At 35.0% G+C, this 72,089-nt stretch overlaps 1 protein-coding gene across 1 annotated transcript; it reads right to left on the reverse strand.

Moving 5' to 3' along the window:
- Nucleotides 1–41,827: 41,827 nt before the first annotated feature.
- LOC141716895 (transcription factor bHLH18-like) lies at nt 41,828–51,157 on the reverse strand. Its single transcript, XM_074519057.1, has 4 exons — nt 51,063–51,157; nt 50,478–50,945; nt 48,039–48,413; nt 41,828–42,040 (listed from the first exon to the last, which is right to left on the reverse strand). Exons 1-4 carry the CDS (start codon nt 51,099–51,101, stop codon nt 41,951–41,953), a joined length of 972 nt encoding a protein of 323 aa, XP_074375158.1. The 5' UTR covers nt 51,102–51,157; the 3' UTR covers nt 41,828–41,950.
- Between the last annotated feature and the right edge of the window lie 20,932 nt (nt 51,158–72,089).

The raw sequence follows: 72,089 nt of genomic DNA on the forward strand, positions 1-72,089 counted from the left end.
GGTATATTGGTTTCTTTTATCCCAGGGTCATAATACCTATCAATGAATTATCGTTTTCTTTTAATTTAATCTTAAACCGGTTCAATAGTATAATCTTTTTCAAGTTTCGTTTTTAATATATGTTGGATATATTTGAGATGTCATGTCTAATATGTTTTATGTTTAGTTTTCAGATCTTAACTAACAGGAAATATCACTACTTATTGGAAGTCAGGACTTAAGGATATCAGAACTTAGATTATCAGAAGATAATATCAGAAGATGGATATCAGAACTTAAGTACTGGAGGACTAACAGTTAAGGAAGGAAGCTGATTTACAGGAAAGAAGATCGAGACTAATACAAGAAGAAGATATACTAGAAGAATTATATAAGATATCTGGTTGATATATTTTAGAAGACAAAATTATATTCCATATCAACAAGAAGTTATCTTGTAACTGTGTTTCTATATAAACACAAACATAGGTTTACTCTATAAGAGTTATGAAAGAGATGTGTCCTAAGTCCAATCATGTATGATGATTTAGGAATAACTTTTATGTAATCTGTTTTGATTTCATCGATATTAATAAAAGACTTGTTTTGGTTTAATTACGGGCTTTATCTATTTAAGTGTTTAAATAAGATATACCATAGTTTAGAGTAAAGTTTTTTATGGATTATGATGAGATCATAATAATGAGACCTAAAAAGATTATAACTCTGAACTTAAATATTTCTTGGTCGTAGGATTACAAACTGGTAATTAGTAATCCGCAAAGATCGGTACATACTATGCTTACTTCATTATGAAGGATATCTGTTCTTATAGATATTTGTGTGGTGACACTATAGCCAGTATGTAGGTGCTTATTATAGAATAAGTTCACTGAACATGACTCATACAGATGAACAACTGATGGAGTTCACTCACGTGTCAGCAAATGTTCACATAGTGATAGTTGTACAAGTATCCTTAGACTTGAGGTCATCATAGTCATCTTGTGTACACTGAACTATACTTTGGTTTAGTTCTTAGTCTCCAGGGACAATAATAAGGGCTCTACTGGGTGTAGGAATTTGTACACGAAGATAGTGTATGATCAATAAAGGATCTACCCCTTCCAGTGAAAGGAAGAGAATGTTCAATGATGATCCACTTATGCTAGTTCAGGAATCTCTGGCCAGAGTGAATGAAATTAGAAAGGAGTTTCTAATTCACATTAATTAGAACTAAGCATAGTGAATGGGAAAGCATATGATTAAATAAGATAGGCTTGAAACGAGTTTCATGCCTTGTATTTAATCATGACATTGCAGGGTAGAAGGAATTAATTGTACGGTAACTATTCACTGAATAGGTTCTTGGTATTCTAAGCAGTGAATTCGTATTATCCGGATAGTCGCGATATGCTGAGAAGTATCCCTCACGATGTAGAATAAATATGATTAATTTATTTATTAATCATATTTAATGAATTAGAGAATTTATGTAAATAATGATAAAATAGTTTTATTATTATTTATTTCTACTATCGGCTTAATATTGAACCTATAGGGTCACACCATAAAAGAGAATGATTTAATGGTGGAGGAATTAATTAATAATGGCTGGTAATTATTTATTTGTGAAATAAATAATTAATTAGCAGATTTAATAATTGATTAAATGAGATTTAATTAATTCTTAATATTATTAATTAAGAATTTAATTTTGGAAATTAAATCAAGTGAGAGAATTATTTTTCTAAAGTGTTTAGAAAAGGGGTTAATGATTAAAAGGTGTTTTAATTATTAGTTAATTGGTTAATAAGAATAATCAATTAAAGGGTTAATAATAATATTATTTTATGGAAAATTTTCAGCTGAAAAATTTGCCTATAAATATACTATTATAAATCCTATTTTCCTCAACCCAAATAAAAACCCTAATTCTAAAGTAGAAATAGAGGGAGGCAACTAATTCTCTCAACCTCTTCCTCCTCCATTACATTGATCTCTTGGTGGATACCGGTGGAGTGCTTCACACTTGAGGAGCAGCTGCTAGGGATCTCCGCTCATCATTCTTGGATCGCTATTAAAGACCTCCATCTTTCCATTAACATAAAGCTTCTTAAGGTTAACATACCGAACTACGAATTAAATATTATTTTTCGCATGGATCCTGCGGAGGGTTTCGTTTTTTTTTTAAGATTTAAATTTACGTTTTCGCTGCGTTTATGTGCTAAAAACCCTTCAATGGCATCAGAGCTACTTGTGAAAAGTTTTTAATTCATTTATGTGTTTAACTGTTTTCGATATATGAGCATGTACGTGATTCGCCATGATTTGATGTTGATATTATATGCTTATATATGTATGGTTTTGAATATATGATATTCATGTGAGTTGTATAATCATAAGATTATTATTTAATCTGTATATATACTGATATATACATGATTTATGTTTGTTCTAATTATGAGAATCATATTAGATATGGATTCTGAATTGGCTGCTGCAGATTTGCTGAAATCTGAGTCTGATGTCCGATTTATGCAAACGAATACCATATTCCATAGGTAAACGAGTGTCTAAACAAAACTGATAGCCAAAGCTATCAACAACTCGTCTGTAAGGCGTTTGACGTCGTTTACTTCCCGTAAACAGTGATTCTTGATTTTCTGATTTGATTCTGATTTTTCTGATTTTTGTCATATATTTTTTTATGATTAGATCATGGATAATATGATATGTTAAGATCAGATTATGTGTTTTAACGACCTTAGTGTAATGATTTTGGTTTTGGTTTTAAATACGACTTGCATGTCGTCAATCTTTGTAATCATAAATCTCGAATATAACTCGAGTTATTCTTGTAAGTTCATTAGATTAGTTTTACTTTCAATCATGTAATGTAATTGAAGACTCAAGAAGACTATCCAATGGAGATGATACAAAGAAGAAGACGAGGCATACAAGAAGTCTAAACAAAGAAGAAGACTTATGTAATAAGTAGTTGTATTTATTTCCATCACTATATTAGACTAACCTTGATCTTTATCATGAGCTTGATAAAGATCACATAGGATGGGGCCATAACCAAACACATTTACTTTATTGCACTTTGCATTTACTTGTTTATTTAATTTTATATATGAGATATATGCCTATGTTTACCATGCGATGATAGATTTAGGTGAACTTAAATCAATATAAGGCGTGCTCTAAAAAATCTAGAATAAGAATCGTTTCTTGCCTTAACAGTAATATTATGAATACAATCATGAGATTCTTGTATTTATGAAACACGTAATTAAATAGGAATTTTAATATTGAGAGAAAGGATGATTCTGTCAAAAGCAGATTTATATCTGTAAGAAAGGGGTATTAAGTGACGCCTCTTGACAATGCTCCCCCCGATCTGGTAATCATCTGATTATCGATTATTGATTTGAAATATTTAATTTAAAAGGAAGAAATATGATTATGATTGTAACATAATATAATCCCTCTAAAATTAAATAATATCAAGTAGTAATTGGCCAATGACAACGGGCTTGTGTCGGTCAAAGCCTTCCAACATGGTAGAAAGTAGTTCTTATTTTTAAATTATTGTCGTTTCGTGCTACAGCCGAGGGCTTTGATTTTGAAATAAGAAATACTTATCTATTACATAAAGATGTGTACATTGAATTAGAATCTAAAGGTCGTTACGTGCTATAGCCGTGGGGCATTGGAGACTGATTCAATTGTACGAAATGTTGGGTTAGACTTGACTTAGAATATTGAGTTTGTCGTACTACAGCCGTGACTCAATTATTCAAGAGGATAAAGTTTTATTAGGGAATAACATAAGATGTAATTGACAAGAGTTGTCTGCCTATTGAACGTCACATGACGTTTCGTGCTACAGCCGAGGTTGTGTGATGGAATGTAGGATCCCTATTCCCACTAGCATTATGAATGCTTAATTTTCACTTAGGGGTTGTATAAATTAGATAAACTAGTGGGAGCCACTTATGAATAAATACCCGATTCATATAGTATTTTGAAATGAAATTGAATATTTGCTAAGTGTTGTTATGTGTTCATCATTTACAGATTTACTATATACGTTATGTCTTATGTACTATCACTCCGGAGCATACTAGATGCTCACAAGTTGACTGGTCCTAATTTTGCTGACTGGCTTCGAAACTTGAGAATTGTTCTCAGGATTGAGAAGCTGGAATATGTGTTTGACTCACTTAAGCCTACTGAACCTACTAGCGATGCACATAATGATGAACATGTTGTGTATCGTAAGTGGATAGATGATGCAAATGTTGCTCAATACATCATGCTAGCTTCCATGAACATTGAGCTACAGAAGCAGCATGAGCATATGGATGCTCACACTATCCTTATGCATCTACAAGAGTTGTATGATGTGGTAGGGAGGACAGCTCGATATGAGATATCGAAGGAGCTGTTCGGTTGTAGGATGTCTGAGGGATCATCTGTGAATGACCATGTACTTAAGATTATCAATTTGATTGAACATCTTGGACAACTTGGTTTTGCCATGGATGGGGAGCTGAGCCAAGACTTGGTCTTGCAATCACTTCTGAGTTCATTCTCGCAGTTTGTTGTGAACTTTCACATGAATAAGCTGGATGTCAGCCTGCCTGAACTTTACAACATGTTGAAGACTGCGGAATCGAATTTTCCTCCTAAGAAGAGTTCTGTTCTTCTAATTTGTGAAGGTTCCAATCCTAAAAAAAGGAAGAAGAACCCTTCCAAAAAGAAGAAAGTAGGTGAGAAAAATCCGGTTCCACCAAAAGCTGAAGACCCCAAGAGCAAAGTTGTTTGCTTTCACTGTAACAAGGTGGGGGCATTGGAAGAGGAATTGCAAGGTTTACCTTGCAGAATTGAAGAAGAAGAAGGGTAGTGAGACTACCGCTTCTGATTCAGGTATGTTCATGATCGAAGTTAACATGTCACTAAGTCAAATTTCTACTTGGGTATTAGATACCGCTTGTGGTTCTCATATTTGTAATTCGTTGCAGGGACTAATGGAAAGTAGGACTCTTGAAGAAGATGAGGTGATTCTACGTATGGGCAATGGAGCAAGGGTTGCTGCCATATCTGTAGGATCATTTAGTTTACATATGCCTACGGGCAAGACTATTATTTTGAATAATTGTTATTACGTTCCCTCTATTATGAGGAATATTGTTTCTATTCCTATATTGGATTTGGATGGTTTTTCATTTATTATTAAGAATACTGAATGTTATATTCTTAGAGATAATGTTCTTTATGGACGTGGTACTTTAAATAATGGTCTGTATGTATGTGACGTAGAGCATAATTTACTTCAGATTGAACAAACTAATAAATGAAAAAGGGATGATGAAAATCTCACTTTCTTGTGGCACTGCAGACTTGGTCATATTAGTGAAAATAGACTGCGGACATTGCATAAGGAAGGGTTACTAGACCCCTTTGATTTTGAATCATATCCTACATGCGAGTCTTGTCTATTGGGTAAAATGACCAAATCTCCATTTAGTGGACATGGAGAGAGGGCTGCAGATTTGCTAGGATTAGTACACACAGATATATGTGGACCAATGTCTACGCAAGCCATGGGTGATTTTCATACTTCATTACTTTCATAGATGATCGATCTAAATAAGGATATGTGTATTTGATGAAACACAAGTCTGAAGCCTTTGAAAAGTTCAAAGAGTATAAGTATGAAGTGGAGAAACAAACCAAACATAGTATTATAACTCTTCGATCAGATCGAGGTGGTGAATACTTGAATGAAGAGTTTCTAGTGTATCTCAAAGAAAATGGTATAGTCTCCCATTGGACTCCTCCATATACTCCACAGTTGAATGGGGTATCTGAAAGGAGAAATCGAACTTTGTTAGACATGGTTCAGTCCATGATGAGCTATGCGAATCTTCCAGTATTCCTGTGGGGTTATGCATTGGAAACCTCAACATATTTACTGAATAAGGTGCCTTCCAAATCTATTCCTCAAACTCCATATGAGATATGGAAAGAAAGGAAACTGAGTTTTAAACACATTAAGATTTGGGGATGTCCAGCTTATGTCAAGAAAGTTGACCCAGATAAGCTGGAATCTCGATCCGTGAAATGTAATTTTGTGGGATATCCTAAAGAGACTTTAGGGTATTACCTTTACACTGATCATAAGGTGTTTGTCTCCAGACATGCTACCTTCTTGGAAAAATAGTTTATCCTTGAAGGAAACAGTGGGAGCAAGATTGAACTTGATGAAGTTCAAGAAGCACAAACTACTACGGATCAAGTGGAAACACCTGTTCAGACTGAACAACCTTCTGTGGAACAACCCATTCGTAGGTCAGGGAGAGTGTCTCGCCAACCTGAGAGGTATTATGGCCTTGTCATTGAGAATGACAATGAGTTGTCAATCATTGATGATAACGACCCTGTGACCTATAATGAGGCTATAAGTAGTGTTGACTCAGAGAAATGGCATAGTGCCATGAAATCCAAAATGGAATCTATGTATACCAACCAAGTATGGACTCTGGTTGAGGCGCCTGAAGGTGTTAAGCCTATTGGGTGCAAGTGGGTATACAAAAGAAAGATTGGAGCAGAGGGCCAGGTGGAGACCTATAAGGCCAGGCTCATGGCAAAAGGATTCAAACAAAGGCAAGGGATTGACTTTGATGAAACTTTTTTGCCTGTAGCCCTGTTAAAATCAATTCGGATTTTGCTTGCGATTGCTGCTTACTACAACTATGAGATCTGGCAAATGGACGTGAAAACGGCCTTCCTCAATGGGGAACTTGAAGAGGAAGTGTATATGACACAGCCAGATGGTTTTCTTTCCAAGGGAAATGAACACCTAGTGTGTAAGCTGCTGTGAACCATATATGGTTTAAGGCAAGCTTCTCGTAGATGGAACATCCGTTTTGATGAGACAATCAAAGAGTTTGGTTTTATCAAAAACATAGATGAACCATGTGTCTACAAGAAGGTTAGCGGGAGCGCGGTAACATTTCTTATATTGTATGTGGATGACATACTTCTTATAGGAAATGATATACCGATGATGCAATCAGTCAAAGTATGGCTATCAAAGAACTTCACCATGAAGGACTTGGGAGAAACATCCTACATTCTCGGTATGAAGATCTATAGAGATAGATCTAGAAGAATGATAGGTCTTACCCATGGTATATATATCCAGAAAGTGCTGAAAAGGTTTAGCATGGAAAACTCCAAAAGAGGTCTCATACCGATGAGCCATGGAGTGTCCCTTTCCGGAAAGATGTCTCCTAAGACACCTGAGGAAAGAGAGCGTATGAGTAAGATTCCTTATGCTTCAGCAATAAGATCTATCATGTACGCGATGTTGTGTACTAGGCCTGATGTTGCTTATTCAATTAGTGTGACGAGCATATATCAGTCCAATCCAGGTGAAGACCACTGGAAAGCAGTGAAGAACATCCTTAAGTACTTGCGAAGGACTAAGGACATTTTTCTTGTTTTTGGTGGTGAATCTGAGTTGAAAATAGAGGGTTATACTGACTCTAGTTTTCAATCAAAAAGTGATGATAGCAAATCCATGTCAGGGTACGTGTTTACTCTGAATGGTGGTGCGATTAGTTGGAAGAGTTCAAAACAGTCTACAACGGCTGACTCCACAGCTGAAGCAGAATATATAGCTGCAAGTGAGGCTGCAAAAGAAGCCGTTTGGATGAGGAAATTTGTTTCTGAGTTGGGAGTTGTTCCTAGGGTTGAAGAGCATATTGTGTTGTATTGTGATAACAACGCAACAATAGCACAAGCCAAGGAACCTAGGTCTCATAAAAATTCCAAACATGTCCTGCGGCGCTTTCATCTGATTAGGGAGATTGTTGAAAGAGGAGATGTCAACGTCGAGAGAGTTGACACACATAACAACATAGCAGGCCCTTTAATAAAGCCACTTTCTCAAAGTCACTTTGATCGTCATTAAGACAAGATGGGTATTAGATACCAGAGTGATTGGCTTTAGTACAAGTGGGAGATTGAAAGAGATATGTCCTAAGTCCAATCATGTATGATGATTTAGGAATAACTTTTATGTAATTTATTTTGATTTCATTGATATTAATAATAGAATTGTTTTGGTTTTATTGCGGGCTTTATCTATTTAAGTGTTTAAATAAGATATACCATAGTTTAGAGTAAAGATTTTTATGGATTATGATGAGATCATAATAATAAGACCTAAAAAGATGATAACTCTGAACTTAAATATGTCCTGGTCGTAGGATTACAAACTGGTAATTAGTAATCTGCAAAGATCGGTACATACTATGCTTGCTTCATTATGAAGGATGTCTGTTCTCATAGACATTTGTGTGGTGACACTATAGCTAGTATGTAGGTGCTTATTATAGAATAAGTTCACTGAACATGACTCACACAGATGAAAAACTGATAGAGTTCACTCACGTGTCAGCAGATGTTCACATAGTGATAGTTGTACAAGTATCCTTAGACTTGAGGTCATCATAGTCATCTTGTGTACACTGAACTATAATTTGGTTTCGTTCTTAGTCTCTAGGGACAATAATAAGGGCTCTACTGGGTGTAGGAATTTGTACACGAAGATATTGTATGATCAATAAAGGATCTACCCCTTCCAGTGAAAGGAAGAGAATGTTCAATAATGATCCACTTATGCTAGTTCAGGAATCTCTGGCCAGAGTGAATGAAATTAGAAAGGAGTTTCTAATTCACATTAATTAGAACTAAGCATAGTGAATGGGAAAGCATATGATTAATTGTACGGTAACTATTCACTGAATAGGTTCTTGGTATTCTAAGCAGTGAATTCGTATTATCTGGATAGTCGCGATATGCTGAGAAGTATCCCTCACGATGTAGAATAAATATGATTAATTTATTAATTAATCATATTTAATGAATTAGAGAATTTATATAAATAATGATAAAATAGTTTTATTATTATTTATTTCTACTACCGGCTTAATATTGAACCTACAGGGTCACACCATAAAAGAGAATGATTTAATGGTGGAGGAATTAATTAATAATGGCTGGTAATTATTTATTTGTGAAATAAATAATTAATTAGCAGATTTAATAACTGATTAAATGAGATTTAATTAATTCTTAATATTATTAATTAAGAATTTAATTTTGGAAATTAAATCAAGTGAGAGAATTATTTTTCTAAAGTGTTTCGAAAATGGATTAATGATTAAAAGGTGTTTTAATTATTAGTTAATTGGTTAATAAGAATAATCAATTAAAGGGTTAATAATAATAATATTTTATGGAAAATTTTCAGCTGAAAATTTTGCCTATAAATATACTATTATAAACCCTATTTGCTTCAACCCAAATAAAAACCCTAATTCTAAAGTAGAGATAGAGGGAGGCAACTAATTCTCTCAACCTCTTCCTCCTCCATTACATTGATCTCTTGGTGGATACCGGTGGAGTGCTTCACACTTGAGGAGCAGCTGCTAGGGATCTCCGCTCATCGTTCTTGGATCGCGATTAAAGACCTCCATCTTTCCATTAACGTAAAGCTTCTTAAGGTAAACATACTGAACTACGAATTACATATTATTTTTCGCATGGATCCTGCGGAGGGTTTCGGATTTTTTTTAAGATTTAAATTTACGTTTTCGCTGCGTTTCTGTGCTAAAAACCCTTCAAGTTACGATCATCAAGAAGATCATATATTGTAACCTAGCAGCTCTCGTGATATTTGTTCATCACTGAGAGAGAACAATTCTATTGTAACAGACTTTGTTATATCGAATACATCTGTTTTCTGTTACTTGTGCTTTAAATCGATTTGATTGTATTCTACATTGTATTCAACCCCCTTCTACAGTGTTTTGTGACCTAACAAGTGGTATCAGAGCACATCTGTTAACACACATACAGTAAAGATCCAAAACAATCATTTCTGAAGAAGCAGAAAATCCAACCAAGCCCGCTAAAACTGAAGAAACTCCAAAGACTCAAACCCATAGTCGATATGAGACTATCAAGGTTCCCATGCTGAGACCGTCTGAATATCCCATATGGAAAGTGAAGATGGCTATGTTTCTGGAAGCTACAGATCCAGAATACCTTGACAGAATTAATGAAGGACCGCATAAGCCAACCAAGCTCTCTGTTATAGTTGCAGATCAGCCAGCAAAGACCATACCAAAGGAGAAAAGTGAATACACATCTGAAGATATCTCATATATTGCCAAGGATGCAAAGGTAAGGCATTTGTTACATAGTGCCATTGATAATGTCATGTCAAATAGGGTAATTGACTGCAAGACTGCAAAGGAGATATAGGATGCTTTGGAGACAAGGTGTCAGGGAACTGATGCAATCAAGAAAAATAGGAGGACTATACTCACTCAAGAGTACGAACACTTTGACTCAAAAAATGATGAGTCATTAACTGACTTATATGACAGGTTTGTCAAACTCTTGAATGATCTGTCACTGGTGGACAAGGAATATGACATTGAAGATTCAAATCTAAAATTCCTTTTAGCTTGTTAGGTCACACTAACTGTAGAGGGGGTGAATACTGTGTAAAATACAATCAAATCGAACTTTTAATATTTCAAGTAACAGAAAACAAACTTTATTGAAACAATAAACTCTGTTACAGTATGGAACTATTACCTCTCAGTGATGAACAAATATCACGAGAGCTGCTAGGATTACAATGAATAATCTTCTCGAATATGATAACACTTCTAGTGTAAACCCTATGTCTGTGTTTATATACTACACAGTTACAAGATAATCGCTAATTGATATGGAATATAATTCTGCTTCCTAAAATATATCAATCAGATATCTTTTCTTCCAAGTATTCCATTATTCACGGAACTCCTTCTTCATGCATATCTCTTCTTATGTTTATCTCGATCTTCTTTCCTTTAATCAGCTACTGTCCTTATCTGAACGTCCTTCAGCACTTAAGTTCTGATATCCATCTTCTGATGATTATCTCCTGATAATATAAGTACTGATATCCTTAAGTCCTGACTTCCAGTAAGTACTGATTTATTCTGTTTAAGTAAGATCTGAAAACTAAACATAAATCATATTGGCCATGACAATATCAAATATATCTAACAATCTCCCCCAACTTGTAAATTAGCATAATATACAAGTTTAACAGATATTTGATGATGTCAAAAATATTAAGTACAAATGCATGAGAATTAGACTAGATAACTACAACTTAGAGTCCTTAAAACTTTACCAACATTTAACTTCAGATAACAGCTTAAGTCTGTACAAATATCAGAATTTAATCAGTTGTAGATCTTGACTTGGCTTCATCTTCTGATCTCTCTGATGTCAGGAGTTGTTCTGAGATAGTTCTTCAAAAAATATCTCTCAGCATATTTAAGTTCATCAATCATCCTCCTTTTAGCATCTTTAAGCTCTGCATTATCTTCACCAATTTGAAAGATTGCAGCCCTGAGATCATTAATCTTTGCTTTTCTTATATCCTGATCCAGCCTGATCAAATATGCTTTATCAGACTCAAGATTGAATTCCACATCCCTGTAACCTAGAAAGGTAGTTATAATTTTAGCAGTGTTGGTCTTCATTTCAACTATATCACCTTTGTGATCTCTGTACTTTGGAACATATGTGCTGTCAGACTTAACAGAATAAAGCCTTTTCTGTCTCTGAATCTGATCCTTCAAATAGTTTGCAGCACTTCCTGTCAATCTGTCATCCACTTGAAGTAAGAATAGTACATGCTCCAATTCTTCAAAATACTTCAATGGAATGGCATTTTGCCTTATATGATAAACCCTACCATCTGTCATGAAGTACAACAAGATGTGTTCTTTCAAGTAGGTATGGTAAACCATTTGTACAGATTCTAGTTGATTCAATCTCTCAGGAGTTGCTCAAATACCTGGTTCACTCAAGGAAGTTGGATCATTGGTAGTGTTCTGTATTCATCTTTCATCAGCACTTCCCAATTCAGTTTTATCTCTTGCTTCCTTTCCAGTAACTACTCTTGCTTCAAAACCACTTGCAGCAGTCTTCAGAGGTTGAGTTTGTTTTGCTTTAGTGAATCCTGGTAGGAATGTCTTTGGTCTATCTTCTGATATCAAGTTAACTTGAGCCGTGTCAGAGGTTACTTGCTTCTTCGGAATATCAGAACTTACAGTTTCTTGACTCTGAACAACTTGAGCCATGTCAGAGATTGTTTTAAGAACTTTTCTTGAAGTCAGAGCAAGATCATCCTTTTCATCAGTGATTTCTTCATTCTCAGGAGGCACATAAACCTTGATAGGTTCACCAACCTTTTCTTTACCCTTGGATCTTGGATCTATCTGCGGTTGTGATTTAGCCAATATTGCTTCAGTATATGTCCTTTCTTTTATCACAATGCCTTTGAGTTTTGGAAGTGTCTTTTTACCAGAAGCTTCAGAATTAGATGTGACTTTTTCTGATTTAAGTCTGGCTTCTTCTTCCATTAAACTCTCCAAGTCTATTCCTGGATTTTCCTGAAGAAATAACTGTCTTGACATTTCTTCATCAAGATCTAAAAGTGCATCAGAACTTATCCTTTTACCAGTAGCAGAACTAATTCTTTTCCCAGTATCAGAACTTGTCCTGTGACTTGTGATTTCAGCTTTCCTTGATGAGAAACCTCTACCTTGACTATGACCTCTACCCATTCCAGAGTTTCCTTGATCATCCTTTTCATCATCCTTTCCTTTCAGTGTCTTGTCAGTCTTGCATTTGGACTTAATTACTTTGGACTTAATTACTTTCTCCCCCTTTTTGGCATCAGCAGGTAGTAGAAGAGAGACAAGCAATTCCACTGAGGCTTGGATTTCAGTAAGTTGAGATTGCTGAGAAGCTTGATTTTTCATAATATCATCAATCTGAGCTTGTTGTGTGTCTTGAGTCTTCTCAATATAAGCAATCCTGTCAAAGGTAGGTTGGAAGAACTTTTTCTTATCAATCTTGTGAACTTGTTCTTGCTTTATTAGTTCTTCCCTTAAGAGATCTAACTCTGCATGAGTATGTGAATGAAGACCTTGTAAATGTTTAGTACTCAATGCAGTGACTCTAAGCTGTGTTTCGAAATCATCAGTATTTAACATCTCATCAGCTTTTGTCAATTGCTCAGCAAGATGCTTTGTAGTTGGAACACAGGTGACTGAGTTCCATTCCTTAGTCCACTCATGTCCTGCAGGAGTTTCACTCCAAGGCATTGGTGCCTCTCTGGTAACAAACTTCTGAACAAGTTCTGACTTAAGAATAGTTTGTTGAGGAGCATGTCCTGAAGGACCTGCTTCATCAGCATCTGTATTTGGAGCAGCATCAACAGTATCTCCAGCATTTGCAGCATCAGAACTTAAAGAATCAGTATCTTCTGATAAAATAATAGTGTGAGTAGCAATGGAGGCTTCAGCATCCTCTAATTGCTGATCTGGTTCTAATTTCTGATCAACAGCCATATCCTGATGCTCACCTATATTCTGATCATCAGCATCTAGATGCAGAGAAGGTGTAGTAGATAACTCTGGAGTTTGTACAGCATCAGTAACAGGTGTTGTTGATGGATTAGTTGTTGTTGGAGCTTCTAAGAGAATTACTTCAGGCACAACCAAGGTCTGAACATCAATATCAGCACTTGTGCCTGGATCAACAGGAGATACAGATTGTGTGTTGACCTTTTCAGAAACAGCTTCCTGAGAAGGAGTTGATGAAGAAGAAGTGACTTTAGCAAATTCCTTTTCTTGTGAGATTAGAGATTCCTGATCCCCTTCCTTAGCTGCTGCTTCTTCATCATCTGAAACTGGCCTTTTGCCCTCTATTTCTTGTATCTCTTTGTAGATATGGATTCCTTGAGAATTTCAGGAACAATCATTCTTTTAAGCCTCTTGAGAAGCCTAGATCCCCCAATTCCAGAATCCTTCTGAGAAGTCACTTTCTCAGCTTCTTTAACAACAGGTTCTGAAAAAGGAACCTGTTCCTCAGTATCAGATTCATCTCTCAAAGCAATCCTCCTTCTCTTTTAAGGTGTTTGAGGAACAGTCTTTTTCCTCTTAGGTTTGGAAGATGAAGGCTTCACAGTAGGTGCTGAGGATGAGGGTTGAACTGTCTGTGAAGTGGAGAGATAGGATTTGATATATTGCCTGAAGGTTGGTTGAGTAGAATGAGTGGTAGGTGTTGATGGTTGTTGTGGTGTTTGGGAGGTTGTTGTTGGTTGGACATCAGAATAAACAGATCTATAAGTATCAGGATCAGCATTTACTAAGATCTGTTTTACAGACTGAGGAATCTGTAAAGGTCTAACCACTGATTTCTTAGTGTCAGCATTTATCAGGTCATTAAAGTAGCGTTTTGCAACCTAAAAAGGTGAAGTTGAGAAACTGACTAATTGAGGTTCATCAGTACAAAAAGTATATATAAGTTGACAGAATCTAGCAAAGTAAACAACATTCCTATCCTCTGTCATCCTATCCCCAATAAAACCAATTATTGCAGTTGCAAAATCAAAATGAGTTTGGTTTATAATAGCATACCCGATGTGCTGACTCATTATAGGAATAGCATCAAAATTCGAACACTTGTTCCCAAAAGCTTTAGTGATGTAGTCGAAGAAGAAGCTCCATTCCCTCCTGATATGAGCCCATTTCAACTGCCCAAGCTTTGCCAAACTCTGTTCATATCCCAAACTGGCCATTAACTCCTAAAGAGCTGATTCCTCTGGAATTGAAAAAGTACATCCTTCTGGGAGATGTAGAGCCTTGCGTATTGTACCAGGACTGACTGCATATGAAGAATCACCCACTTTGAAAACAATACTGGGAGTTCCATGTGTACCACCATTATCAAAGTGCCCAGTCCGCCAAAATGTCAGAACTTGTTGGCTCGAAAAGACTGAAGGCTGGGTCAATGCATACCCAATCTCACTGTGTGCAAGAAGATCTTGCACAAAATGCAATTCAGATGGAGCTTCAGCATGATCAAGAATTGCAGCATAGTTGTTTGGAATAAATTTAGCTCCATCAATGATTAAATCCTTTGGTGCCATGAGAAAAATTGATATTTAAGAGTGCCTGTTAGGTGTTTGATAAAATGTCTGTATGAAAAACCAACGTGAGAAGAAGAAAGAGAGTAAAATCAAGTAGAGAGAAAAAGTATGAAAGGAAATAAAAGATTAAAAAATCCTCTCTCTGTCTTACTTATACTCTTAAAAAAAAGTTACCGTTGGACACCTGTCAGACATGCAGTAATAACGGATAGTTACTGGGCGCGAGAAAACAGTAATCATTACTTACCCACTTGTAGTATTTCAAGGAGAAACCGTTCCACTTACCCATTTATTCCATTAATCAAGGTGAAACAGTTTTAATTCAGAATTGAAACCGTTCCCACTTATTTAATTATTGTTCACTGCAACATCAATATTCTGAAAATAAATCGAGTGAAAATGACCAAGATAAATCAGATGAGTAAGTACTGATAAAGGAAAATCAGAACTTAAATTAAAACAGAATTTATCAGAATATGAATATGTATCATGATTTAACAATGCATTAAAATATCTCAGAGACAAGATCTTGAAACAAAAACAAATTTCATTAATATACCAAGAGAATACATTCATGAAATTTAAATTACATCAGAACTTGTACAAGATTTCCCTAAGCTGCTAAACCTAACGTCAATAGCCTTTGTCCTAGCTCAAGAAACAGGGCAAGGCTGATGATAAAAAAAATAGGAAGAAGAAAAATAAATCATTTCTTCTTCCTACTCTCGACAAACAGAATGGCGAGTCGAATGATTCGCTCTTGCTGGCGGAGAGCTTCCAGCCTTTCCTCCTCCAATCACTCCAGATGGCGATGGTAGTCCATGTAGAAGAACAGGAGGTGGGTGAGTACCTCCTGGGGAACAGAGTCCCATATCTTATCAGGAATGGCAGTGACGTGCCATTCCTGCTGCCAATCGGCACAGCTCAGCTCCATGTTGAAGGTTTCGTAGTTCAAAAACATATTGTATCTGACCATGGTGTTTTTGATAGAAAAAGTATGAAGATGAGTTTGTGAGAAAAGATTTGATGGGAAGGCTGAAGTGAAGTGGTTGCTTATATAGGTAGGAGAATGCTAGGAGACACAAAGAATTTTAATGCTGACAGGTAGAATTAATTTTACCTCGTCTTCCCAGACTTGGAAAAAGAAAAAATTCATTGGAAAAGGAAAACATGATTTAATGCGCCAAAAAGCAAGTAAAATTTGACTGTTCAAATACGAGTACCACTATCCCTAACCATAGTGACTATTAATCTTCCACTTCAACATATTCAGGTTTAAACTGAGACTGTTTCCAAATTTTATCCACAAATAAGTCAAGTAAAGAATCATACGTTAATATCAGAACTTAGACTTATATCAGAACTTAACAGTCATCAGAACATAATTTCTTAACTCGAAAAAGAAATGCCTATCTTGATAAGTCCTCTCACAAATTCTGATTTATATTCTTTAGAACTTAATCATCAGAATATGTAATCAGAACTTGTCCTCAGAATGTGTGCAATGTGACACAATGACTGTTCATCTAAAATAACATAGATCACCCCAGTGATTTTCATCATTCATATGGAGTTATTAGTGTGTGCATTAAGCTAAATATCAGACAAAGAGTAAAGTCTGATTCACTTCAGTACATCTTAGAAATAAGGCATAACTAAAACTTTGCTAAAGAGCTGTCATTATCCTGAAACCTACTGATGAATGAGTTCATGCTTGAGTCCACCTCAACTATTGTGTGCTAATTTTATGCATCTTTTTAAATTCCTTTTTAAAGTGGCTTCTCAGTGTAAGTGAGTCACAACTGCTTATCAGAATTTATGCTATTATCAGAGTATTTCTCCAGTAATCATAGAGTGTGAAAAGTCACCAAGAAAATATTTTATTTTCTTTTCTGATGCATATTACTTAATACCAGCAATGCACTTGGGTCTTCCCTTCCACATTTTTACTCTAGATCTCAAAGGAGTACCTGATTTTTAATCCTTGTTTCATTTTTTTTTCTTTTCTTTTAATAAGTGAGGTTTATCAGCACTTAGTACATTCAACAGATTTACTAGCATCAAAACTTAACAGATGAGTAGCATTATTCTAGTTTGTGACTTAGTAATAAGATAGACAAAGTAAACTCAACTAAGCTCAATTATCAGAATTTGCTTGTGTCAATAGATTTCCACAGAAATAATTACTTCTTACATGGGATCCCTTGTTTATTGAAGACTACTAGTTCAGCATCTAGCACAGTTATCCTCATAGGATTGAATAGTTACTTAAACAGACATATCACTTATCAGAGTTTAGAAATATATATCAGACAACAGTCAGTACTTAAACACATTTTTCAATTAAGCACAGAATACAAAAAGAGATTAAATTCTGTAAATACTGATCATAAAGTCTGATGCAACAGAACAAAACTAAGCAGATTTAGAAAAAGAACCTGAAACCATTCCAAGTTCATTTACCAATCTTGTAAAGGTAGCTTCACACAATGGTTTTGTGAAGATATCTGCTAGTTGTTGATCTGTTGGAACAAAGTGCAACTCCACTGTACCTTCATCTACATGTTCCCTGATGAAGTGGTACCTGATGCTGATGTGCTTTGTCATAGAGTGTTGAACTGGATTACCTGTCATAGCAATAGCACTTTGATTATCACAGTAAATAGGGATTTTGAAATATGTTAACCCATAATCCAGTAACTGATTCTTCATCCAAAGAATCTGTGTACAACAACTTCCTGCAGCAATATATTCTGCTTCTACAGTTGATGTGGAAATTGACTTTTGTTTCTTGCTAAACCAAGAAACCAATCTGCCTCCAAGAAATTGGCAGCTTCCACTTGTGCTTTTCCTGTCAATTTTGCAACCTGCAAACTCTGCATCTGAGTAACCTATTAGTTTAAAATCTGATTCTCTGGGATACCATAATCTCAGATCAGCTGTTCCCTTAAGATATTTAAAAATTCTTTTCACAGCTGTTAAGTGAGGTTCTCTTGAATATGCTTGAAATCTTGCACAGACAGGTAGCATACATGATATCAGGTCTACTAGCAGTTAGATAGAGTAGAGAGCCAATCATACCTCTGTAATCAGTAATATCTACTGATTTACCAGTATCCTTATTCAGTTTTGTTGCAGTGGCCATGGGAGTGGATGCACTTGAACAATCTTGCATTCCAAATTTCTTCAGCAAGTTTCTGGTGTACTTAGTTTGACAAATAAAAGTGCCTTCTTCATTTTGCTTGACTTGAAGGCCCAGAAAATAGCTAAGTTTCCCCATCATACTCATTTGATACCTTGACTGCATCAGTTTGGCAAACTTCTTGCAAAGTCTGTCATTTGTAGACCCAAAAATGATATCATCAACATAAATCTGACCAGAAGTAAGTCCTTTCCATGGTTGAGGTAGAACAGTATTTTGTCTATTGTTCCTCTGTTGAATCCACTTTCCAGAAGAAACTGAGCTAAAGTCTCATACCATGCTCTAGGAGCCTGCTTAAGTCCATAAAGTGCTTTATCAAGCCTGTAGACATAATCTGGATGTTTGGAATCTACAAAGCCTGGAGGTTGTTCAACATATACTTCCTCCTCCAATTCTCCATTGAGAAAAGCACTTTTCACATCCATTTGAAAGACAGTAAACTTTTTGAGAGCAGTATAAGCCAAAAATATCCTTATGGCTTCTAACCTAGCAACTGGTGCAAATGTTTCATCATAATCAATTCCCTCATGTTGAGAATATCCTTTTGCAACCAGCCTTGCCTTATTCCTTGTAATTATGCCATCACTGTCAGTTTTGTTTCTGAACATCCACTTTGTACCAATAACAGATCTATTCTTTGGTCTTGGCACTAGGGTCCAGACTTTGTTTCTTTCAAATTCATTTAACTCTTCCTGCATTGCTTGCACCCAATCAGCATCTTGAAGAGCTTCTTCCACTTTCTTTGGCTCATTCTGAGATAGAAAAGAATTGTAAAGACATTCGTTTGAAGTACCTGTTCTAGTTCTGACACCTGCATCAGGATTTCCAATTATCAAATCAGGTGTATGTGATTTAGTCCACTTCCTTGCAGATGGAAGGTTTTCTCTAGAACTGGATGCTCCCCCATGATCCATGTTGTCTTCAATTTCACTTTCTGATGCTCCCCCTGAAACTATGCTCTCTGAGTTGGATTCTTCAGAATTTAGATTTTCAGCACTATCAGAACTTGGCTTATCAGAACTTGACGAATCAGAACTTGAAGAGCCAGATGTAAGTTCTGATGCTTCTTGAGATGTGGTAAGATCTTGAGTATGCTCCCCCTGCATAGGTGCATCTTCCTTTGGCATAGTTACCATAATTTCAATAACATCAGAGTTTAATCCATCAGAGTTTACAGTATCAGGACTTAGACTGTCAGGATTTTCAGTATCAGAATTTGAGTCTTCATTTTCAAATCTCAGCTGATCATGGTCAATAAAATCTTCAAGACCAGTAATCTTCTTGTCATCAAAAGAGACATTGATGGATTCCATGACCACTCTTGTTCTCAAATTATAGACTCTGAAGGCTTTTGTGGAAAGTGGATATCCAACAAAGATTCCTTCATCAGCTTTTAGATCAAATTTGGATAGCTGTTCAGGATGAGTCTTGAGAACAAAACACTTACATCCAAATAAATGAAAGTACTTCAGATTTGGCTTCTTTTTCCTCACCATCTCATATGGTGTTTTTCCTTGCTTGTTAATGAGTGTTGCATTTTGAGTAAAATAAGCAGTCTGCACAGCTTAAGCCCAGAAGTAGGTTAGAAGCTTTGCTTCATCAAGCATTGTATGTGCAGCTTCAATGAGAGTTCTATTCTTCCTTTCAACAACTCCATTTTGCTGTGGAGTTCCAGGAGCAGAAAATTCCTGCTTAATTCCATGGTTTTTGCAGAACTCTTCCATTATCAAATTCTTGAACTCAGTGCCATTATCACTCCTTATGGTTTTCACAGAATCTTTGACCAATTTATCCAGATGTTTGACATGATCAATCAAGATAGATGCAGTTTCACTTTTTGTGTGCAAGAAATACACCCATATGTATCTGGTGAACTCATCCACTATGACCAACACATATTTCTTCTTTGCAATAGACATAACATTTACTGGACCAAATAGATCAACATGTAGTAGATGATAAAGCTCAAGAATTGATGATTCAGTCTTGCTCTTGAATGAAGATTTTCTTTGTTTGGACTTCTGACAAGAGAGCAAATACTGACTTTGGCAGTCCTCTCACAAGATCTTTCTTGACTAGTTCATTTATATTGTTGAAATTTAAATGAGAGAGTTTCTTATGCCAATTCCAGCTTTCTTCAATTGATGCTCTACTCATCAGACAGATTGCAGAACCATCAGTACTTGTTGAAAGCTTAGCTTCATAAATGTTACCACGCCTGTATCCTTTTAGAACAACTTTGCCTTTGGATTTACTCACAACTTCACAGTGTTCTTCAAAGAAATCAACATGATAACCTCTGTCACAAATTTGACTTATACTCAGCAGATTATGTTTAAGTCCTGAGACCAGAGCTACTTCTTTAATGATGACTTTCCCAAGATTGATATTGCCATATCCCAATGTTTTTCCAATGTTGCCATCTCCATAAGAAACACTTGGGCCAGCTTTCTCCACAAAGTCTGATAGCAGGGCTTTATTTCCAGTCATATGTCCTGAACATCCACTGTCCAGAACTAGAATATTTTTCCTGTTGCCCTGCAATCACAAAGACCACTAATGATTAGTTTTAAGGATCCAGACTTGCTTGGATCCTTTGGCCTTATCAAGTTTGTTAACATTTGCAGCGGATTTAGCATCAGAGTTTATGTTAATATTTTTCTTAACAGAACTTATACTATCAGACTTTGAATCAGAATTTACACTAGAAGGAACAATGGAAACTTTCTTCAACGACGGTTTTAATTGATAATAATCATAATACAAACTATGATATTCCTTACAAGTATAAATGGAATGCCATAAACTACCACAATGAAAACAAGGATTTTGTGATGTATATCTAACAGACTGACTCTTAACTCCTGATTTTGAAGGTAAGGAGTTTATGTTCTTATTCTTCCTGCAAAAGGAGGCCAGATGGTTAGAACTTCCACAGTTATGACATATTTTCCTAGGAGCATCAGGAACAAATTTATAATCATTGCTTTTATTTACACCTTCCTTTCCATTCCTATTTTTCCTAGGTGATTTTACCTTGTTTGCATTCTTAACATCTTTCAGCTTATGCTTAAGCTGCTTCTTAGTCATTAAGCCTATGTTTACTTCAGCTGTCTTTTCCTATTTTAGTTTGTCAGAAGTTAGTCCCTCTCTAACTTCTGATTTATCATTATCAGACTTTACAGTTACAAACTTAACAGGTTTTAACTTTGGCTTTTGCTTAACAACAGGCTTAATTTCTACAGTTCCTTTATCATTCTTATCCTCTCCATAACCTAAGCCCTCTTTCCAATTTTCACTACTTAGCAAATTTTGAGTTGTTCTGCCAGAGTTAGTCCAAGTCTTGATTATCTCTCTTTCCTTTTCTAACTCAGTTTTTAGAGATTCATTCATTTTTAGCACTTCATCCCTAACATAAAAAACATCATCTCTATCCTTCTAAGTTTGATGGAACATAACTAACTCTTTTTCTAAGAAATCATTTCTTTTCTTAAAAGCAAGATTTTCAGAAGTTAATTTTTCACATGTTAAAGTTTGATCTCTATAACTAACAAATATGGTTTTAAGATATCTTCTCAACTCATTAATATCATCAGTATGAAAAGCATAAGTAGTCTGAGGTACCTTTATTTCAGCAGCTTCAGAACTGCTCTCAGCACTTTCTTTATCAGTATTTGCCATCAACGCATAGTTCTCCTCACTTTCAGAGTCTGAGGTGTCTGTCCGGCTTTTCTGCTTTGTGACAAGAGCCTTGCCTTTGTCACCCTTTACTTTCTTGCAGTCAGGAGATATGTGGCCTTTCTCACCACAGTTATAGCATTTGACATTGGTATAATCTCCTCTATTAGACTTTCCTCCTCTGCCTTCAGATCTTCTGAAATTCTTCTTATCAGAACTTGTGCCTTTCCTGGAAAACTTCTTTACCTTCCTGAACTTCCTGTATGCAATCTTTGTGATCCCTTTCACCACAAGAGCACACAGCTTCATCATCTCCTCATCAGCATCAGTCTCAGGCAAGCTTTCAGAATCTGAGTCATCATCACTTTTAGAACTTGATGACTCAGTATCAGACTTTGTGAAAAGAGCTTTACCCTTATCTTTTCTTGAGGTAGCTACCTTGGGGGATTCTTCTTCAGCCTTAAGAGCAACTGTCCTTGACTTTCCTCCTTTCCTCTTGCTTCTTTGTTCCATCTCAAGTTCATGCGTCTTGAGCATTCCATAAATTTCATCAAGAGTTGTTTCATCAAGATTGTAGTTGTCTCTTATTGTTGTTGCCTTCAAATCCCAACATTCATGAAGAGCTAACAGGAATTTAAGGTTTGAGTCTTCAAGATCATACTCCTTATTAACCAGTGACAGATCATTCAAGAGTTTGACAAATTTATCATATAAATCAGTCAATGACTCATTAGCCTTTGAGTCAAAGTGTTCATACTCTTGAGTGAGTATTGTCTTCCTGTTCTTCTTAATTGTATCAGTTCCCTGACACCTTGTTTCCAGAGCATCCCATATCTCCTTAGCAGTCTTGCAATTAATTACCCTATTTGACATTACATTATCAATGGCACTATGCAGTAAGTGTCGTACCTTAGCATCCCTAGCAATTGATGCGATATCTTCAGCAGTATAATCACTCTTCTCCTTTGGTACGGTCTTTGTTGCTTCACCTGCAACTGCAACTGCGAGCTTGGTTGGTTTGTGAGGCCCTTCCTTGATTCTATCAAGATATTCTGGATCTGTAGCTTCCAGAAATATGGTCATCCTCACCTTCTATATGGCATATTCAGATGGTCTCAGTATGGGAACTCTGATGGTTTCATACCGACTTTGAATTTGTGTCTTTGGAGGTTCTTCAGTTTTGTTAGGCTTAGTTGGAGTTTCCGTGTCAGACATGATTGTGTTTGGATCTTTAACTGTATGTGTGTTAACAGATAGGCTCTGATACCAGTTGGTAGGTCACACACACTGTAGAGGGGGTGAATACAGTGTAAAATACAATCAAATCGAACTTTTAATATTTCAAGTAACAGAAAACAAACTTTATTGAAACAATAAACTCTGTTACAGTATGGAACTATTACCTCTCAGTGATAAACAAATATCACGAGAGCTGCTAGGGTTACAATGAATAATCTTCTCGAATATGATAACACTTCTAGTGTAAACCCTATGTCTGTGTTTATATACTACACAGTTACAAGATAATCGCTAATTGATATGGAATATAATTCTGCTTCCTAAAATATATCAATAAGATATCTTTTCTTCCAAGTATTCCATTCTTCACGGAACTCCTTCTTCATGCATATCTCTTCTTATGTTTATCTCGATCTTCTTTCCTTTAATCAGCTACTGTCCTTATCTGAACGTCCTTCATCACTTAAGTTCTGATATCCATCTTCTGATGATTATCTCCTGATAATATAAGTACTGATATCCTTAAGTCCTGACTTCCAGTAAGTACTGATTTATCCTATTTAAGTAAGATCTGAAACTAAACATAAATCATATTAGCCATGACATTATCAAATATATCTAACATAGCTCTTCCTGAAAGTTGGGATTTGAAAGCTACTATTATAAGAGATAACTATGCTCTTGATGAAACTACTCTTGATGAAATTTATGGAATGCTCAAGACTTATGAACTTGAGATGGATCAAAGAAGCAAGATACATGGGAGAAAATCAAGAACAATTGCTCTTAATGCTGAGGAGGAATCCCCCAAAGTGGCTATCTCAAAGAAAGGAAAAGGAAAGGCTCTCATCATTAAGTCTGATTCAGAATCATCAAGTTCTGATGATGATGATTCAGAAACTGAAAGTCTACCTGAAGTAGATGTTGATGAAGAGATGATGAAGTTGTGTGCTCTTATGGTGAAGGGTATCACAAAGATATCCTACAGGAAATTCAGAAGAGGAAAGAAGTTTTCTAGGAAAGGTAGAAGTTCTGATAAGAAGAGTTTCAGAAAATCTAAAGGCAAAGGAGGAAAGTCTGACAGAGGAGATTACTCAAATGTCAAATGCTACAACTGTGGTGAGAAAGGCCACATATCTCCTGACTGCAAGAAAGGAAAGAGTGACAAAAGCAAGGCACTTGTGACAAAGAAGAAAAGTTGGACATACACCTCAGATTCTGAAGATTAGGAGAACTATGCCTTGATGGCAAATGCTGATAGCAGTTCTGATGCTGCTGAGTTAAAGGTACCTCAAACAACTTATGCCTTTCATACTGATGATATTACTGAGTTGAGATTATATCTTAAAACCATGTTTATTAGCTATAGAGATCAAACTTTAACATGTGAAAGATTAACTTCTAAAAATCTTGCTTTTAAAAAGCGGAATGATTATTTAGAAAAAGAGTTAGTTATGTTCCATCAAACTCAGAAAGATAGAGATGATGCTTTCTATGTTAGAGATGAAGTGCTAAAAATGAATAAATCTCTAAAAACTGAGTTTGAAAAGGAGAGAGAGATTATCAGGACTTGGACTAACTCCGGCAGAGCAAATCATGATATACTAAGTAGTAGAAACTGGAAAGAGGGCTTAGGTTATGGAAATGAGAAAAGTGAAAAAGGAGTTGAACAAGTTAAGCCAAGTATTGTAGCTAAAACTGTAAAGTCTGATTCTGAAAAGATGAAAGATATTGAGACAGAAGTGATAGCAGAGTCAACTTCTGACAAATTAGAACATGATAAACCAACTGAAGTTAACATAGGCTTAATGACAAAGAAGCAGCTTAAACATAAGCTGAAAGAGATTACCAGTGTAAACAAGGTAAAGGCAGCTAGGAAAAATAGGAATGGAAAGGAAGGTGTGAATAAAAGCAACAATTATATGCCTGTTACTAATACTCCTAGAAAGAAATGCTATAACTGTGGAAATTCTAACCATCTGGCTTCTTTTTGTAGGAAGAATAAAAATATAAACTCCTTACCTTCTAAGTCAGGAGTTAAGAGTCAGTTTGTTAGGTTTAAGCCACAAAATCCTTGTTTTCATTGTGGTAGTGTGTGGCATTCCATTTATACTTGTAAGGAATATCATAGTTTGTACTATAATTATTATCAGATAAAACCTTCTTTGAAGAAATTTACTTTAATTCCTTCTAGTGTAAAGTATGATGCAAAGTCTGATACTGTCAATACTGATAAGAAAAATGTTAGCATAAACTCTGATGTTAAATCCGCTGCAAATGTTAACAAACTTAAAAAGGCCAAAGGATCCAAGCAAGTCTGGGTCCTTAAAACTAACCTTTAGTGGTCTTTGTGATTGCAGGGCAACAGGAAGAACATCCTAGTTCTGGATAGTGGATGTTCAGGACATATGACTGGAAATAAAGCCCTGCTATTAGACTTTATGGAGAAAGCTGGCCCAGAAGTTTCTTATGGAGATGGCAACATTGGGAAAACTCTGGGATATGGTAAGATCAATCTTTGGAATGTCATCACTGAAACAGTACCTCTTGTCTCAAGACTTAAACACAATCTGTTGAGTATAAGTCAAATCTGTGATAGAGGTTATCATGTGGATTTCTTTGAAGAACAATGTGTAGTAATAAGTAATTCAACAGGCAAAGTGGTTCTGAAAGGATACATGAATGGTAACATTTATGAAGCCAGACTTTCAACAAGTACTGATGGTTCTGCAATCTGTCTGTTGAGTAGAGCATCAATTGAAGAAAGCTGGAATTGGCACAAGAAACTCTCTCATTTAAATTTCAACAATATAAGTGAGCTTGTAAAGAAAGATTTTGTGAGAGGACTGCCAAAAACAATATTTGCTCCTGATGACCTTTGTGATTTATGTCAGAATGCAAAACAAAGAAAATCTTCTTTCAAGAGCAAAACTGAGTCATCAACTCTTGAGCCTTATCACCTACTGCATGTTGATCTATTTGGTCCAATCAATGTCATGTCTATTGCAAAGAAGAAATATGTTATGGTTATAGTGGATGAGTTCACAAGGTACACATGGGTGTACTTCTTGCACAAGAAGACTGAAACTGCATCTACCCTAACTGATCATGTCAGACTGCTGGATAAATTGATCAAAGACTCTGTTAAAATCATAAGGAGTGATAATGGCACTGAGTTCAAGAATTCAATCATGGAAGAGTTCTGCAAAGATCATGGAATCAAACAGGAATTTTTTGCACCTGGAACTCCACAGCAAAATGAAGTTATAGAAATAAAGAACAGGACTCTCATTGAAGCTGCACGAACAATACTTGATAAAGAAAAGCTTCCAACCTATTTTTGGGATGAAGCTGTGTAGACTGCTTGTTTTACACAAAATTCTACACTTATAAACAAGCATGGAAAAATACCATATGAGATGGTGAAGAAGAAGAAGAAGAAGCCAAATTTGAAATACTTTCATGTATTTGGTTGCAAGTGTTTTGTTCTTAAGACTCATCCTGAACAGCTGTCAAAATTTGATCTAAAAGCTGATGAAGGAATTTTTATTGGATATTCACTTTCCACAAAAGCCTTCAGAGTCTACAATTTGAGAACAAGAGTTGTCATGGAATCTATCAATGTCTCTTTTGATGATAAGAAGATTACAGCACTTGAAGATTTCGATGATCATGGTCAGCTGAGATTTGAGAATGAAGATTTAAATTCTGATTCTGAAAATTCTGATTCTGTAAGTTCTGATGGATTAAGTTCTGATGTCCTTGAAACTGTGGTAAGAACTCCAAAGGAAAATGCACCTGTCCAGTGGGAGCAAGCTGAAGAAACTACCACATCTCAAGACTCTCAAGAAGCAACAGAACCTGTCACTGGCTCTTCGAGTTCTGATTCATCTAGTTTTGATGAGCCAAATTCTGATAATTCTGGAAGCTCTAATTCTTCAACTCCTGAAAAATCAAACTCATATTTTGAAGTCTCGGAGAACATAACTACAGGGGGAGCATCAGAAAATGCTGATGGAGACAGCATGGATCATGGGGGAGGATCCAGTTCTAGAGATCAACTTCCATCTTCAAGGAAGTGGACTAAAGCACATACACCTGATTTAATTATTGGAGATACTGAAGCAGGTGTCAAAACTAGAACTGCAACTTCAAATGAATGTCTCTATCATTCTTTTCTATCTCAGACTGAACCAAAGAAAGTGGAAGAAGCTCTTCAAGATGCTGATTGGGTGCAAGCAATGCAGGAAGAGTTAATGAATTTGAAAGAAATAAAGTCTGGACCCTAGTGCCAAGACCAAAGAACAGATCAGTTGTTGGTACAAAATGGGTGTTCAGAAATAAAACTGACAGTGATGGCATAATTACAAGGAATAAAGCAAGACTGGTTGCTAAAGGTTACTCTCAGCAGGAGGGTATTGATTATGATGAAACATTTACACCAGTTGTTAGATTAGAAGCCATAAGGATCTTTTTGGCTTATGCTGCTCACAATAAGTTTAAAGTCTTTCAAATGGAGGTGAAAAGTGTTTTTCTCAATGGAGAATTGGAAGAAGAGGTATATGTTGAACAACCTCCAGGCTTTGTAGATCCTAAACTTCCCAATCATATCTACAGGCTTGACAAAGCACTTTATGGCCTTAAGCAAGCTCCAAGAGCATGGTATGAGACTTTAGCTCAATTCCTTCTGGAAAGTGGATTTCACAGAGGCACAATTGACAAGACTTTATTCTACCTCAACCATGGAAATGACTTACTTTTGGTACAGATATATGTTGATGATATCATATTTGGTTCTACTAATTCCAAACTCTGTGAGAAGTTTGCAAAGCTAATGCAGTCAAGATATCAAATGAGTATGATGGGAGAACTCGGCTATTTTCTAGGCCTTCAAGTCAAGCAAACTGAAGAAGGCACTTTTATCTGTCAATCCAAGTATATTAGAAATATACTGAAGAAATTTGGAATGCAAGATTGTTCAACTGCATCCACTCCCATGGCCACTGCAACCAAGTTAGATAAGGATACTGGTAAATCAGTAGATGTTACTAACTACAGAGGTATGATTGGTTCTTTACTCTATCTAACTGCAAGTAGACCTGATATCATGTATGCTACCTGTCTTTGTGCAAGATTTTAGGTTGATCCAAGAGAACCTCACTTATTTGCTGTGAAAAGAATTTTCAAGTACCTTAAGGGTACAACTGATCTAGGATTGTGGTATCCTAGGGAATCAGACTTTAAGCTAATTGGTTACTCGGATGCAGATTTTGCAGGATGCAAAATTGACATGAAAAGCACTAGTGGAAGCTGTCAATTTCTTGGAGGTAGATTGGTTTCTTGGTTTAGCAAGAAATAAAAATCAATTTCCACATCAACTGCAGAAGCAGAATATATTGCTGCAGGGAGCTGTTGTGCACAGATTCTTTGGATGAAGAATCAGTCACTGGATTATGGGTTAGAATTTTCTAAAATCCCTATTTACTGTGATAATCAAAGTGCTATTGCTATGACAGGTAATCCAGTTCAACACTCAATGACAAAGCACATCAACATTAGGTACTATTTCTTAAGGGAACATGTGAAAGGTACAGTGGAATTGCATTTTGTTCCAACAGATCAACAACTAGCAGATATCTTCACAAAACCACTATGTGAAGCTACTTTTATAAGATTGGTAAATGAACTAGGAATGATTTCAGGTTCTTTCTCTAAATCTGCTTAGTTTTTGTTCTCATGCATCAGACTTTATGATCAGTGTTTACAGATTGTATTATCTATATGTAATATGTGCTTAATCTGAAAATTCATTAAATGCTGATTGTTATCTGATGTGGATTTAGATACTCTGATAAGTGTTTTGATTGTTCTGTGACTATTCAATCCAATGAGGATAACTGTGCTAGATGCTGACCTAGTAGTATTTAATATACTAGAAATCCCATGTTTGAATTAGTTGTTTATCTGGAAACTCATTAACACAAGTATATTCTGATATTGAGCTTAGTCAAGTTTACTTTGTGTATCTTATTACTAAGTCACAAACTAGATTCTTGTTTCTTATCTGTCAAATTCTGATGTCAGTAAATATTAAGAATGAACTAAGTGCTGATAAACCTCACTTATCAAAAGAAAATAAAAGAAAAGAATAAAAGTCAGGTACTCCTTTGAGATCTAGAGTAAAAATATGGAATGGAAGACCCAAGTGCATTGCTGGTAATAAGTAATATGCATTAGAAAAGCAAAAAAAAATTCTTGGTGACTTTTCACACTCTATGATTACTGGAGAAATACTCTGATAACAGCATAAATTCTGATAAGCAGTCGTGACTCACTTACACTGAGAAGCCACTGTAAAAAGGAATTTCAAAAGATGCATAAAATGAGCACAAACAGTTGAGGTGGACTCTTGCATAAATTTGTTCTATAGTAGACACCATGACTGATGACGGATTTTAAGCATTTTTCTTAGTTATGCCTTATTTCTAAGATGTACTAAAGTTTATCAGACTTTAATCTTTATCTGATATTTTGCTGAATGCACACACCTTCACTCCATATGAATGATGAAAATTACTGTGGTGATTAAGTTGTTTTTGACAAACTGTTAAGTGTCATTTGCATAATTTATGAGGACAAGTTCTGATGGAAGTTCTGATGATTAAATTCTGAAGAAATCAAATCAGTATTTGTATGAAGAATCACAGAAAAGGAAATTCACTATTTGAGTACAGAAGCCATATTCTGATGACTGTTAAAATCTGATATAAGTTAATTTCTAATATTAAATCCTGATGGAATCTTTGATGCTTACGTGGCATTTTTCTTTACTTGACTTATTTGTGGTAAAATCTGAAACAGTCATATTTAAATCGGAATAAATTTGGGTAAGTTAAAAATAGTCATAATCATTATGGGTTAGTAGTTAACGTGTAGGTCTTGAAAAACTGCATGTGCACAGTAATTGTTAATTATTTCCCGTGCCCATTAACTCTTGCTTTAGATCTTTTACTGACTGTTATTATTACACATCAGTCTAGGGAGTCGAGGGATCATTATTTTTACTTGTAATTGTTAACAAGTCATCGCGTCACTTGGTATTCTATTGGCTATTTAAACCGACTATTCATCCCAGCCAAAACATCTTTCTTTTTTTCACAAACTCAATTTTTTTATCAACAAAAATGGTTCGTTTCAAGAGGTTCACACAGACGTCTTGTTCTTTTCGATTGAATACCACCTCCATCTTGATCGTTTGGAAGAGGAAAGGAGAGAAGCTCTCCGTCAGCAAGAACGGATCATCCGTCTTGCAGTGCTCTTCGTCAGCAGCAGAAGGAGCTAGTCGATAGGTCTTCTTAGACTAGGACTAAGGCTGTTGATGTTAAGAATCTTTAGAATAGGACTATCTTGTAATTTTTGCATGTAATTGATAAATTTCATGAAATGTACTCATCTGATATATTAATCAAAATTTCCTTTAAATTTCAAGATTTGTTCTTTGTTTCTTAAATTATATGACTGTGCATGTTTTAATTGCAATTTGTTAATCTTTACTTCATCATTTTTAACTTTATCCTGTGATGAATGTTTTAATTTAATAATGGTCAATAATAAATCTTGATGATTTGAGGAAAAAATTGAAGCACGAGTTCATGCATCTGGACCTGTGATAGTTATAGCTCAGAATGTTACTTCTCAGAAAGAAACAACAGCTCAAAGTTCTGATACTATGAAAAGGAAATTTGTAAATTCTGATACTGCTGAAGCAACTCCTTCATTGGCAAGGAGATTGAAGAAAATGAAGGCAAGGAGGTATTTGGCTGAGACTATATCAGAAGATACTGAAGAAGCTGAGGAAGGGGATCAGGAAACTCTAATCTCACAAGAACCAATCATTATTGAAGCCCTTCCAGCTCAAGCCAAAGACACTGCTAATGTCACATTTATTACCCCTCATGTCTCTCCCATTAAAGCTAAAAATGATGCTAAAGAACAAACTGATATTTCTGAAATAGATATTCATAATTTGAATATACCTGAAGTTCTTTATCTGGAAGCTCCATCTACATCAAAGACACCAGCTCTGGAGATAAATTCTGCTGATCAGAATTTAGATGATGATATTCCCGAATCTCCAGTAGCTTCACACACTGTTGAGCTATCAGAATAGAATGAGTCTTCCTCAAGTTATGATGACAGTGTTTCTGCTGAGACTCCAGTAGCTATTCTAGGCAAGGAAGAATTGGTGAAGAAATTTGTTAAAAAGGAAGCACCTATTCCTTGGGAGGATACTCACAGAGGTGTTGAATGGACAAAGAAGTGGAATGAATCAGATTTTATTCCATGTTCTAAAATTCTGACAGAGCATATTGCAAAAGCTGATGAGTTGCTCACAAATTCTGATTTCAAGACACAACTCAAGATCACAACTTTATCTATAAAACATCTTCAAGGTCTATATACTGCTACTCATGAAAAGGTTGATACACTCAGAGAACAAGTTGATAAGCTTGATCAAGTGCTCAAGCTTGACAAAAACAGGTATATCAGACCTATTTCTGAAAAAGTTGCAGCCATTGAGAAAACTCAAGAGAAGCACCAGGCCCAAATTGCTAAGGTTCTGGTTAATCAAGCTTCTCAGAAAGCTCAATTAGATGAAATCTAATCTTCAGTTGAACTTCTTCTTTCTCTCTTACTTCCTGATGATGCCAAAAAGGGGGAGAAGGTAGTTAAGTCCAAATGCTCACATACTCAAGAACTGAAGAAAAAGGATGATAAAGGTGATGACCAGGGAAACTCTGAAAAGAGCAGAGGTCAAAGAAAAGTTCAAGGAAAATCTTCTATTCAGAACAAGTCAAGTTCTGATGCTATAAATGCTCAAAGACTAAAGTCAAGTGGTGATAAGCAAAGTCTGATATCAAGTTCTGATATTTTGATTCAGTCAGGATCTGAAGACTCTCAGAAGTTTTTGCAAACTCTGAAGTTAAAAGGGAAGCAGGCTACTGTTTATTACAAAGATCCTAAAATCCAGACACTTGATGAGGAGATAGCAAGAAGATTATTTCTGAAACACAATCCAGGAATGGATTTCGAAACTCTCAAGGAGGAAGAAGCTAGATTTGCTGCTGAGAAGACAAATCCTAAGTCTAAAGCTTCTGATGCAAAGAAACCTCCAAGGCCAAAGGAAAAGGGAATTGTGATCAAGGAAAAGTCAAATTCTGAAACTTCAAAGTTCAAGACTAGATCACAGACTGAGAGTAATCCCAAAGATAAAGGGAAAGGAAAAATTGATGAATCAACCAAGTCACTGGACTTGAAAACTTCTCAAGATCTGATGAAACCAGTGTGTAAAATGGTTCAAGTATCTGATGATAATCTTTTTGAAGATGAAACGGTTCAAATTCTGAAAAGAAGAAAGATAAGTGAAGATTCTAAAACAACCTCTGACACTACTTAAGTTGTTGTTCAGAATAAAGGACATGAAGGTACAGAAGAAACATCAAATTCTGATCAAGCTATCAAGACATCAACTACTGACAATGCTCAAGTTGATTTGAATAAATTGACAATTGCTGATAAGAAGAAGCTGTTATGCAAGAAAGCTACTCTAGTTGAACCAAAATCCAATCTCATGATTAATCAACTTGCTACATTTGGGTTGAAAGCCAAACAACCTAGAGATAGAGCTGGATTAGGTTCTGTCGAAGAGAAGATTCAAACAGGAGTAGAGGTTACTCTAAGAGATCCTTTCATATTAACAGACAAACCATATGAACAAATCAAATAAAGGCACCTTGACAAGGTGTTGTCTGCTCAAGTTGTGATAGATGCTCATGATAAGGAGAATCTGAAAGAGAAATTGATCTTATTTCTCAATGATGGAAGGACTTATAGATTAGCTTATACTGATGTACTAAAGAAGTCTATCAGAGAACTTCAACATATTCATCATCTTCTGAAAGTAAAATCTGATGTTACAAGAAGATGGTCAGAAAATATTTGAAGGTTATAAGAGATCTATTCAGAATCTCTGGTACAAAGACTTCTCATTAAAGTCCAATGATTACTGAAGGTGATGGAAGAGAAATTCCTATGCTGAAGAATTCTGCTAAGGTGGAAGTTATTCTGAAAGGAAGATGCTTATGTTATAATGAAAACTCTTCACATCCTAAGATTATCAGACTTGGTGATGGACTTGAAAGAACATCCATTCAAGCTCTCAGAACAACCATTTATCAAATTGGTGATAGTAATGAAGAAGAACTGATGCAGGTCAAAGTACAGTTAGCTGAAGTTCTGAAGAACGCTGAAGATAATCTGATAAATGATTTTGTTAAGAATCATTATGGATTCAGATTGATTCAGTGATGTTGGTAAAGCTGGATGTTTTGTAAGTTATAATTTATAATCTTATTAAACTCTTATTGCATTTGAACTTAAATGTTTTTGACATCATCAAATCTATAAACTTGTATATTCTTGCATAATTACAAGTTGGAGGAGATTGTTGGATATATTTGAGATGTCATGTCTAATATATTTCATGTTTAGTTTTCAAATCTTAACTAACAGGAAATATCAGTACTTACTGGAATCAGGACTTACTGGAAGTCAGGACTTAAGGATATCAGAACTTAGATTATCAGAAGATAATATCAGAAGATGGATATCAGAAATTAAGTACTGGAGGACTAACAGTTAAGGAAGGAAGCTGATTTACAGGAAAGAAGATCGAGACTAATACAAGAAGAAGATATGCATGGAAAGAGTTCGAGGACTAAAAGAATTATATAAGAAATCTGGTTGATATATTTTAGGAGACAAAATTATATTCCATATCAACTAGAAGTTATCTTGTAACTGTGTGTCTATATAAACACAGACACAGGTTTACTCTATAAGAGTTACGATCATCGAGAAGATCATATATTGTAACCTAGCAGCTCTCGTGATATTTGTTCATCACTGAGAGAGAACAGTTCCATTGTAACAGAGCTTGTTATATCGAATACATCTGTTTTCTCTTACTTGTGCTTTAAATTGATTTGATTGTATTATACACTATATTCGACCCCCTTCTACAGTGGTGTGTGACCTAACAATATAATAGTGTAGATAGTATATAACTTATGCAATGCACGGTTATTAATTTTTATCAATATTACTACTGGGATTCGAACCTTTAACCCCTTATATTATATTTTTAGGACTATATCTAAAGATTCTCATTATTTTGATATAAAATATTTAACAATTCTGGATTAACTGACCAGAGAACCAACAACCAAACTATCAATGTTTCGACTTTAATATAATAGTATAGATTATTATACTCGTCCATTTCATGATTTTTGTCTCGGTTTAATTTTTTAAAAATAAAATTTATCAGTTTTAACTAATAATCTAAATATATCAGTGTACGATTTTACAAATTTATTAATTAATTCACAAAATACAATAATCAGATTTCACTTTGATACCTTAAAAAAATATAAATATAAATATTGATAAATAATATAATTAAGATATTTTATAATATAAATTCACTTTTTCATGATTCGATTGTAGTAGGGATTAGAAAAAAATATCATTTTAAAGAAATTGATAAGTTAACAAGTATTGATGAATTGATCTTTAACTCCGGTCAAAATATACCTAAAGCGTCGATTATTCAGCACAATATATGAATGGGACGCTATAGGTACATACTTTTGCGTCGGTTAATTAGACGACGTTAGTAGTAATTCTGTGTCGGTTAATAACCGACACTAAATGACCATTAACTAACGTCTTGATAGTTTTGTAGCGTCGGTTGTTTATAATGTCGCCACTTATTTTATGACCAATGGCGTCGGTTCACTAGAATAATAACGCTTATAATATTTCTTTTTTGCAATACCTCTCTAATAACCGACGCCTAAATTTATTTTTTTGATTTTTTTTTTTGTTTTTATAACCTGCCTGACGTGTATACATCTTAAATAAAGTTATAACAAATATCAATTGATACCTCCAACAATAAAATCATTAAAAATAATAATCTTACATTTAATTAAAATAAATTTAAAATATTTCATGTTTTCTTACAATTGAAAAAAATAGGGAAAATTAATTCTAAAGTCCCTGAACTATAGTCACTTTTTTTTCTAAGTCCCTGAACTATAAATATAAATTTATAAGTAATTAAACTTTTGAATTTTTCTAATCGCAGCCCTTTCGTTAAATTTGAAGTAACGCCATTAGTTTTTAATGACGTGGAATCTTATAAAAAATGTAATTAGTTGTGAAAAACATTCTTGAAATTTCAAAGAACCGAGGACAATTTTGAAGGTGATTCTAGTGTCCAAAATCATAGTTTGAGCAACCAAATTGCTCATTTTTCAATACACTATCCTAATACACCATCAAAATTCGGTTTGAGTAATTTCTAAATTTTGACTTGAATATTAATTTTGATTCGAATAGCTTTTTAGTGTATCTAATGATGTAAATTTATAGATCGTATGATTGTAAGCATGTTCATATAATTTTCATGATTTAGTATTTGAATTAGCCTCCTCGAAAAATTCTTGTGCCGCCAGTGTTCTTCGTTTTACTGACATGATTTGATTTTATTTAGGAGTATAAATTAGCCTAATAGACTTGTTTGATATTGTTTATCAGTACGTATGATGTTAATTGAATTTTTGGGTCAATTTTGGTGTATGGAAAATTCGAACTCATATGATTTTGTTGGGTGTTAACCGGAATTGGGAGCATTGCTGATCGAATAATGGTTTCCCGGATTCCGGTGGGGTGTCCTTGGTATTTCCGGCGAAGTTCTTTACCAAGAAATCGTTAGTTCTTCCAAACTCAATTTTCAACTTTTAAAAACTATTTTTGACCTGAAAAACTAATGACGTTACTTAAAGAATTTAAGGAAGGATTGTCATGAAAAAAAATTCAAAAGTTAAATTACTTATAAATTTATATTTATAGTTCAGGGAACTAGAAAAAATGCATATAGTTCAGGGACATTAGAATTAATTTTTCCAAAAAAATATAATAAATTACAAATACTAATGGAATTTCCTAGTCACCTACTCCTTGATATCCTATACATAGGCCTGTAAATGAACCAAACCGAGCCGAACTCTTAAGTGTTCATGTTTCAACTCGTTAAAAATGTATCGAACTCGAACTTTTATCGAATCAAAATTTTTATTTGTGTATCGACTCATTAAGAAAAAGGTTGTATGCGAATATGTTCATGAACTCTGGTTCAACAAACAAATCGTGAAATTGTTTACGAACTTTGGATCACAAGTAACTCAATTTACGAATTTGTTCCCATGACTCCGAATTTTTGTATGAGTTTCATTTATTTATTTTTTTAAAACGAATAAACAATATCAAATCAAAATTTTGAAAATTTTATACACCAAACAAATATATTTGAGTATTTAATATTCAGATTTTGATTTAATTACATAATTTCTATCTAAATTGCCTAATTAAATAGTTATAAATTTATCATCTAGAATGTATTATAATTTAACTATAAATATAAAAATGTATAAATTAATAAAAAATAGATTAGATAAATATCTAAACAATTATTCTGTAAATAATATATCATATAATGTGTGCCTATAGCATGTTTACGAGCATATGCAACTAGTAATTAATATATTTATTAATGAGTTATATCAATGAGCGTGTTCACGAATATTACTCACGAACCTGTTCACGAACTATATAAACGAACTTGTTCACGAACATTAAATTGAATTTGTTCGCGAACTTTCGAGCCGAACTATATTATGCTCAAGTTCAGCTCATTTACAAATCGAATCTTAAAATTGTATTCATGTTCGACTCGTTTATAAATCTAATCGAACTCGAATCGAACATTTTTCAAACCGGATACCGAACTGTTTGTGAGCGTATCGACTCTTTTACAACGCTACCTATACATTCTGGTGCTTTTTCCTTGGATACTCCCTGCACTAGAATTGTTTCATGAATCTCTCACTTGTCCAGAGCAAATACCTACAATATAATAAGTATTGAAAACAATAGTTAATATGGGTTAATATAGGTACATTAAACCAATAACCAACTGTTGTTAATTATGGGAGTCATTCACTAGGATTTATAGGCTTTGTAGTAACTATTTATACATATATATTTGATTATTTTTTCTATTTATGCCATAATTTAGTCTTCAACTATGTTTACATAAGAAAAAAAATAAACACCATGACAAGAAAAATAAATTTGCAAACTGTAAATCAAGAAAAGCCTAGCCGAGAATGGCGACAATAACCAACAAGAATGTAGGGCCCGAAAAACAGAGACGTAAAAATGTCCTTTTCTCTTGTCAAACACCATTACATTATAAAAATATGAAAATACTGTAGTTTACAAGTGACAAAAGACACCACCAGGAGATTTAGTTCAATACAAGACAAACTTTGAGTATGATGCTCAATAACGTCATACAATTATAAGATAATTGTTTAACACGCACCAATAATATAGTTTAAGAAAATATTGCAATATAAAGTATAACCCAGCAGATTATATAAATTTCCTAATACTGGTAAGCAAAACTATGCATATAAATTGTCTCTGTATTTTGTGATTTGACACATCATGAACCACATATATTGTGTAAAATGTAATGATCAAAAATTAGCAATTGATACAAAATTAAAAGTTAATTAAATGAAAATAGTAAGAGACAATTTGTACTCACGTAGTTTACAATTAGCAAAAGAGCAAATACCTGCGTTGCTTTAACTTCTTATGTATTGACTAGCCTGGACACCCCCCCGGTTGACTAATCCGTTGTTAGATGTAGCAATACACCCAATTCCAGTTGCCGCATGATTATCCTCACAATGTACACCAATCATATTGACCTGCATTAACATAATTCCCGTTTCATGATATAATCCCTGTCCCATGATATCATCGCCCCAGTCTAAATCTACAACAAAAATATATGAATGCTCTTAATAAGAATCACATTATGGTTAAGCATGTTTACCTATACTAGATTATTTTTTACCATTTTTACGTCCATCAAGAATAAGGGAGTTTCATAATGGGTTGAAATTTTTGCGACGATGATACATTAGACGAGTTAACTAGTTGAGACCTTTTAAGGTCCCAAATAACCTATCCTCCCACATGTTATCATGCAAGTAACAAGGAAAATAAACCAAAATAAAAAAAATAGCGACACTATAATGAAAAATATGATTAGGTCATATTCGGTTCGGATAATATATTATTCGTTTTTGATCATTTCCAAGTTATAATCGAATTTTATATTTTAGATCATTTTCGGTTAAATTTTCGGTTCGGCTAATTTTCGGATCATTTTAAATTGGTTTTCGAAATAATTATTGGATTACATAAGTTGGATCTCAGATCGGATCTCAGTTTCGTGAATTTCGGTTCAGTTTTTCAGATACAGACCCATTTTGTCACATTTATTTATAAATAATTACTAATAACTCTTTATCTTGATTTTAAATAATAAATTATTTCTCTACCCTTATTCATTTCAAATACATAACTTGAATTTAAATATAATAAAAAAAATATTATAAGAATATATTTATAAAAAAGATAAGAAAAATATAATTGAAGTTGACATAAAAAATATGAGATTTATTTTTATAATAATATTTTTGAGAAATGCCAAACACTCTAACGAAGTTGCTCTTAACAATTACTTCCTGAATGTACTCGTCCTGCAAAGAATTATGCATCGTTTTCGTTAGAGCCGTTCACGGACCGAGCCGAGCCGAGTTTTGATCGAACCGAGCCGAGCTTTAATTTTTTTCCGACGAGCCGAGCTAAGCCGAGCTTTCTTAACGAACAAAAATATGTGTTCGAGCTCGTTAAAGAACGAGCCGAACACGAGCTTTTATCGAACAAAATCGAGTCGAGTCGAACTGAGCCGAACACGAGCTTTCTCCATCAAAACGAGTCGAGTCGAGCCGAACTGAATTAAAAAATTATGGTCAAAACACCCGTTTACTGTTAAAATAACAAACCAAATACTTTTATTTTTTTCTAAAAATTTTGTCATATCACTAAAATATATTGATCTTAACATCTGTACGGTTAGATCATTCGTAAATATTTATCGAAATATTAATACGATACTAAACACTAATTACAAGTACAAGTCAAAACACCGGTTGACTGTTAAAATAACAAATCAAATACATTTATTTTTTTCTAATTTTTTTTCATATCACTAAAATATATATATCTTAACATCCGTACAGTTGGATCATCTATAAATATTTTTAAAAAAATCAAAACATGAATACGAGACTAAACACTAGTTACAAGTATTGTTCAAATAAGTGGTTGATTGTCAAAATAACAGACAAAATAAATTTATTTTTTTCTAATTTTTATATCATGTCACTAAAATATATAGATATTAGCATCCGTACGATTGGATCATCTATAAATCTTTTTAAAAAATCAAAACATTAATACAAGACTAAACACTAGTTACAAGTAAAGGTCAAAATACTGGTTGAATGTTAAAATAACAAAGCAAATACATTTATTTTTTTCTCAAACTTTTGTCATGTCACTAAAATATATAGATCTTAACATCCGTACGGTTGGATCATTTATAAATATTTTTAAAAAAATTAAAACATTAATACGAGACTAAACACTAGTTCTAAGTACTATTCAAACAATTGGTTGATTATCACAATAACAAACAAAATAAATTTATTTTTTTCTAAAATTTTTATCATATCACTAAAATATATAGATATTAACATCCGTACGGTTGGATAATTCATAAATATTTTTTAAAAATTGAAACATTAATATGAGACTAAACACTAGTTACAAGTAAAGGTTAAAACACATGTTGACTGTTAAAATAACAAATCATATATATTTATTTTTTTCTAAAAATTTTGTCATATTACTAAAATATATAGATATTAACATCCGTACAGTTGGATCATTCATAAATATTTTTTAAAAAATCGAAACATTAATATGGGAAAAGTACTAGTCAAACTACTAGTTAAGTGTTAAAATAGCAAAACCAAATATATTTATTTTTTCTAAATTTTTCATTATATCACTTAAATATATAGATCTTGACATCCATACGGTTGGATCATTTATGAATAATTTCAAAAAATCGAAACACCGATCAGGAAATAAATACTACTTATAAGTAGTAGTCAAATCACTTGTTAATTATTAAAATATCAAATTAAAAAATTAATTTTTAGTATCTGAATTTTTTCAAATTACTAAAATATATATTTTGACATTCGTATAGTTCAATAATTTAAAAATATTTATAAAAAATCTGAATAAAATTCATAATAATTAAATATATAAAAATATATATTTTTTAAATTTTTTTCGAGCCGAACCGGGCCGAGTCGAGCTCGAGTCGAGCTCGAGCCGAACATGCCAAAAGCTCGGCTCGAACTCGTTTTCATAACGAACACATTTTTGTGTTCGAACTCGAAGTCAAGGCCTTAACGAATCGAGCCGAACCGAGCCCTTAACGAGCCGAGCTCGAATTTGTTCGCGAACGGCAGCTCTAATTTTCGTTACTTGCCGACAGACAGGAAAGGTCATCGAAACTAGTAATAATTATATAATCCTTGGCATGATTCGCGTGTAATTGACCTAAAATGGCCATGCTCTCTATCTCGATTTAGCGAATATACTAAATTGGTAAAGGGAAAAAATAGTGCGAGTTATCGAGTAAAATGCATATATAATTTAGAAACGAAGTTTGTATCATATGTTCAAGGATATATAATAAGTGTGGCAAATTATAAACTTAAATCATTTTGTTTGATGTAGCACTTGTATACATAAAAAATTTATCAATAAAAATAATCCAAATTTATGAGTTTTCACGCTTATTGCTGATTTAAAAAACATGGGGAGAGCTCAACTGAAATAACAAGGGATTTGTGTATGTATGAATATGAGATAAAGGATTCTAAATTTTAAGTTCTAATTGATGATTGTCTGTTTTGGTGACAACAATTTATATATATATATATATATATATATACTATATTAATATAAGCAGAACACCCTCTATTTGGTAGTTGCTCGGTACAGTTATTTGGTAGTTGCTCGGTACAGTTGTTTGGTACGACAAATAACAACCGTCAGATCTAAAGTCAGAAAAATGAGAATCATTGGATATAATAATAAAATATTATTATATTAATATTTAAACTGCTCTCATGAATTTAGGGTTCGAACCCCGTCAACAGCTTATTATATTTAAACTTTTATATTCTTTATTTAAACAATATATTATATTATATTATTTATTTTCAATCAAATCTCAAATTATTATAAAACCATATATTGTTATAATTTATTATATTCTTCAATTTATTTTTCAATTATTGAAAATTATATTATAAAATATATTATTAAAAACTATCGAATGTTAAAAACAATCCGTGCATCGCACGGGTTATTGGCTAGTATATATATAAAGAAAATAGAGCTCTGTGGTGCTTAGGATTAGTGTTTTAAGATACCTTATTTTATGTTACAATGCACAACATATGCTCAAACAAATATTGAGTCAGGACTGTTAGATAATCTAGTTAATCGTAACGTAGACGGGGTTAGATTGATTGGTAATACCAAGTGCAGGATAATCTAGTTCTTGGGCAGATCGGAAAATATATAAAAGATATACGACATATTAGATAACAATATTAAAATAGCTAGCAAGCATATTCCTGTCCGAGCTTTAAAGCTGCAAATTGCAAGCGTTTCATCAGATCATGGGCGGTCATGCAGAATTCCACGTTCATCTGCAAGTATATAATATATAAACTGGAATTAAGTAATCACGTACTAGCACTCCAAACAAAAACCAATTTTCCTAACGTTCTATTTTTCATTGACACATTTCTATCGATCATCTGCTATCAATTTTTTAGTCAAAGTGCCCCATTCATGAAGTCAGTAAGAAATGGTGGTAGTAAATGCAAACTATTTTCTACCAACAGTGATAAAAAATAAACATAGGCGAGCCCATTTTGCCACGTAAAATTTATCAACACGTTTTCGATGTCGTTTTGACCAAAATATTTTCTACCGTGATCTGTGATCGGTTTTGTGTACATCATTTGCTATTGACATCGATAGAAAATATATGCGATATGACTCATCTGTCACGTTGTGAATGCCGACGTATATGATAACATCAAAACGATCTGGTTTTAGGCAACACGTTACCGATTAGCGGTAGGTTATCGGTAGAAAATGATATGTCCACTCAGCTATTATAGATTAATTAACTTGCGATAAATTATTAAAACTACCTATATATATACACGTGTGAAGCAGCGTCTTTAGTGACGATCATTATCAGAGTTAGAATAGACAGTGTAAGCTAAAATTAGACAGTAACAAAAGCTAAAGAAACTAGACAATAAATTAACACAGAAACACACAGATTTGCTTTGCTGGGGACTTTAAGTCTCCGTAAAAATACTAATGCTATATTTAGTTATACATCTCTTAGCTAATGCTAAATCTGGTTACAGATTTCTTAATGACTTTACAGATGGACTAAACATTAATACGTATTCAACCTCCATATGCTCAAACTCTAGTACTCGAATCTCAGAAAAAGCTTCGTTTTCGAGTAATTACTTACATATATATAAGAGCATCATCCTAGTTCATATAGAATTAATACACACGCACGCTCTAGTATGTATATAAACTGAGAAGAAAACTGATGTATTAGCATACCAAGAAAGAGTATACAAAACAGAATATAATTACAATAGAAAACGACACCTATAGAAGGAAACACGCAATAACAGCTCCTAACATGATTCTACTGCCTTTTATTCACCCAAATATTAAGCCATTACTTGCTGGCCAAATCCTCACATATCAATCATAATATTCTAATTTATTTGATGTGTTTAGATTAGATATCCAACACATTCCCCCCTAATCTGAACACACCTCCAGCTCACACACTCGGCACGAACTCAGCAAGATCAGTGATACCTATTGCTTTCCTCATTTCTTCGAACTTAATTCTGCCCAAAGGCTTGGTTAAAATATCAGCACGCTGTTCTTGCGAGACCACGAACTTGACCACTAATTTTCCTTCCTCAATACACTCGCGGATGAAATGAAAACGCACGTCTATATGTTTACTTCTCCCATGCTGCACTGGATTTTTCATTAACTCAATTGCAGACCTGTTATCAACATGGAGAATAACTGGTCCCAACTGTTGACCTGTGATTTCCTTGAGCAACCCTCGTAACCACACACTCTGACACGCAGCTGTGGTAGCTGCCATGTACTCAGCTTCACACGAAGAAAGCGCGAGCACCCTTTGTTTTTGCGAAGCCCATGAGATCAGACTCCTGTTCAGATAAAAGCACATGCCTCCTGTACTTCTCTTATCTATCACGTCACCGGCCAAATCACTGTCCGAAAACCCTGATAACACCCTTCCATCATTTTCTGTTGCATAAACCAGTCCATAATCAACTGTTCCTTTCACGTATCTCAGTATGTGCTTCAGTGCCTGATGATGTTTAATCGTCGGTTTCTCCATAAACCTGCTCACCACACCCACAGCATATGAGATGTCGGGTCGTGTATGAGTTAAATATCTCAGGCTTCCAACAATGCTCCTGTATTCTGTGGCGTCTACCAACTTTCCCCCCCAATCCTTGTCGAGTTGAATTTTATTTTCCATAGGATACCTCGACCAGTTACAATTCGCCATTCCACTCTTCTCCAACAATTTCTTTGCATAGGCAGACTGTTTTATTGTAGTGAACTCTCTCCCTTGATTCACTTCCAACCCCAAGTAAAATGAGAACAGCCCCAAGTTACTCATCTCGAATTGCTTGTTCATCTCGGCCTTAAAATCTTCAATTTCTTGTTTGTCAGACCCTGTAACTAACAGGTCATCAACATAAATACTTACTATGATTACATTGTTACCTGACCTTTTCGTATATACTGCTTGTTCGTGTAAGCACCTGTTAAATCCCAGTTCCTTCAAGCATTTATCTAAGCGAGCATTCCATGCCCGAGGAGCCTGACGAAGCCCGTACAATGCTTTCACCAGTTTATACACCTTCCCTTCTTCCCCTTTCTTTATGAAACCCTCAGGTTGGGAAACATACACTTCCTCACTAAGTTCACCATTTAGAAATGCTGCTTTAACATCGAGGTGATGGACTTCCCACCCTTCCTTGGCTGAGAGTGCTAATAACAATCGTACAGTATCCAGTCTTGCCACAGGCGCAAAAACTTCATCGTAATCTATTCCCTTTCTTTGAACATACCCTTTCGCCACGAGACGGGCTTTGTATTTAACCACATTCCCCTCCGGATCTTTCTTCAATTTATATACCCATTTTAAACCAATTGGTTTATGTCCAAGTGGCAAGTCTGTCAAAACCCACGTGCCATTTTTCTCAATTGTGTCAAACTCAACTCTCATTGCAGCTTCCCATTCCTTCTCTCCAGTTGCTTCATTAAATGATACCGGGCTCTCCAATTTTAACAGCATCAGCTCATCAATCGCATTAATAATTTCTGTTTCACCATAGATCTCGTCTAATGATCTGAATTTTCTAGGTTCACTACTGCCTGAGTCCGATTCATTTGATGTCTCCCACGACGACCCAGCTGCTGACATTGGCGACTGCACATGTGTGATTTGTTCATCTTCCACCTCGACAATATTCTCATTACTTGATACATTCTCCATCTCAATATATTTACCTGGGATCACCAATTCATTCTCACTACCTTGTTCCCATTTCCAGAACCGTTTTTCTTGAAAGACTACGTCCCTGCTGACGTGCACAGTCTCGGTTTGCGGATCATACAATCTACTCCCTTTAGTACCTGGTTCCTTTCCCAAATATACAACCATTTTCGATCGATCATCTAATTTTTTTATTCTTACTGCTGGAACTCTCATGAATGCTGTGCACCCAAATACCTTTACATGCTCCAAATCCGGTTTCACGCCATGCCACGCCTCATATGGTGTTCTCCCATTCAAACTACGAGTCGGCAAGCGATTTAATATATAGATCGTATGTCTCACGGCCTCACCCCACATATACGTTGGTAACTTCGCTTCCTTCAAGAAACTCCTTGTCATGGCTACCACAGTTCGATTTCTTCTCTCCACCACCCCGTTTTGTTGCGGGGTATATGGTGCTGTAAGATGCCTCTGAATCCCGTCCTTTTCACAATATATTGTAAACTCTTTTGAGCAAAACTCTCCGCCCCGATCAGTGCGTAATATTTTTATGCGTCTTTCAGTACCATTCTCAACTAATGCTCTGAACCTTTTAAACATCTGGAATGCACTACCCTTTTCCTTCAACATGTATACCCACATTTTTTTACTAAAGTCATCAACAAACAATAAAAAATACTGATTACCTCCGGGAGTGGTTGGGGCAATTGGACCACAAATATCCGCGTGCACAAGTTCCAACAATTTTCTTGATTTGAATTGTGTCTCTGTAGGGAAGGGCCTCCTGGCCTGTTTAGTCATCAAACAACCATCGCAGTGTTTCAGAGGCTTCATGAAGCTCAGAATTCCATATGCCATGTTCTCTCTTGACATGAGTTCCATTGCTTGAAAGTTCACGTGTCCAAGACGGGCATGCCATAACCACGTATCCTCTTCCATCTTTGCAAGTAAACATGAGTGCTTGCTATCCTCAAGACTAATCTTATACAATCGATTGTCAGTTTTCTTCACCTTCATTAAAAGTCTGCCATTTTTCTCGTATACCCACAAATACTCGTCCTCCATAACCACCTTGTTTCCGGCCTCGGACAATTGTCCCAAGCTTATAATATTATTACACAAGCTTGGGATGTAGTATACCTCCGTTAGCGTTCGTTCCTCACCATTTTTGCATTGAAATACAACCGATCCTTTGCCTTCAATATTCACAGTTGACCCATCACCGAATTTTACCTTGCCCGTCACATGCTGATCTAGCTCCTTAAATTTTCCCTTTTGCCCTGTCATGTGATTACTAGCGCCATTGTCTAAGTACCAAATTTTGGAATCCCTTTGTTTTTCACGATCTCCTAGCAGCTCTGGAACAACAGCATCTTCCTTGAGTAACATTGACTCCACCTCTGTTCGGCCCACTTCGACCATGAGTAGTGCCGGTTCATCCTCTTGAACTTTAGAGAGATTAGCTTCCTTCTGAACCTCCCTTTCTCTCCGTGGTTTACGACATTCATATGCGAAATGCCCATATCCTTGGCAGTTATAGCATCTCACCCTACTCTTGTCACGAGTCACATGACCTCCCTCTCTCGCCCGATTATCACAACTATTTCGAGCACTATCTTTGTCCTTACGCTTCAACCACTCTTCTCGAGTTAAGAGTAATTGTCCCTCACTGATTTCTTTCTTTCTCCATTCTTCTTCTGTCAAAAGAAGTTGCCCATGGTTTATTTCAGTCGACCCCTTCAGCCTCTCCTCATGTGCTGTAAGAGAACCAATGACTTCTTCAACTGACATCTCATCCAGGTTCCCGAATTGCTCTATAGCTGATGCAATCTGTAAGAACCTGGTGGGAACAACCCTGAGAATTTTTTTCACAACATATGCCTCCTCCATTTTCTCCCCCAACGCTCTAATATTGGTGACCAGACTATTTAGTTTGAGATAGAACTCATCGAATGCCTCGTTTTCTTTCATCTGCAGTACCTCGAATTCACGTTTTAATGTCTGAGCCTTGGCTGATTTCACTTTTTCCGCACCCATCGACATGGTTTTTAATGCATTTCAAGCGTCCTTGGATGTCTTTTTCTCCGCGATAGACAGCAGTACATCTTCTGGGACTCCCTGGTAGATTACTGCCAGCGCGCGCTTATCAATCTTGTCCTCGAGTGCAGCCTTAGCATCCTTGGGTTCAATTGCCTCCCACACGCCGTGAGCCTGCATAAACACCTTCATCTTAAGCGCCCAGACCGTGTAGTTTGCTTTTGTCAACATTGGGTAACTCAAACCAAACGAACTCTCTTTAGCTTTGTTCGTCTCCATCTAGTAGGCTCTGATACCAAGTATAGAATTAATACACACGCACGCTCTAGTATGTATATAAACTGAGAAGAAAACTGATGTATTAGCATACCAAGAAAGAGTATACAAAACAGAATATAAATACAATAGAAAACGACACCTATAGAAGTAAACACGCAATGACAGCTCCTAACATGATTCTACTGCCTTTTATTCACCCTAATATTAAGCTATTACTTGCTGGCCAAATCCTCACATATCAATCATAATATTCTAATTTATTTGATGTGTTTAGATTAGATATCCAACAGTTCATGTGATCATGCACCGACATACATTATTTGTCAAAGTCATAGGTAGACAGATGCATATATCACTATTTGTATTATTTTATTATATAAATTGTATCATATAGTAAAATATTATTGAGTACTACTCCCCGTCCCTAAAAATATTTTCTCCTTATGTTTTGTATTTGACACATTTGTCAATGCACGCTTTTGATTGTTAATATTTTTAATTTCGTATTAGTATTAAATATAAAAATTTCGTTGTATTAAAATACTCATAAATACGAATCTAACAAAATCACTCATGATTATGTTTGATCTTATAAATTAGACGTAATTTAGTAGTCAATTGTTTAACATAAACACTAAAAAAGTCAAAAGAGGAAATGTAATAGGGGACGGAGGGAGTATTACACAAACCTGGCAATGAAATAATTGAGTAGTGAGTAATATTAGACAAACCTGAGCAATGACGGTGACAAGCAGAGAATCGTTGGCGAATGGCATGACACTGCTACTAATGATGATCATGTGAAGCTTCTCTATTTCGCTTAACATTTTAACTGCCATTCCGGGGATTTGCTTACTATGGATCCTAAGGAATACTTCAGTCTCTGAAATTCGTACTTCGATCTCCGGAATGGACTGGTTGTTGTAATCAGCAAAGTTATCCTCACCAGATGAAGATGATTCTTCATCAAACCGCGGCCTCGATCTATCCACTGCCACTATTGCTTCGCCATCTTTCTCAATGACCTTTTCCTCAAGTGTCTTGACGCGTCCTTGTAGCTGTTTTATGTAATTAGCTGCTTCTCCCAGCACAGAAGCCTTATCTATCTGCAAGTACACATAAGCCTTTTTTTCAGAAATCATTTCCTGTATCTACTTTGTCCATTCAATATTCACAATTAATTTGTCATTTTTCAATAATATCCGCAAGCGCAAGGCCAACTCTGTGCCTATCAATCAGTAAATCGTTGAGACATGGAAGCAAACCAGGAGAGCAAGATTGCAAAAAAATAAATTAATTGGAATATGTATACTAGCAAGTTAATTGACAATTAATGTAGATGGTAACCAATCTATGGATTGTAATATTTTGACAGACTAGGAAAGCATCTCCGATCGGGACGTCACTTTGCTTGATATGATATGAAACTCTTATCGACTATTCACAGGAGATTTATGGATATCAACCGAAATAGCCAATTTTTGGCACTTTTTAACATCCCCCAGAAATTAAAAAAATACAAATATTTTTATCAAACACATATAACTTCCTATCTATTTTAAAAAAATATAATGTTTTAATATTTTGATAATTTGGTTGCCAACCAGCGAAACATATATCGATAAATAAAGCTGCCAAAAGTACGAGAAAAAATAAAATAAAGCATTAATAGTTGTAATGATTTTTCATGTTCGGCTATGTTGATTGCGACCCCATTGAAGATGTTCTCCTGCAAAACACTATTTTAAACTTCAAATTCCAAAAATTAAAATGCTGAAAATCAGCAATCATAGTAACAGTAATTAGTGACAAATCAATATTTACAATTATATTGATGTATTTTTTTTTATATATATATATATAATCTAGGCTATTAATTTTGCCGAATCGCAATTTACAATTACACAAATTGATCGATATAGCTGCACTATCGGTCTAGATATTAAGTAACCTTGCATAAATTAATTAATCAATATATTCACTCGTTTCTATCTAACCCATTGATATTGACGAATCACAATTTATAATTACATGAATTGATCGATATAATACTTTTCTATCAATCTAGGTGTTAAGTAATAAGTCAATTTAAAACCTTTTAAGATATTGGTCTAGAAGTAACCGGCCATTTTTTTTTTTTTTTTTTTTTTTTTTTTTTTGCTAAATGTAACCGGCCATTTGCATAAACTAATCTATATATTCCCACTGTTTTCTATCTAAATCCATTAATATTGACAAATAACAATTTATAATTACATAAATTAATTGATATAACCATACTTTCCTATCGATCTAGGTTTTAAGTAATAACTCAATTCAAAACCTTTTTTAATATATATATATATATTATATATGTATTAGATTACTTAACCTCCTTTCTTTTTAAAAGTTTTCTCAATCTAGCTAACTAGATATATGCTATAGTACCAATATTAAATATCAACAAATATAATAATTAAACAAACGGGATGAAAAGATTTGAACTTGAATTGAGTCACCTCTGAATCTCTGATATCGTGTTAGATAACTGATTTATCTAAAATCTCACGAAAGATTCTAAGTGATCTTATACTATTCAATACACACTTCTCAATTACTCTTTGTACTAATTGACTAAACAACAAATATAATCAAATATATATCATGCCAATAATAAATATTTAAAATAAATGAGTGTGAAAAACTCGAAACTAAAACCCTCCCTAAAAACCAAACCATGATAAAATGCTAAGCAACTCTCAAGGTATCAGAGTATACTGTGAGTTCTGAAGGTCTTAAAATCTTCATCACTACAGCATTTAGTATATAAAATTAATTGATGGCTATCGTCAATTTGGTATTTGTGTTTAAAACCCTCATCTCTATATTGATGATATCATCACTATTTTTTCAGCCCAGTATCTACACACATACTGACCTACCAATTAATCAAGCTAGCAAATTAGCTTCTGTCTTCGATCCATGGTCTAATCTTAACAAAAACTAATTGGAAACAGACCGAGAAACCCTAATAACTCATTTTGTTTAAATCAACAACAACTAGCTAGGGTTAACATGTACATACCAAATTAGAGATTATTTCAAGATCTAGCCTATATGTAATTAAGTGGAATGTTACTAATAACTACGAACAAGCTAGTGAAGTAATTTAATTAGAACATGCCACAGACCTTTTTCAGACCAGGAACAAGGGATGATAGTTGAACAAACATCTGAGATAGTCTCTCTCGCCGTTGTCTTTCAGCAATAACATGGTCTTGAGCCTGTAACGGGTTTCTGGTAGTTGTAGCAGCCTTTCTGTTTCCCTCAGAAACCCCCAAAAATGAGCTAAAATCATGAACATGATCTCCATCATATTGAGCAGTTTCGGAAATTGCACTGTGAAAAGATATAATTGTTGATGAAGGTTTCGGAATCATTTGACTAGGGGTTTTTAGCGATTTTACTGGTGGTGTAGGCCCTTTACTGTTATTTTCAGATCTGAAAAATGACCTCGATGAGTCTACTGGAGGAGGCGTACTTTCTTGGGGGCTCATGGATATCGGATTAGCTGCTGATGAGTACATTGATTCTTCTAGAGAACTCATCAAGATGCTCATCTGGCTTTGGTCACTCACAATCATTGGATCATCCATTTCCTGTATAAAAACATTAGAGTTGATGATCAGTATCAGGAATTAATTAATTGCTCTTGCCTCATCTGCATTTCGCCATTTTCAAATATTATTAGTTACCCAAAAGTTCAATTTTCGTACCAGTTCCGACAACCATAATGTTGTTGATGAGAAATCCATTAATTAGTTCAGCTTTTAATCTAGTTTACAACTGCAACATACAATCAGCACAGAAGATCAGTGGTAACTAATTAGTCTAAAAGAAGTGAATATATATAAGATAACATGAAAGTAATTTACTGCTGCTAATTATAAGATAGATTAAAGAAGTTATATGCACTATGGTTAATGAAAGGATTACCTGGCACACCAGAAACTGGGAAGATGGAATAAACAATAAATAGCTGGCTTTAGCTTCAGTTAGATCGTGGAGGAGGGCTATTGGCCAGCATCACTTTATTTTCTTTTAAACATAAAATTTTGTACTTAGTAACCCATAAAAGTAATAATTAGGCACGTGTGAAAATGTAAAAGATAAAAATAATTTAACGTTACCAGAAGGAATAGAAAATTAATAAAGCAACGTGCCAAAATGTTAAAGAATGCATTCTCTAGTAAGTGATCCTATCTGTTGACTAAATTTCCGATCTCTTTATAGTTTTTACTCTTATCGTTGTCAACAATTTGTGACCCGTTTATTAGAATTCATGTTTCACTTGTACAATATGATCAAGTATGGTTTATACCGCGTTTATAGTATATTAGTACAATATGGTCAAGTATGGTTTATACCGCGTTTATAACATATTAGCATTCTTTCTTTTACTGGGGAGGTATTTGAATTTGTTTGGTATGTCTATGGCAATATTCACGTGAACTATACATCTTTTTCATTAAAATGTTTCTTGCATAATCCGCATGTCTAGCAATTCTAGGTTTATATTAATATTAGATTTTCCAATTTTTTTTTTCAATTTTTTTCAAATAATATGATATGATATATGTTAAATTTTGATTTAAAACTCATATTTACATACACTTGATCCTATATCATAATTAAACGTTACCATTTATACATGACAAATCATTATTGGGGAAAATGTTTGGGAAAAAAAGTTAATGTCCCTACAATTTTTATGATATAAATGTTGATCGTAAAATTCTTAAATTCTATACATTTTACTTGGTATTAAAAATATTGGCTAAAACTTAAAATTTTTTTAATTAAGATTGCTTCTTGCATTTGTTTTAATATTATTTCATAAATACGTTTTTAATAACTATTTTTCATATACAGGTCCCGTAAAATATAGTACTTTCATCTTCTGAGATAGCTTGAAGATCTTAATTAAATGCTACTGTACATGACTTGACAATTTGTTTTTCTACTTAATTATACGATGTGAAAAGATACTCTAATGTACGAAACGAGAATCATGTACCGAGCTCCTGATCATGTAGGTATCATGAATCTGTAATGTTTCAGACCTGGAGGCTGGAAGCACATGTCACGAACCATGGCTGAAGAATAAATCCGCAGAATTAAAGGCAAAAAATCTTCACCTCTTACATGAAGAAGATGGTGAGGAAAAGAAATAATCACTTGCTTCATTTTTTTCTCCTTCAAAGACAAAAAGAACCTAATTAAATTAGTACGTACTCCTAGTATTTACCTGTCTTTTCAAGGTTGTACATGTATGACAGTCTAATTGTCGATTGAGCTTTAATGGTTGCACATCAATATTATTATATACTTGCTTTAAAACTGCAGGAGGAGTTATCCAACGGATTCATTTTTGGTTATCGAGTACTATGTTTAGACTTTAGAACATTAACCGAGGAGTGCAGTATGCACGATGCTCTTATGAATAATTTATAATAAATCGTGGGGAATCTTTTACTTACCCGTTACGCCCATTATCTTCCTTCCCTGATGCTTAAGTTCATATCGGTTCTCATTTTAATTCTGATTCAAAACAAAAAGTTACCTGATGTATAGTTTCAAGTATAAATCTGCTTTCAGGATACTATTTGACGAATTTTAATGAGTTTTCTTTGTGTTCGTTAGTATTGTATTTATTCAATAAAAATAAAAATATTATTCATTCAACATTTGCCAATTTTTTTCTATAAATAAATATATCTTATAAGGTTTAAACTCTAAACCCAATAAGGGTCCAATGAGCGAAGGCCCACCAAGTCTTAAAATCATTGGGCCGAAGGCCCACACGGCTTGAAGGCCGAAGGCCCACCTAGCTGCACATCCATGCGGAATCAAAACGGATGCCCCGTTTCAATCCACCGACATTCGTCCGGTTTCCTCGCGTAATGGATGAGCATTGATCACATATTTGGGTACCCAAGGAATGTAAGAAACACACGACTAATACACTCTCAAACTATCCCTGCATTCTTATATTTCTAAGCATATTCTTCATCCAGATTACTGATTCTCACACCGGAGGTGAATCGGGGAGACAATCCCTCGTATTCTCTTCCTTCTCAGGTTAAAGCCGAAGATTGTTCTTGGACGAAAGAAGGGTGTTCATGCATCTGAAGCAATATGGGCGTAACATTTGGCGCCGTCTGTGGGAAATACAAGAATTGTAATGAGATATTGGGAGAATGACAAACACACGCCATGAACAAACACCACCTGATTTCCCTCCTCATGACGGGGGCAAACACCCGCGCTAGTCGACACTGATGGGGTACTCAAATTAACCCCTGAAGAAGAGGCTTTGCTACTAAAGATTCGGGCTGAGAAATTTTCCGCGGAGAAGGGAAAGGTTAAAGCAAAACGAACAAGCAGAAAAGGAGGCGGAGGTCAGGGGAAAATGAAGGGATGTTGATACACTGCGGTTAAAAGCTCTACAACTCTAGAGGGAAGATATTGAGCTACAGGAGAAGGCACTTCGTGAAGCATTATAGGCCGATGAGACAGTGATAGTCACCAGGCCGAGGAAAGATCGAAGGGGATATGACGAAGAAAATGAGTCTGACTCTGATTCGAACCCCAAAAGGAAGTGAACGAAGCCCCGTTATTCCTCTGATTCGGACGAAGAACTCGATGGGTCCTGAATCAGGCTAACTCGACCGGAGAAAGACATGTTCGGCGACAGAAGGGTCAACCGAGAACCAATCATAAACAAGGAGATTGAGCAGTACCGACCTCCTCCGAGCGAGAGAGGCAGTTCCTGAAGATGACCGAGTTTAAGGAAAGGGTGACCCGGAGGACTACTATGAAAAGTACGAATTGCTAATGATAGGGATGGGTCATAACGACATCATGCTCTGTAAGATGTTTAAAACTTACCTGAAGGGATCAACTTCGATATGGTACAAATCCCTCAAACCAATATCAATCGGCTCGTACGAACAACTAAAGAGGAAATTTCTGAAGTATTATTCCCATCTATTCCGGAAGGCGAAAGATACAGAAACCTTGGTGCACTGTAGGTAGCGGCCGAATGAGGAATTTGAGGATTATCTGGATCGATTTAAAGATGAAACTGGAATGGTCACCAACTTGGACAAGGTCAAAGCAATGGGTTCCTAACGGCGGGGCTCGACCCCTACAAAGGTATAAAGCTTCGCTCTTCTTTTTATGATTCCCTCAAGTCCCTCAATGATATTTATGTGAGGGGAGAGAATATCCGGAGAAAGATGGAACGTATTGGGGGTTACAAAGACTCCCGAAGGAAAGACCGTTCCAAATGAATAGAGAAATATGACTACTCAAGGTCCACTAGTGATTGAAGGGACAACATGAGAGAGGGAAAGAAGGAAACAGACCGTGGCGCCGAACGACGTCGAGATAGAGACTCGGTCATATTCACTCCCTTGAACGCACCGATCTCCAAAATTCTCCATGAGATCAAAGGAGAGTCGGGGTTCGTTTGGCCGCTAAAATGAAATTTCCAAATCACAATACAAATCCTGATAAGTACTGTGATTACCACAGAGATAAATGGCACAATACCGATGAGTGCTATCACCTCAAAAATCTCATTGAGGGAATGATCAAAGAAGGCGTATTAAATTAGTTCGTCTGAGATCTGAAGGACAGATTGGGGTCGAACGACAATCAGGAAGAACTCGAGGCCGAGAGCCCGAAAGAAGAGATAGGATCAGGAGAAAAGTCAAGACAATCTCAGGAGGAATTGTACTAAATTTTGATAGTAAGACGAGAAAGAAAAAGTATGCCAAACAAGTGTACAACCTTTATTAGTATAGCCAAACGAAGCCCCACATGCCCATGACATTCAGCACCGAAGACTATGAAGATGTTATTCATCCACATAAAGATTGTACACTGAAAAGTACAATCTGAAAAGTACTTGTAGACGCTGGTAGTTCGTCTAACATCCTGTTTTATAAAACCTACTATAGGATGAACTTGGCGGGAGAAAAATTGGAACCTTGTGACGAAGCTCCCCTCTACGCCTTCGACGGGCACCCGATACAGTTTGAAGGTACAATAACTCCTCATGTCCTTTTGGCTAAATTTCCATATACTGTAGAAAAGCTAGTGAAATTTTATATGGTTCAGATCGAGAGTCCGTACAATGCGATCATGGGAAAGACATTCTTATCAACCTTCGAGGCAGTAAAATATATAACCGACCTTAAGCTTAAATTTTCAACGGAAAAAAGGGTAGGAAAAATATGGGGTGACCAAAAGACCATCAAGATAATAATGCTAGAAGATTTAGAAAAAGATCAGGCCTATAAAAAGCTGAATGAGAGAGATAAAAGGAAAAGCACCGAAGTCGATCCTAGTGGAAGCCGATAGACCTTGAATATTGAACTAAAGAAATTTGGTGCAGATATTTCAAGTCCGATAGCCAAACCAGCCGTTGAGGTCGAGGATGTCGAACTATATGCTGGACATTCGGGTTAAATGGTACGCATCAGAAAACACATAGAGAAAGATCTGAAAGAAAAGTTCATTGTAGTCATTTGGAAATACCATGATGTGTTCGCCTAGGGGCCAGAAGACATGACTGGTTTGAATCCCAAGATGACTAAGAATTGTCTTAATGTGCAGCCCAAGGCCAAACCCGTTAGGCTGAAAAAGAGAAATTTTGCAGCCGAACGAAAGAAGGTTATAGAGTCCGAAGTGGAAAAATTGCTAGAAGCCAAGTTTATTGAAAAAATTGAGTATCCCGACTGGCTGGCTAATATGGTGGTAATCAAAAAATCTATTGGAAAGTGGAGAATGTATGTGGACTACACAGATCTTTACGAAGCCTGTCTGAAGGACCACTACCCTCTTCCTAGCATTGATCAACTAATAACTGCCACGATCGGATACCAGATACTTAACTTTCTTGATGCATTTTATGGATATTATCAAATTGCTATGAATGATAAGGATGTGCCGAAGACAGTGTTTATAACTCTGAAAGAAACCTTTGCATACATCAAAATGCCCTTCAGACTTAAGAATGCTTGAGCCACATTTTAGCACATGGTCAATAAAGTGTTCAAAAAACAGTTTGACCGGAATATGGAAGCTTATGTGGACGACATGATTGTGAAGTCCCTGTTCAGAGATCATACTGAAGACCTGAGAGAGTGTTTCGAAACCCTACGAAGGAACAATATGAGAATAAATCTGAACAAGTGTACATTTGGAGTAGCAAGTGGTAAATTCCTGGGCTACATGGTCAGCGCCAGAGGGATAGAGGCCAATCCTGAAAAATACAGGTTGTTATTCCTGAAAAATCAAACAACAGAATTACAGAAGGGGGGTTGAATGAAATTATGGTTTTTTTGGATTTTTGAAAACTTCTTACGAATATGTATATATATATATAACAGTTTTTGAATGAGCTAGTTGCGAATAAGAAATATTCAAGTATTCAAACAAATAAACATGAATGTTTAAAAACTTTCTGGTGGATTGATTTTTCCACCAGAGATATATATAAATGTAGATGATCTCTGTTATGAAAACGTACACAATTGCTTAAAAGAATTCTTATAAACTAAACTTGATAATGCTAAAGATACAACTTACAAATGCTCTCTTGTTCTTGCTTATTTTTTACTATGTCAACTGATCGATTATTTAACTTTTGTTTCTCTTGGTTTATATCTCACCAAGTTACATATGCGATAAGATAAAACATACGTCTATTATATACGTCTAATCATGTGTTGCTCCATTTCTCTATCCCATACAACCCGGATAGATATAGCATCTTTGAACGTCCCTGTTTTGCATGAAAATGGAAATGTTCCTTGATCTTTATAATCCTGATTACAGGATGCCACATTTCATTTGTGTACAATCAACCCATGTGGTTGTCAAGTCACTTTCAACTGCTATTCAGATCTAATTGTTCTTTTAGACTTCAGCATTATCCATTGAGTCTGTTATTAATCATCCATTGGAGGTGGCTTGAGTCATCCGTTGAGGGCTTTGCAGATTATCCGTTGATAGAGCTTCCTTAGAACTTGATACTCTTTCACTTATGCAGAATTATAATGCATCATATATTTATAATTAGCAAGCCTATTCTGCATATCTTGCAAGTAGTCAACATGACTTGGAATTTCTAACAACCTCTAAAACTTCTAGAATATTGTAGTGTACAGGATTATGCTACAGACTTATTTAAACATAAGCTACTCCATCACTTTGATGGTTACAAAATCATTTAACTTATCTACTTAGAGTGTTTTGTAGAGTTATCATCAAGGCTACAACATATTCCTAACAATCTCCCCCAATTTATGTCTAACAGAATTATAGGCATAAATTCAGGTTAACTTGATGATAACAAAACACCCTAAATAAGATTAACACAGTAAGCAGTAGATAAGTTTCAAAATGATTCAAATAAAAGAAAGTTGAGTATGGTTACATGTCATTTCAAGATGCTCCTTTAGCCTGAGCTGATCATTTCTTTCTCCTTGAAACTCTGGACCTCTTTCCCAGCTTCTTGTCATTCTCCTCAATTTGATGTTAGAGTTGTCTATGGAATTCAGTTTCATTACCATCATTGGGAACAAACTTATCATGCATTTCTCTGAGAGTTTCATTGCTAGATATTTGCAGCTGATCTTCAAGTTTGAAAAATCTTCTGACTCCCCTTTCATCTCTAAACTCTATCATCCGGTAACATCTCAAATGCACTGTATCACCAGTATGTGGAATAGTTAAAACTCTGGGCAGTGCACTTGGATCTCTCCATCTTTGTCTAATTTGATTGATCCTGTTGAGAAAATCAGGTTTAGCTATTTTTGTGAAACCAAAATCCTTCTTCATAGTAGAGAACACCTTTATTAGTACAATGTGGCTTTCATTGAGGATTCTGTATAGAGGCCAAGTGATCTCGCTGCCTCCATTGTATCTAAACACTAATCTTTCTGGTAGCTTGGTGTTAGCAATAATTTCCCTTACTTTATCAAGCTCATCCTGGTAGAGATTATGGTCTGAGAATTCCTTGATGTCACATATGAACAATTGATCATTTTTGTTGACTTTGGACTTGAGCTTGGAGATCACTTTGTATTGAGGTGGATTTGACTTGACTCCCATAATCTTCCTCTTTCTTTTGTTCTTCTTTGTGGTGGGTACTGGAATGTTCAAATCAGGTAAGGGTAGATTATCCCAATTTATATGTTCATCCTTGGGTATGATAGGATCACCATGAAAGTTGATTCCTGAATAAACCTTAGCTTCAATAGGTTCCTTAGTGGACACAGTTGGTTGACTTGAAGTCGTAGATTGAACTTGATCAGTTTCCCTTTCAGTAGGACTAACTGGCCTTTTTACATTGGCCTTCCTTCTAATTCTTTTTACCCACTCTTTTCATGCTTTTTTCTTCTTTGGATCATCAACAAAAGTTTTCTCAGTTATATTTGAGGTAACAGGCATCTCCAGTTTCCTTTTTCCTCCTTTAGTGGCCTGCTTCAATCTTCTTTTCTGAGCTTCCGGTCTTGCATTTTCTTCAACTTTAGCTTCACCAAACTGAGGGTGTCCAGACATCACACAAATCATCTTGCCATGTCTATAGATTCTTGCTATTATTCTTGTAAGATTGGCATCTTTGCTGGTTTTGAAGCTTTTAATTGAGGCACCCACCAGTTTTTCTTCATCTTTCCTAGGAGGGGAATAATCAACCAACATTGTTAGCTTTACTAACATAATGGCATTTGCCTGTTTGGGTTTCAGTACCATAAAGTTGTTGAACTCATTCTTCATAGAGGGCTCACCCTTTTCTCCTTCTCCTAGCTACATATCTTTTATGGTGATTGGTCTCAACTGAGTGAAATGTTTCACTGATTGATCTTGAGTAACAGTTGATCCAAAAACCTTCTCAATTATGTCATCAATCTTCTTCATTTGCTCTTTTAACTTGAGCTCAGATGCTGCTAGATTGATCATATCAATACTGTCTATAGCTGGTGGCATTGAGATAGTGATACTTGGTACTACCACTTTGCTGACTTGAATATTCACATTCTTCTCCCCTTTACTATCTTTCTCCCCTTTATTGAGTTGGACAATTGCATCCTTCTCCCCCTTTTTGTTATCATCAAGAGAAGTAAGGTTGGAAGTTTGAGAAGACACCAACTGTTGAAGTAATTGAGTTTGAGCTTCTTGGTTTGAAAGTATCTTCGCCACTGAGTTCTCAACAGTTGTCATTCTGGAACCCAATGCCTCAACCTTTCTATTTAGATCATTGTCCTTTCTGAGTTTCTAATAAATATCCGTTATAGTTGCCTCGGGAAGTTTAACCTCTATTCTGTCATTGATGTCTTTTTTGACTGCATCAATGGCTTGTTTGAGCTCATCCACATCTTGATTCTATTTATGAGTCTGAATTTTATGCATCTATAGAGATTCAAGAAGGGCTTCTAGAAGACTTCTGGTACTAGCATTGGAAGTGGCTTCTATTTCTAATTGAGTCTGAGAAATAAGCTTCAACATTGTGGAGTTGAAATGGTGATAGTTGTGTTAGGTCACACAACACTGTAGAAGGGGGTTGAATATAGTGTTACTACAATCAAATCGATTTTGAACACAAGTAACAATAAATAAATATATTCAATAAGATAAACTCTGTTACAATGGAACTATTCTCTCTCAGTGATGAATAAATATCACTAAGAGCTGATAGGTTACAATGTATAATCTTCTCAATAATGATAACACATATAGTGTAAACCCAAATTCTGTATTTATATAGTACACAATTACAAGATAACTTCTAATTGATATGGAATATAATTTTGTCTCCTAAAATATATCAATTAGATATCTTCTACAAGTCTTCCAGTCTTCTAACTCTTTTCATGCATATATTCTTTTATTTAAGTCTCGATCTTCTACTGTAAATCAGCTTCCTTCCTTAACTGTAAGTCCTCCCGCACTTAAATTCTGATATGACCTTAAGTTCTGATATTAAGTTCTGACTTCCAGTAAGTCCTGATTTCAGTAAATCCTGATATGTCCTGTTTGTTAAGATATGAAAAAACTAAACATGAATCATACATGACATCTCAAATATATCTAATAATCTCCCCCAACTTGTAAATTTTGCAAAATATACAAGTTAATAGATTTGATGATGTCAAAAACATTTAAGTACAAATGCAATAAGAGTTTAACTAGATAACTAACGACAACTTACATTCCTTGTAGATTTTACCAATCTCACTGAGTAAATCTGAATCCATGATGATTCTTGATAAAGCTTGATATCAGATTTTCTTCTTTAATCCTCAGGACTTGAGAGAGTGTAGTCTTGACTTGCTTCATCTCTTCATTCTGACTTCCAATCTGGTAGATTGTAGTCCTTAAAGCAGAGATATGGTTTCTTTCTAAACTATTATTCAGTCTTATTACCCTAGGATGAGAAGAATCTTCATTATAGCACATACATTTCTCTTTCAGTATCACTTCAAGCTTAGCAGAATTCTTCTTCATTGGAATTTCATTTCCATCATTTTCAACAATATTTGGAATGAATTTTGTAACTCTTGATCCAGAAATTCTTGCTTTATCTCTGATGGTCTTCAATATGAAGTTTGACCATCTCCTGGTAATATCAGACTTTACCTCTAAAAGGTAATGCAAGAATTAAAGTTCTTTCAGTGATTTATTCAGCACATCTAATTCTGACATTTGATATGTCCTTCCATCTTCAAGAAATAGAACAGATTTTCCTTAACATTGTGCTTGTCATGAGCATCCAGTACCACTTGAACAAAGATAACCTTATCAAGATGTTTCTGTGTAACATCTTCAAGCGGTCTGTCAGTCAATAGAAATAGATCTCTCGTAGCAACTTCAACTTCTGTTTTGATCTTATCTTCATCAGAACCTAATCCATCCCTGTCTCTTGGTTCTCTAGCATTTAACTCAATAGTCATGAATGTAGACAACAATTACCTTTTCTTTGGATTTGATGGTTTGACATTTTTCCACAGAAGTTTCTTTTTATCAGCTACTTCAATTTTGTCTAAATCAACTTGAGCACTGTTAGAGGTTGACTTGATGACTTTATCAGAACTTGTTGTTTCTGTTATAGCTTGCTGTTCTTCACTCTAAATAACTTAAACCTTGTCAGAGGTTGTCTTTGATTCTTCAGAAATCTTCTTTCTTTTTAGAGTTTGAACATCTTTATCTTCAGCAAGATTGTCATCAGTAACTTGAACCATTTTGCACACTGGCTTTATCAAAATTTAAGGAATTTTCATCTTCAGTGGCTTGGTTGGTTCATCAACTTTCCTTTCCCTTTATCTTTGGGATCAATCTCAGAGTGTGATCCTGTCTTGGACTTTGATGCCTCAGTATGTGACTTCTCCTTGATCACAATGCCTTTTTCCTTAGGCCTTGGAGGTTTCTTTGCAACAGAAGCTTTTGGCTTTAGATTTTTCTTTTCAGCTTTAAATTTAGCTTCTTCCTCCTTGAGATTTTCTAAATCCATTCCTGGATTATACTTCAGAAATAATCTTCTAGCAATTTTGTCATCAAATGTCTGAATCTTGGGATCCTTGTAGTAGACTGTTGGCTGCTTCCCCTTGAGCTTCAGAGTTTGCATGAACTTTTGAGAATCTTAACTTCCACCTTGTATTAGAACATCAAGCTTTGTCAAACTTTGCTCATCAGAACTTGATATCAGATTTTGAGTTCAGTACTTGCTATCAGATTTTGAGTTTGAGCAGCTTCAGAACTTGTCTTCTTTTGAGTAGAAGATTTGTTTGCTTCAGTAATTAGTTTCCTTGAAGAAACCTTACTACTCTGCTCTTTTCCCTGAACTTGACCTTTACCCTTGCTAGGGTTTCCCTGGTCATCAGTTTCATCATCTTTCTTCTTCAATAACTGTTCATTTGAGCATTTGGACTTAACTATCTTCTCCCCCCTTTTTGGCATCATCTGATAGTAGAAGAGAGAGAAGAAGTTCAACTGAAGATTGGATCTCATCCAATTGAGTCTGTTGAGAAGCTTGATTAGTCAGAACCTCAGTGATTTGGGCCTGTTTCTTCTCTTGAGTTTTCTCAATTGCTTCTATCTTTTCAGAAATAGGTCTGATAAACCTCTTATTGTCAACTGAAACTCCGGATATGTCGATTCAAATTCAACATTTGCTTGTCAAATCAGCACAAAGTATTAGTAACCATAGTTTTAATCAAAACATTCATCAAGATATAGAGTTCAAGTAGATAAAGTAAATATTAACAGGTTTCAATGAGAACATTCATATTCACATAATACGAGATAAACAAAGACTAAATCTTGCAATCAACAGAAATTTCATTAATATATCAAAAGAGTACATTTTATGAAATTTGTAGAATACATGCAAAAGATTACAAGATAATCCTAGTCTAAGATTGGTTCCTCCTGCTACTGATAAATAGCACTGCAAGACGGATGATCCGTTCTTGCTGAAGAAGAGCCTCTCTCCGTTCTTCTTCCAAGCGATCAAGATGGAGTTGATAGTCCATCTGAAAGAACAAGAGATTTGTTCGAACCTCTTGTGGAACCAGTTTCATATCTCATCAGGAATGGCAGTTACGTGCCATTCTCGTTCCCAGTCACCATAACTGAACTTGACATTGAAGTTTTCATAGTTCTTAAACATGTTTACAAGAACCATTTTTATGAAGAATGAAAATGCTGAGAATTAAAAGAGAGAGTCTTGAGTTTGTGTGTGAATATAAGATGATTTGTCTGAGATGAAATGGCTGTTAAATAGCCAATAGAATATCAAGGGACTAGAGGATTGATTAATGATTAAATGTAGAGTTAATGATGCCTCGTCACCCTAGACCGATGTGTAATAATAACAGTCAGTAAAAAGTTAAAGCAGGAGTTAATGGGCACTAGAAATAAGTAACAATTACTGTGCACATGCAGTTTTTCCAAGACAAACATGTTTACCACTAACCTAAATGATTATGACTGTTTTTATCTCACCTTATTATATTCTGATTAAATATGACCGTTACAGTATTTACCACAAATAAGTCAAGTAAAGAATAATGCCACGTAAGCATCAGTGTGTCCATCAGAATTTAATATCAGAACTTGACTATTATCAGATTTTAACAGTCATCAGAACATGGATTCTGTACTCAAAAAGTGAATGTTTGTATCTGTGATTCTTCATACAAATACTGACTTGTTTCTTTAGAGTTTAATCGTCAGAACTTCCATCAGAACTTGTCCTTAGAATCTATGCATATGACACTTAACTGTTTATCTGAAACAACTTTATCACCACTGTAATTTTTATCATTCATATGGAGTGAGAGAGTGTGTATTAGCAGAATATCAGATAAAAATTAAAGTCTGATAAACTTCAGTACATCTTAGAAATAAGGCATAACTAAGAAAAGTGCTTAAAATATGTCATTAATAAAGAAGTCTACTATAGAATGAATTTATGTAAAAGTCCACCTCAACCGTTTGTGCTCATTTTATGCATCTTTTGAAATTCCTTTTTACAGTGGCTTCTCAGTGTAAGTGAGTCACAACTGCTTAGCAGAATTTATGCTATTATCAAGAGTATTTCTCCAGTAATCAGAGAATGTGAAAAGTCACCACGAAAAATTTATTTGCTTTTCTAATGGATATTACTTAATACCAGCAATGCACTTGGGTCTTCCCTTCCACATATTTACTCTAGATTTCAAAGGAGTATCTGACTTTAATTTTCTTTTCTTTTCTTCGGATAAGTAAGGCTTATCAAGCATGTGGTTCATTCTTAAGATTTACTGACATCATAATTTGATAGATAAGAAGCAAAAATCTAGTTTGTGACTTAGTAATAAGATACACAAAGTAAATTTCACTAAGCTCAAAATCAGAATTTGCTTGTGTTAATGAGTTTCCACATAAACAACTAATTCAGACATGGGATTACTAGTATGTTAAAGACTACTAGGTCAGCTTCTAGCACATGTATCCTCATTGGATTGAATAGTCACAGAACATTCAAATCACTATCAGAGTATATAGATCTAAATCAGATAACAATCAACATTTAATGTATTTCAATTTAAGCACAGATTACATGAAGATAAGACAATCTGTAAATACTGATCATAAAGTCTGATGCATGAGAACAAAAACTAAGCAGATTTAGAGAAAGAACCTGAAACCATTCCAAGTTCATTTACTAGTCTTGTAAAAGTAGCTTCACATAGTGGTTTTGTGAAGATATCTGCTAGTTGTTGATCTGTTGGAACAAAATGCAATTCCACTATACCTTCCATCATATGTTTCCTTATGAAATGGTACCTTATGCTGATGTGCTTTGTCATTGAGTGTTGAACTGGATTACCTGTCATAGAAATAGCACTTTGATTATCACAGTAAATAGGTATTTTAGAAAATTCTAATCCATAATCTAGTAACTGATTCTTCATCCAAAGAATCTGTGCACAACAGCTTCCTACAGAAATATATTCTGCTTCTGCAGTTGATATGGAAATTGATTTCTGTTTCTTGCTAAACCAAGAAACTAATCTGCCTTCAAGAAATTGGCAGCTTCCACTTGTGCTTTTCCTATCTATTTTGCATCCTGCAAAATCTGCATCTGAGTAACCTATTAGCTTAAAATCTAATTCTCTAGGATACCACAATCATAGATCAGCTGTACCCTTGAGGTACTTGAAAATTCTTTTCACAGTTATTAGATGAGGTTCTCTTGGATCAGCCTGAAATCTTGCTTAAAGACAGGTAGCATACATGATATCAGGTCTACTAGCAGTTAAATAGAGTAAAGAACCAATCATACCTCTGTAGTTAGTAATATCTACTGGTGAACCAGTATATTTATCTAACTTGGTTGCAGTGGCCATGGGAGTGGATACAGTTGAACAATCTTGCATTCCAAATTTCTTGAGTAAATTTCTGGTGTACTTGGATTGACAGATAAAAGTGCCTCCTTCAGTTTTTTTGACTTGAAGGCCCAGAAAATAGCTGAGTTCTCCCATCATACTCATTTGATATCTTGACTGCATTAGCTTTGCAAAATTCTCACAGAGTTTGGAATTAGTAGAACCAAATATGATATCATCAACATATATCTGTACCAAAAATAAGTCCTTTCCATGGTTGAGGTAGAATGAAGTCTTGTCAGTTGTGCCTCTGTGAAATCCACTTTCCAGAAGGAATTGAGCTAAAGTCTCATACCATGCTCTTGGAGCTTGCTTAAGGCCATAAAGTGCTTTGTCAATCCTGTAGACATGATTGGGAAGTTTAGGATCTACGAAGCCTGGAGGTTGTTCAACATATACCTCTTCTTCCAATTCTCCATTGAGAAAAGTATTTTTCACATCCATTTGAAAGACTTTAAACTTCTTGTGAGCAGCATAAGCCAAAAAGATCCTTATGGCTTCCAATCTAGCAACTGGTGCAAATGTTTCATCATAATCAATACCCTCCTGTTGAGAGTAGCCTTTAGCAACCAGCCTTGCTTTGTTCCTTGTAATTATGCCATCACTGTCAGTTTTATTTCTGAACACCCACTTTGTGCCAACAACTGATCTGTTCTTTGGTCTTGGCACTAGGGTCCAGACTTTATTTCTTTCAAATTCATTTAACTCTTCCTGCATTGCTTGCACCCAATCAGCATCTTGAAGAGCTTCTTCCACTTTCTTTTGTTTAGTCTGAGATAGAAAAGAATGATAGAGACATTCATTTGATGTTGCAGTTCTAGTTCTGACACCTGCTTCAGGATCTCCAATTATTAAGTCAGGTGTATGTGATTTAGTCCACTTCCTTGCAGATGGAAGTTGATTTCTAGAACTGGATCCTCCCCATGATCCATGCTATCTCCATCAGCATTTTATGATGCTCCCCCTGTAGTTATGCTCTCTGAAACTTCAGAATTAGAGTTGGTTCCTTCAGGATTTGAAGAATAAGAGTTTTCAGAATTATCAGTATTTGGCTCATCAGAACTTGATGAATCAGTACTTGAAGAGCCAGTGACAGGTTCTGATGCTTCTTGAGAGTCTTAAGTTGTGGTAGGATCTTCAGCTTGCTCTCCCTGGACAGGTGCATTTACCTTTGGAGTTGTTACAACAGTTTCAATGATATTAGAACTTAACCCGTCAGAACTTACAGGATCAGATTTTAAGTCATCAGAATTTACAGAATCAGAATTTAAATCTTCATTTTCAAATCTCAGCTGATCATGATCATTGAAATCTTCAAGTCCAGTAATCTTCTTATCATCAAAAGATACATTGATAGATTTTATAGATTCTGAATGCTATTGAGGAAAGTGGATATCCAACAAAAATTCATTCATCAGCTTTTAGATCAAATTTGGACAGCTGTTCAGGATGAGTCTTAAGAACAAAACACTTACAACCAAATACATGAAAGTATTTCAGATATGGCTTCTTTTTCTTTACCATCTCATATGGTGTTTTTCCATGCTTGTTTATGAGTGTTGCATTCTATGTAAAACAAGCAGTCTGCACAGCTTCAGCCCAAAAGTAGGTTGGTAGCTTTGCTTCATCAAGCATAGTTCGTGTAGCTTCAATGAGAGTCATGTTCTTTCTTTCTACAACTCTATTTTGCTGTGGAGTTCTAGGTGCAGAAAATTCCTGTTTGATTCCATGTTCTTTGCAGAACTCTTTCATGATTGAATTCTTGAACTCGGTGCCATTATCACTTCTTATAATTTTAACAGAATCTTTGACCAACTTATCCAGCTGTTTGACATGATCAGTTAGAGTAGATGTAGTTTTATTCTTTTTATGCAAGAAATACACCCAAGTGTACCTTGTAGACTCATCCACTATAACCATAGCATATTTCTTCTTTGTAATAGACATGACATTGACTGGACCAAATAGATCAACATGCAGTAGGTGATAAGGCTCAAGAATTGAAGATTCAATTTTGCTCTTGAAAAAAGATTTTCTTTGTTTTGCCTTTTGACATGAATCACAAAGGCCATCAGGAGAAAATACTGATTTTGGCAGTCCTCTCACAAGATCTTTCTTTACAAGCTCATTTATGTTGTTGAAATTTATATGAGAGAGTCTTTTGTGCCAATTCCAGCTTTCTTCAATTGATGCTCTACTCAACAGACAGATTGCAGAACCATCAGAACTTGTTGAAAGTCTGGCTTCATAAATGTTACCATGCCTGTAACCTTTCAGAACCACTTTTCCTGTAGAATTGCTTACAACTTCACAGTGTTCTTCAAATAAATCCACATGATAACCTCTGTCACATATTTGACTCACACTTAGCAGCTTGTGTTTAAGTCCTGAGACAAGAGCTACTGTTTCAATGATGACATTCCCAAGATTGATATTGCCATATCCCAGAGTTTTTCCCATATTGATATCTCTATAAGAAACTCTTGGGCTAGCTTTCTCCACAAAGTCTGATAGCAGGGCTTTATTTCCAGTCATATGTCCTGAACATCCGCTATCCAAAACTAAGATGTTTTTCCTATTGCCCTGCAATCACAAAGACCACTAATGGTTAGTTTTAAAGACCCAGACTTGCTTGGATCCTTTGGCCTTTTTAAGTTTGTTAGCATTTGCAGCGGATTTGATTTCAGAGTTTATGCTAACTTGCTGTTTATCAAAACTTATATCAGACTTTGTATCAGACTTTACACTAGAAGGAATTAAAGTAACTTTCTTCAAAGAAGGTTTTATTTGATAATAATCATAGTACAGACTATGATATTCCTTACAAGTATAAATGGAATGCCATAAACTACCACAATGAAAACAAGGATTTTGTGGCTTAAACCTAACAAACTGACTCTTAACTCCTGATCTAGGAGGTAAAGAGTTTATATTCTTATTCTTCCTACAAAAAGAAGCAAGATGGTTAGTTTTATCACAGTTATAGCATTTCTTTCTAGGAGCATTAGGAACTGGCATATAATTATTGCTTTTATTCATACCTTCCTTTTCATTCCTATTTTTCCTAGCTTCCTTTACCTTGTTGACATTCCTAATCTCTTTCAGCTTATGCTTAAGCTGCTTCTTTTTCATGAAGCCTATGTTGACTTCAGCTGGTTTATCCTGTTCTAATTTGTCAGAAGTTGACTTATCCTTAACTTCTGTCGCAGACACTTTCATCTTTTCAGAATTAGACTTTACAGTTTTAGCTACAAACTTAACAGGATTTACCTTAGGCTTAGTAGTCTGTTTAACAACAATTGGCTCAATTTGTTCAGTTCCTTTTTCACTTTTATCATCTCCATAACCTAAGCCCTCTTTCCAGTTTCAACTACTTAATAAATTCTGAGTTGATCTGCCAGAGTTAGTCCAAGTTCTGATAATCTCTCTTTCTTTTTCTAAGTAAGTTTTTAGAGATTCATTCACTTCTAACACTTAATCTCTAAAATATAAAGCATCATCTTTTTCTTTCTTTGTTTGATGAAGAACAACTAACTCCTTTTCTAAATAATCATTTCTCTTTTTATAAGCAGAATTTTCAGATGTTAATCTTTCACATGTTAAAGTTTGATCTCTATAACTAATAAACATGGTTTTAAGATATAGCCTCAACTCAGTAATATCATCAGTATGAAAAGCATAAGTTGTTTGAGGTACCTTCAATTCAGTAGTTTCAGGGCTGCTATCAGCATTTTCCATCAAGGCATAGTTCACCTCATCTTCAGAATCTGAAGTGTCTGTCCAGCTTTTCTTCTTTGTGACAAGTGCCTTGCCTTTGTCACTTTTTCCTTTCTTGCAGTCAGGAGATATGTGGCCTCTTTCACCACAGTTGTAGCATTTGACATTTGAGTTGTGTAATAACCCCAAAAATTTTGGACTTTTTGTAACCCTTATGAATAGTGATTTTGCTGAATAAGAAAAGTTTTAATGCCACACTATGTATCAGTTCTTTTATTGATATTCTGAGATCTTATTAGTACTCTATATGGTATATAAGTGTATGTAAAGATCGTCAGAATCCAAATTCGAACACTTTGATTTTTCCCGAAAATCCACCAGATTCCGAAAGAATTGAGTATAAGATAACATGATTAAAAGGATTTAAATTCAAGAATTATAAGAGAGGATCATAAAAGGAATATAATATATTGAGAAAGGTTAAGGGAACCCAAGTAATAAGATCCCGAATATGATCCCTCAGACGATTAGCAAGAACAAACGATAAACGAGTCGTAAAACAATTAAACGACAAGTAGTGCAAGAGAGATTAGTGCAAGGATTATGGATGATAATCAAGCAATTAAGCAAGGATTAGCATAAGAAGATGCTTCCACCACCAAGTGATGACAAGTGGCAAATGATGGTCACCAAGATGATGTCATGCTTAGTCATACTCCACTCACTTTAATTAGCCAACAAATCATCCAAATATCCCATTCACTTCATTTTCCACCACAAAAACATTCAACGAAGAAAACACTCTCCCAAGAACACCTAGCTCTCGGCTTCTTCATCTTTTCAAGGAGAAAAATTCCAAAAATCAAGATTCTAGCTTTGTTAAATTGCAAGGTAATTACCCAAGGTCCCTTAAGATTAGATAAGCATATCCTAGGAGTTTAAGCTTCTATTTATTCATGAATCTCTTCCAATAAATCAAGGAAGATGATGATGAATAGTGTTTTCAAGATTACTAACTTTATTTTCTTTGATTTCCTTTAAGATCCAAGCATTCCTAAGCTATCTCAAGGCTTCTTAAGACTTCCTAGCTACTCTAATCACTCCAAGGAAGGTATAACCCCTCCAAACCCTAACTTTACTTTGAGTATTAGGTTTGGTTTTGTTTGTTATAGTTCATGAGAGCATGATTCATGTATATTTAGAGTTTGGTTGGATTTGTAATGAGTTTGAGTTGTAGATCTTGGTTATTGGTTAATGAACCTTAGTATGGTTAGTAGCTTTTGTTTGTGATTGAATGAGTTGGATAAAACATGAAGTAATGGACTGATGTAGTGAGGTTTGGATGGATTTTGGTTGTAATGTTGGTTGTAAGTTGAATTGTGGATTGATTGGAGTAGTTTAAAATTTGGTAATCGCGTAAACATAGCCGTCGTAATCCCCGATTTACCTTATACAGTTTTTGTTCTTAACTTCAGGACCCGTGAACTCACTGTTAGATTCTGACCATTGCCATGTTTAGATAGTTCATGTTACGAGTTTCGTTTTGATATGTGGTTCGCTTGAATCCGATGTACGGTTTAGGAGAAACGACCATTTTAAGTAACGGCGTTTCGCGAACGAACCATTACCCCTCGCCTTACTTTGAAACCTTGGTTAAGGCCCTTAAATGACTAATTGGAGTATGAAAAAATTATTTAAAGTGGATTAGGCAGTTGGTAGAGTACTCGCGAAAGAATCGCCTTGAAATTCTTAATGGTTAATTTATTAAAAATGGTGGAGCCGAGGGTACTCGAGCGACTTAAGTGAATCGTTAAGCGCAAAAGCGAACGTTAGAGTCTAATTGGTTAATGTCTAGATTCTTAAGCGATTTCGGTTTAATTCCAACTTATATGTTGTTTATAGGTTACCAGGCTCGCCCCAGGCCTTTTACCACTCCCAGACGCTCAGGCGAGTTTTCTACCCGTTATACTGTTGTTGTGATGTATATATGTATATGCATTATCTTGCGATAAGTGCATGATTATTATTAGCAAATTTTGCGATATATTGGAGCATGCTGATATGGTATATATGCATGCCAGTTTCGTAATCTTGATATCTAATTGTTGATTCAAATGCTTAGAAGTTGCATAATACCTATGCTAGAGATAAGCAGTAGTTGCGTATACCCTTAGTATAGGGGACCCAAAGGTGAACATTTTCTAAAACCGGGAGTTGATGTTCCCGAGTATAATATATATATATATATATTTATATATATAGATAAATATAGTTTTCAAGACTATTAATCAAATAAGGTTTATTCGATAACTTTATTTAATTTAATGAATATTATTTTGAATATTTATTCGAGGACTTATGACTCCACTTATTTTATTTAATGAATATTATTTGAATATTAATTCGAGGGCTTATGACTCCGCTTCTTTCATCAAATAATATTCTTTATTTTATTAAAGAATAATTTTTCGATAATCAAACTTATTTTCGGTTATTCAAATAAAGATCGTACTTTTGTATAAGTATATCTTTGGTTATTTATTATTCACTTCAAGTATGAGTTTTAAAACTTCTACTTCAATTATTTTTATAGAGATTATCCTTTATGGGAATATTATTTAAATAATAATATTCAAATATTCTCCAACATATCGGGACTGATTTATTTTATTAAATCAGCATTACTCCAAACATTCTTAAAAATGTTTTCGAGTCTTCAAAATGATTTTAAAATTTAGAGCGGATCCAAAAACTCGTTTTCAAATTTAAGATCTTCCTTTCGAAGGGGATTTAAATACTCGTTCAAAAATCTAAGGGATCCGGCTCTGTGGTGTATTTTATATTCCCAACAAGGTTGCTGTTTTGAGAAAACATTTTGATTACTTGCCCAATGTTCGGGAAGTAAGTTCATCTATTTGAGTCGGCATAAGCAACATGGGCTCAGTGGGCATCCATGAAAGTGTAAGTGGCTCAGTGGGAGTCCATCAATGCGTAAGTGGAAGTTCAGCATAAGTCCTAATGCGGCCAGGGTGATGACTAGTGGGGAATTCGTCCATCTACTAGTAGAAAAGGTTACTTATT

This window comes from Apium graveolens, chromosome 4, assembly GCF_009905375.1.
Source record: "Apium graveolens cultivar Ventura chromosome 4, ASM990537v1, whole genome shotgun sequence".
Classification (NCBI taxonomy): domain Eukaryota; kingdom Viridiplantae; phylum Streptophyta; class Magnoliopsida; order Apiales; family Apiaceae; genus Apium; species Apium graveolens.

What these genes read in the sequence shown, in the direction of transcription:
- LOC141716895 (XM_074519057.1), bottom strand. Translation starts at nt 51,101, where the DNA reads ATGGATTTCTCATCAACAACATTATGGTTGTCGGAACTG. An exon ending in CATTATGGTTGTCGGAACTG is followed by an intron (nt 50,946 to 51,062) that starts GTACGAAAATTG and finishes GTTTTTATACAG; the next exon opens with GAAATGGATGATCCAATGAT. An exon ending in TTGTCACCGTCATTGCTCAG is followed by an intron (nt 42,041 to 48,038) that starts GTTTGTCTAATA and finishes ATATACTTGCAG; the next exon opens with ATGAACGTGGAATTCTGCAT.